The 66,580-nt window shown below is 34.5% G+C and overlaps 7 protein-coding genes and 2 long non-coding RNA genes across 22 annotated transcripts; 6 read left to right on the top strand and 3 right to left on the bottom strand.

Annotated features, from left to right (window-relative positions):
- The first annotated feature begins 6,555 nt into the window (after positions 1-6,555).
- LOC108870865 lies at positions 6,556-19,289 on the top strand. Of its 13 annotated transcripts, XR_004449478.1 has the most exons (10): positions 6,578-7,301; positions 7,645-7,835; positions 7,918-8,878; positions 8,976-9,090; positions 9,173-9,374; positions 9,456-13,165; positions 13,313-13,401; positions 13,503-13,548; positions 13,628-13,684; positions 13,772-19,289. It is a non-coding gene; the product is annotated as an uncharacterized LOC108870865 (long non-coding RNA). The 13 variants fall into 13 exon arrangements; XR_004449476.1 differs by having other exon boundaries at positions 6,570-7,301; positions 9,456-13,401; XR_004449474.1 differs by having other exon boundaries at positions 6,567-7,301; positions 9,456-13,548.
- A 5,040-nt stretch (positions 19,290-24,329) lies between these two features.
- Positions 24,330-26,091, top strand: LOC103845967 (homoserine kinase). Its single transcript, XM_009122883.3, has one exon. The coding sequence runs from the start codon at positions 24,638-24,640 to the stop codon at positions 25,748-25,750; it is 1,113 nt and encodes a 370-aa protein (XP_009121131.1). The 5' UTR covers positions 24,330-24,637; the 3' UTR covers positions 25,751-26,091.
- Positions 26,092-26,581: 490 nt separating this feature from the next.
- LOC103846229 (mitochondrial phosphate carrier protein 1, mitochondrial) lies at positions 26,582-31,157 on the top strand. The gene is given in 9 exon segments (XM_018655387.2): positions 26,582-26,587; positions 26,708-26,935; positions 27,078-27,279; positions 27,282-27,391; positions 27,394-27,413; positions 27,489-27,532; positions 27,689-27,903; positions 27,994-28,065; positions 28,068-31,157. Coding segments are annotated over 9 exon segments (954 nt in total). The 3' UTR covers positions 28,125-31,157.
- Positions 31,158-31,628: 471 nt separating this feature from the next.
- LOC103845966 lies at positions 31,629-33,730 on the bottom strand. Its single transcript, XM_009122882.3, has one exon. It carries the CDS (start codon positions 32,301-32,303, stop codon positions 31,872-31,874), a length of 432 nt encoding a protein of 143 aa, XP_009121130.1. The 5' UTR covers positions 32,304-33,730; the 3' UTR covers positions 31,629-31,871.
- Positions 33,731-35,438: 1,708 nt separating this feature from the next.
- LOC103845965 lies at positions 35,439-37,853 on the bottom strand. 2 transcript variants are annotated; one of them, XM_009122881.3, is made up of 2 exons: positions 35,814-37,853; positions 35,439-35,727 (listed from the first exon to the last, which is right to left on the bottom strand). In XM_009122881.3, exons 1-2 carry the CDS (start codon positions 35,991-35,993, stop codon positions 35,572-35,574), a joined length of 336 nt encoding a protein of 111 aa, XP_009121129.1. In that variant the 5' UTR covers positions 35,994-37,853; the 3' UTR covers positions 35,439-35,571. The 2 variants fall into 2 exon arrangements, with proteins under 2 accessions (XP_009121129.1, XP_009121128.1); XM_009122880.3 differs by having other exon boundaries at positions 35,439-35,745; positions 35,814-36,243.
- An 11,983-nt stretch (positions 37,854-49,836) lies between these two features.
- On the top strand, positions 49,837-52,381 carry LOC103845964 (3-hydroxy-3-methylglutaryl-coenzyme A reductase 2). Its single transcript, XM_009122879.3, has 4 exons — positions 49,837-51,177; positions 51,261-51,442; positions 51,527-51,867; positions 51,955-52,381. Exons 1-4 carry the CDS (start codon positions 50,300-50,302, stop codon positions 52,207-52,209), a joined length of 1,656 nt encoding a protein of 551 aa, XP_009121127.1. The 5' UTR covers positions 49,837-50,299; the 3' UTR covers positions 52,210-52,381.
- Positions 52,382-53,481: 1,100 nt separating this feature from the next.
- On the bottom strand, positions 53,482-55,770 carry LOC103845963. Its single transcript, XR_004449410.1, has 2 exons — positions 55,053-55,770; positions 53,482-55,005 (listed from the first exon to the last, which is right to left on the bottom strand). It is a non-coding gene; the product is annotated as an uncharacterized LOC103845963 (long non-coding RNA).
- A 213-nt stretch (positions 55,771-55,983) lies between these two features.
- On the top strand, positions 55,984-58,055 carry LOC103845962 (AP-1 complex subunit sigma-1). Its single transcript, XM_009122877.3, has 7 exons — positions 55,984-56,214; positions 56,931-57,017; positions 57,132-57,223; positions 57,315-57,423; positions 57,515-57,550; positions 57,649-57,735; positions 57,808-58,055. The coding sequence occupies exons 1-7, from the start codon at positions 56,212-56,214 to the stop codon at positions 57,877-57,879; spliced, it is 486 nt and encodes a 161-aa protein (XP_009121125.1). The 5' UTR covers positions 55,984-56,211; the 3' UTR covers positions 57,880-58,055.
- A 4,666-nt stretch (positions 58,056-62,721) lies between these two features.
- Positions 62,722-63,090, top strand: LOC103846228 (F-box protein At5g65850). Its single transcript, XM_009123127.1, has one exon. It carries the CDS (start codon positions 62,722-62,724, stop codon positions 63,088-63,090), a length of 369 nt encoding a protein of 122 aa, XP_009121375.1.
- Positions 63,091-66,580: the final 3,490 nt, after the last annotated feature.

Here is a 66,580-nt window from a genome sequence, read left to right as displayed (position 1 = left end):
TACCGTACCAAAGGATGTGGTACATACAATTACAGACAGATTGAAAGAATTTGTATCAATCAGAGCAGACTGCTGCAAAGATGAGATTGCATGGCGAGCATACTCAACGGATGGGAAGGTGAGATGACTCATCCATCAGATGCAAGAGCCTGGAAACATTTCAACAAGGTACATCCGGATTTTGCTAGCAATAGCCGGAATGTGTATCTCGGATTATGCACAGATGGATTTAGAGTCCGTTCGGAATGTCAGGGAGACATATTCATTGGGCCAGTCTTTTCTTACGCCATACAACCTGCCACCGGAGATGTGCATGCAACGGGAGTTGCTATTCTTGACGATATTGATACCTGGTCCGAACCATCCAAAAAGGTCCCTGGATGTTTTCCTACAACCACTGATAAAGAGTTGAAGGATTTGTGGTCAACAGGGGTGAGGACGTATGACTGTTCAACGAAGACGAATTTTACGATGCGAGCTATGCTTTTGTGGACCATAAGTGACTTTCCTGCATATGGGATGTTGTCTGGATGGACTACACATGGGAGATTAGCTTGTCCATATTGTAATGGAACGACAGATGCGTTTCAACTGAAGAATGGTAGGAAGACAAGTTGGTTTGATTGTCATCGTCGATTTCTTCCCATTGGCCATCCTTACCGAAGAAACAAGAATTTGTTTAGGCACAAAAGGGTTGTGAGAGACACTTCTCCACCATATCTAACTGGAGAACAAATTGAAGCACAAATCGACTACTACGGAGCTAACGAAACAGTTCGTTGGGGTGGTAATTGGCATGTCCCTCGTAATATGCCTGATTCTTACGGTGTTCATCACAACTGGCACAAGAAGAGTATATTTTGGGAGTTGCCATATTGGAAGGATCTTCTTCTGCGCCACAACCTCGATGTGATGCATATAGAGAAGAATTTCTTTGAGAACATCATGAATACAATATTGAATGTCCCAGGGAAGACAAAAGACAACATAAAATCGAGGTTGGACTTGCCGGATATTTGCTCAAGAAGCGAGTTACATATTAAAAGCAATGGACAAGTTCCTGTTCCGATATTCAGACTGTCTTCAGAAAAAAAGTCGGTGTTGTTCAACTGGGTGGCATCAGAAGTGAAGTTCCCCGATGGGTATGTTTCAAATCTCTCTAGATGTGTTGAAAAGGGTCAAAAGTTCTCTGGGATGAAGAGTCATGATTGTCATGTCTTTATGCAACGACTACTGCCCTTTGCATTTGCGGAGCTACTTCCAACAAACGTACATGAAGCACTTGCAGGTTCGTAGTGTTTTATATCACAATAATTTTATAACGGTCTAGTTTGCAAAATAATATACGACTAACAATGTGTTTAATTGTTTTTGGAATATAAAAGGCATTGGAGCATTTTTCAGGGATCTGAGCACACGCACTCTTAAAGAAGAAGTTGTAGAACAGCTTCAGGAGAACATTCCCATCTTATTGTGCAACTTGGAGAAGATATTTCCTCCTGGATTTTTTGACGTCATGGAGCATCTAGCTGTCCACCTCCCATATGAAGCATTGCTTCGTGGACCTGTACATTACGGATGGATGTATCAGTATGAGCGAGCCATGAAATATTTGAAGGGAAAAGCAAAGAACCTCGCCAAAGTTGAAGGTTCTATAATTGCTGGAAGTTTGACGGAAGAAGTTTCTCACTTCACATCGTACTACTTTGCGTCAAAAGTACGTACCCGTAGAAGAGCTCCAAGAAGATATGATGATGGTGGAGTTGCGCCAACATATGCAGTTGCTGGTGTTCCAGACATCTTTAGCCAGATTGGACGGCTCGGTGGGAAGTCTAAAGAGGTTTGGTGGTCGAGTGAACAAGACGCTCATAGTGCACACACCTATATTCTACTCAATTGCGAGGATCCATTGATGCGTTATTTTGAAAGGTAACATATATGGACACTTCAAAACACATATAATTAATTATATAATTGCAAGAGATTCATTCCTATGAAATGTGATTAATTTTACAGCCTATTTGTTTCTCAAGTCGAAGAAACATTTCCTGGTATATCCACAAGTGACGTAGACAAAAGGAAAGATCAGCACTTCATTAAGTGGTTGCGGAATCAGGTATTATAACTCAAACTATTTTTTCATACATGATTTGTATTTTAATGTTCTCTTTATTTTTGCAGGTTGATTATGACGACGATGCAGATTATCCTAAGTGGTTACACGAAGTAATTCAATCTCCACTTGTAAAGGTCACCACATCACAGATGTATTTCACACGAGGCTACACTTTTCACACATATGAGTATGGTAGACAGCGGGCGACCAGTAACTATGGAATATGTGTGAAAGGGGAAACAGATTTCTACGGGATCTTGACGGAGATTATTGAAGTCGAATTTCCAGGGATACTGAAGCTGAAATGCGTCATCTTCAAATGTGAATGGTTCGACCCCGTCGTCAACAGAGGTGTTCGGTCTAACAAATTTGGTGTAGTTGATGTCAACGGTGGACGTCGGTACAACAAATTCGAGCCTTTCATCTTAGCTTCACAAGCAGACCAAGTTAGCTTCCTTCCATACCCTCGGATGAGAGATTCGGGTATAAATTGGTTAGCAGTGATCAAAGTTACACCTCGAGGACGAATCATCAGTGGAGAAGAACCACCATTGCAAGAAGAACAGATAAATGAAGTCGAGGAACCTGAACAAGAAGTTGATGACATCCTTCTCATTGATCCGCATAATCACGAATACGAAGATCTTACCGATGATGCCACAGACGAAGCTGTAGAAGACGAGTTTAATGAAAATGATGATATTTCTAGTGATGACGAGAATGTCGATGTATCCGATTGATGTATTTGATTTTGTGTAGTTTGTTTTATGAATAAGGTAATGTGAGAGTTTGTTTTATGAATAAGGTAATGTGGGAGTTTGTTTTATGAATAAGAAATTGTGGGAGTTTGTTTTATAAATAAGTAAATGTGGGAATTGTGGTTTGGAATGAAAATAAAGATGGGGTTTGGAATATATGAAGTAGAAGATAAGGAATATGGGTTTTGGGGTTTGGGGTTTCGGATTTTAGGGAATTAAAGTACTGCTCGTTAATTCCTCGTAACCTGACGTCGAATGTACGACGTAATCCTCGTTTATTCCACGTAGGACAGAATCGTCGTAAAGACCTCGTAATGTAAATTGACGTAAATGCCACGTAAAGTAAATGACGAAGGAGGAACTCGTTTATTCCACGTAGGAAAGAATCGTCGTAAACACCTCGTAAGGTAAATTGACGTAAATACCACGTAAAGTAAATGACGAAGAAGGCACTCTTTAATTCCACGTAGGATGATTTCGTCGTAAACACCTCGTAAGGCCACGAGGACTTTACGACGAAATTAAAAAAGCGGGGCACGCTAATTCCACGTAAGCCAAAATCGTCGTAAAAGAGTCGTAAACTAACGACGATATTACGACGAAAATATTAAAAATACTAAAAAAAAGAAGAGAAGAAAGATGCTTGAATCACATTTGGCGAGACTTACGTAAGTCTCGACCACATGAGTTCCAAATATCTTCTTCTCTTCTTTTTTTTTCCAAATTTTCTAAATTGGTGAAAAGCGGGACTTGCTACTTCCTCATAGTATAAAAACTAGAAAAAAAGAAAAAAAGAAAGATACTGGAATTATATGTGGCGAGACTTAAGTCTCACCCACATAAATTCTAATATCTTCTTTTCTTCTTTTTTTTTCAAATATTTCTAATTTGAAAAGTATTTTGGTGAGGAGTGTGATTTGAGATAGGGTGTGTTTTGTGAGTTTGTGTGTGTGGTTTGAGAAGGAAAGTTGTGGGTATTTATAGAAAATAAAGGCTCGCTAATTCCTCGTAACTGGTTAACTCGTTAATTCCACGTAACCCTTTTCGTCGTAAAAACGTCGTTAACGAAAACGCGGGCCTTTGTATTTCGTCGCTATTTCGTCGTAACTGAAAACGCGGGCCTCTGTAATTCCTCGTAAGTTTACGAGGAATTTACGAGGACAAGTAATCTTATATATATCCCGAGCGAGCTCGCTCCGTCTTTCCTCTCTACTTCCTCTCCACTTCCTCCCTAATTCGTAGCAATGGTAAGTCTCTCTAATTCCTCTCTAGTTTGATTAGTTTAGGATAGATTAGGTGGTTAGTATAGGGAATTTAGATAGGTTTACGGATCTTATGTTATTTAGTGTTGATTAGGTGGATAATGTTGGGAAGTATATGTTCACGAAAATTTAAAAAATTAAATTTTTTTCTCAGGTTCGAAAAGGTAGACTTACTGCCCATTACAGAGAGATGTTTGGTGAGCCGGGTAGTCGTTTAGACCCGTCGTCTTCTTCAGCTCCCGGTTCTTCGGGTCAGGAGACTGTCCCCGAGACTCAGTACACTCAGAGAGTCATTGGATCTCCTTCTTCTAGTGCACCATCGGTTCTTCACGTGCCTCCCCAGATGCCTCCTCCTCCTCCTGTGCCTCCTACGATGCCGGCACCTCCGATGCCCGCGGGCGAGATTCATCCCGATTTGATGGTGCCTCCGAGTGCTCCTTACTCGCAGTACACCGTAGAGGACATTCTCCGTCTGCCAGGCAGAGAAGGTTTACCAGTCATCGACCCCGACCGACCGGACGGAACTTTATGGTATGTTTCATTATTTTTTTATTCTTTTTAAATTCTTTTATAACTTTAAAAAATAATTTATATTTTAAATTTGTATTTTTCAGGTGGGGGATTGACGGATGTCTTGCATCGGACGTAACCGATACGATAAAAGGTTACTTCTCCATGGCACATCCGAACTGGAAAATGACGCCCCACTACGTCAGAAAGACGTGGTTCAAAATTTACGCTGTAAGTTCTATTAATTAAATATATATCTTTAAATTTTTTATTATTTATATATATATTTTTTTCTAAAAAACTAATTATAAATTATTTTTTCCAACAGCAAAAATATAATTGGGCCTTGGGGATCACTGAGAGGGTGAGAAAGAAGTTTGAAGCGAAGGCGAAAGTTCGCTTGTTGGACACGGTCTCCAACTGGAAGGGTGACTGGATCGTGAAGGGGTATGAGCGTGGCAAACCCGCTGAGCTCACCACGGATGTCTGGGATGGCCTCATCCGATATTGGCGTCTTCCTGATTCCATTAGAATCGCCCAGTCTTGCTCTAACTCCCGTAACACAGTCGATGAGCACGGGAACGGGCCGATGCTTCACACTACGGGCCAAAAACCCCACGCCGGTGTCCGTTTGGAAATGGTAATTAAAAATTTAATTATATTAAATTTTTAGTATATTTTTATATATATTCTAATTAACAACTTTCTTAAATGTTTTTTTAGGCCAAAGAGACGGGAGAATTCCCGTCTCTTATGCAACTTTACGAGAGGACCCACAAGAACAAGGCGGGCCGATTTATAGATGGCAAGTCCGAGCAAATCTACAACGATTTGGCTGCTCGGGTTGAAGAACGCCAGACCCAGCTGACCCAACAGTCCACCGATGGATTACCCGTCACCTTATCCACACCTGAAGTGGATAAGCTTTACGAGGAGGTAAATTTTCTAAAATTTTAATTTTTTTAAATATTCATTTAATTTAACTTTAAATTTTTACTAACAAAATTTATTTTTTGTTTTTAAGGTTGTCCCTAAAAAAAAGGGACGGACGTTGGGGATTGGTTCCGTCAACGATGTTCCGAGAGCGACATCGTCTTATGTTCAGCGACGGGATGAGGAAGTCTCTCAGCTGCGTAGGGAGTCCGAAGAGCTGCGTAGAGAGTCTACTCAGCTGCGTATAGAGTCTACTCAGCTCCGATCTCGTATGGGTGGACTCGAGGGCTTCTTGGACGTTGTAGCGGCCACAAATCCGGAATGGGCGACTTTGTTGAGGACCATGCGACAACAAAATCCTATCCCAGGCCAGTCACCGACCGACGACTCACATGCCGAGGCGGATGTTCAGGCGAGGAGTGATGAATTCTACGAGGCGATTAATTAACGACCACCCTTAGTTCTTTTTAATTTCGGTTATTGTATTATGAATTCAAAACTTATTTCTATATAAAATATTTTGGTTTTGATTTTTTTAGAATTTTAATTTTATTAATAATTTAAATTATATTTATAATTATATTTATAATTATAATTTTTTATATTTCTATAAAATAATGAAACGAAGTAAATTCGTAGCTAATTTTGCGGCTTCTTTACGTGGAAGCTTAACGTGGTTTTTACGAGGAAACATTTACATGGAAATAACGTGGAAATCTATCAAGGTTTTTACGTTTTCTTTACGTGGAAAGCTCTCAAGGTATTTACGTTAATTTTACGAGTATTTATTTACGTGGGTTTTACGAGGAAAGCTTTTCGTGGTATTTACGAGGAAACTTAGCGACGTCCTTACGTGGAATCTTTACGTGGTCTTTACGACGAAATATCCTCCTTCGCTTTTACGACGAAATTATTTCCTCGCTAACTTACGACGAATTAGCGAGGATATATGCGTTACGACAAACGTATAACGACGAAACGCGTTTCCTCGCTAATTCGTCGTAACACTGCTTTTACGACGAAGTAACGAGGAAAACTGCCCTCGTAAAACTTGTGTTTTCTTGTAGTGTTCATATAAAATTGTGTAATAACACATGTACGTAAACATGAATAAGGTGTGCCAATGTGCAATACATAAGACTCACGTTCTTTGTAAAAAAATAAAAGAGCATAGGATTCACGTTAAAACACTAAGATATATTATAGGGCAATCTTTCAATAGTTTCTTTTAGTTTTTGTCGCAAAAATAGTCATCAAAGAAAAAATTAACCAAAATTGTTCTTTTTATTTTGAAAGTTTTATTTTTTTAAAAAAAATTTGAACTCCATCATCAAAACCCCATCATTTAACTTTAACTCTAATTCTAGATTAGTTAATCCTAGGGTATAAATGTATATTTACACTTTAATAAAACATTTTTTTGGCCATTTTCCTTATTAACTGATCCCCTCATAAAGCCCTCCTTAATCACTCACACACGATCTCCATTCGATGCGACCCTGGAGAGTGCAAGGCGGTGGAAGTCTACTATAAAAAGATATGAATTCATGCTTTCAAAATCATCCTTCGTTCTAAACTAATCATTATACAAAAGGTTTGAGTCATGGCTAACGATTTGGTTATCCTCTCCGATCTACAGACTGGCCACTCTTCCTCCTCCGTTCAAGTTCGCCTGCTCCGATTTTGGGAGGCCAGGAACGTCCGGCGTGGTGGAGAGCTTATGTGAGTCGATATGTTCCTTCTTGATCCTCAAGTAATCTATTTTACTGATATTTTTGTTTATAGTTTTAATTAGATCTCCGGTTATATTCTATATACATCGCCACCGTCTTGATTCCAGATTATCATTATTCATTGTGTTTTGAAGTTCCTGTCGTAGATTTATGGTCGAGCCATCCCCCAGCTTTTAATGTGTGATATCTTCTATTCACAATGTTCGTATTTTTAAGGCTGTGAAAATTCTCCCTTTCTGACTATTAGTTTATTTAGATTTATGGCTGAGCCATTTCCCAGCTTTTGATGTTTGATAACTTCTTTCACAATGTGATAATACCGGTGTATGAAGGTCCTAATGAGTTGAGCAGCCGGCAAATAAAACTCAAAGAGAGAAGAGAGAGGTTCAAGTTGTGCTCCGTGGACAAGGACTAGGAGGTTTCTGATCCGAATCCTCACAACTCCATTGTAAGGTCTCTCAACCACAATTGTACAGGTTCTGCTGAGTACACAAGTCTAAGATATCTTGAGAGCTCATCAGCGGTAAGCTCTGAGAACAGGAGAAGACATTTCTTATGACTCTACAACAGATTTGATGTTTAACTTATGCTCTAAATTGTTCCAGGAATCAAGTTCGGATCTAGAAAGACGAGACAGAAACATTCAAGACCTGAAACAAGAGCAGGAGCAACCAAGTCCTGTCTATTTTCTAGAGAGGATACGTCTAGAAGAAGAAACAGTAGAAGAGAAGATTAGGGCCCTGTTCGGTACAGTGACGCTGCGATCACTTCCGGCGATCAAAAATTAGTCATCGAAGCTGCGATCAACTTTTATAAGGATTTCGGGTGGCTATTCTGACAGCTGTGTAAAGTAGCGTCACTTAAAATGGTGAAGCAACTGCTTCTGGGCGTCAAAAGTACCGCTGTCCGTGGTAGTCTCCACATACTTGGACAAGAAGTTACTTATATTTTTGATTGCAAGTCGCTGACGCAGCGTCTCTGAAAAGAACAGGGCCTAGATTGCTAGGTTTTGATGATTCAGGCATGAATCTTCTAGAAAAGGACTCAGTTCACAAGTTTGTGAAGAAAGTTCTTGAAGTTTTAAGACTGAACTGGACTAATCTCATGGCAAGATGCATCAAAGAAACATCACTACTCGACGAATTCTCACACGAAGCTTCTTCTGGTTCTTGATCACACGGACGAGATTCTCTAAGAGATTTGCCGTCAAGACATCATCAAGTTTTGGCCTTTTTTTAGAGTTATCATCAATCTACCATCTTCTTCCTTTAGAGAAGACCTGATTGACGAGAAGCTGAGACGTTTCGACTGGGGTTTACTCTGCTGTGAAACTCCAAAAACGTTGGATCAGATCATTGAGACTGATGTGGTAAAGCCATCATGTCTTTGGTCGGGTTTTGGTGGTGAAGCTGAAGGTGTTTATCTGTACCAGAAGAGTAACTGAAATAAAGGTGGAGAAGGGATGGTGCAATGTTTCCTGCTCAAACTGGGCCAAGCAACTTTAGTGCACAGTATCATCTTTCACATGTCTTCCTTGCAACATACCAGTGCAGTTGGTTTCCTCCGGTATGTGCTAATTTCCGGCAACTTATTCAGTAACATTAAATTTCTGACCTAGCGCAAACTCACCTTTAGGATTTGATGTATGTTCTCTGTCCGCTAGGTACGGTGTGGAGATGTCCGTTGCAGATGAAACTGGTAAAGCTTTGTTTGTCTGTTTCGATCAGGTAATGACCAAACATCACAACATGAGGGCCTTTGAAGCTGACCATCTTTTGGTATGTACTTTATCAACTGTAATTCATATTTTTTTACTGGCTACTTATTCATACAGTTTCCATTGAACCACTCTTTGCTCAGGCTGGTGATGGTGTCAACCCAGAGGAAACACAGGCCCCACCATTTGTGTGAGACATGGTTGGTAAGACCTACACATTCCAGGTGAGGGTGAGTGCACTTAAATTCACAGCAAATCATCAGACCTTTACTGTCTCGCGCATCCTCAGTGAGCGTGACCGTGTGCTGCAGCCTGCATTTGTTGATAATCTAAGGTTTATGGAATGTAAGGTTTAAAGAATGTAAGGTTTTTCCAGATACGTGGCTGTTCGGTATAAAGATATATATGACTTTTTTTATCAAATAGGGAGGCGACGTTTACAATGGAGATGACAACCCCGATGCCATCACAGTGCCTTCTAAGGTTGAAACTGGTGGACCTAGCCAGGCGCAAGTAGCATCGGAGAAGGTGAAGAAAGCACGCAAGGCATAGGTGAAGAGGATTGGAGTACAAGACGCAGTTTTTCCTGTGTGTTTTTTAATGCTGAAGTCGTTTATGTTGTTTTTTTTTTCCTTTTCTGGTGTTTGCTTTATTAACAAGTTTGACTTTTACACTTTCCTACTTCTATAGTTTTGGTTTTCTTGATACCAAATATAAAATATATCTCATTTAGGAAATATTTGGTATTATATGGTTTTTTTTAATTCAAGTTAGTATTCTCTATATTCTGTCATGATTGTAAATATGATCATGTTTAACGTAGGCAATCATCCGCATATTTTGAGTCCAATTTGACAACGACAACATATACTAAACATGCGATGGGTCCATTCATATTCGATATTTCCCTTCATTTGCATTTTATTCAACAAATACTAAATATAAATATAATGCTCACACAGTACCTGCGGCTCCATAATAGTTAAGAAGCTAAACACATGACCCGTATACATTATATTTATAGTATACATATATTTTTAGCTTAGCATTGAACTGGTTTACTTGGTACGCTATCTCTGATCCTGTATGTTCTCAAGTACTGACTTTATCACTCTCTTCGCCGGAAAAGGAGCAAATGTGTTCTTCAACAATTATAGGCTTCGACGACGGTATCGTTCACCAGTGTTTTAAGTGTCATATTTTGAAAGACTGGACTCCTTCTTCTCTTATTGTCTTACATTTGCTACTTTTATGAAAACCTTTTTCTTAACGCTTAAACATTGTTTTAAATTTAAGGTTTCATATAAAGAGTCTGTGACACATATTATATATATATATATATATATATATATATATATATATATATATATATATATACTATGTTTTAAAGATCCAAGATATCCACAAATATATAATAGAATTATATGCATACTACAAAGACACCAGAAAGAAAGAGCCAGCATAAATTAAAAAAAAAACCCATGTTTAATTAAATAAACTATTATGTGTACTTGAAATATTCTTTCATGAATATTATAGCAAGAAAGGTAGAAAAAAATTATAACTAACATTCAGTAAGAGAATATTAACTTTATCGTACATATTTATGTATAAATCAAATTACTCTTTAATATAAAAAATATAGTTTAATTAGTCAAACTTCTCAATTATTGTACTGTAAAACTTTCAATGGTTGATTAGAAAGAGTAATTTAACTATAACTAACAAATCCCTATAAGGAAAGTTATATATATAGTTAGATATATGCAATGAGCATAAGAATTTTAAGTCCCCTAATGAAATATAAAACAAAAAGTAGAAAAATATAGAAAAATAATTAGTAGACCAATTAAGATAATAGTAATAAAAAACTTTAAAAGTAAATTATTAAACCATAATATTATTAAATAAGTAAATATTAAATCAGATGTTTGTCGACGGAAATGTCAAAGTATGTTTTGTTTATTTTCCTAAAATTGGACTGTAGGCAAAAAAAAAAACAAATATCAATAAAATTGTATTATGTATATTATTAAACCCGTTAAACATACTACTATATTATATAATAAAAGCAGCATCTTTGGTTCGCTTGGTTTGTTCAGTTAATAAACCATACTATATCCATAAACCGTGATTTTTTAAATATAATATCAATTCACTATAATCATTATTACCAAATCTAAACCATGTTTACTGGATCCGCATGAACACAAAATGCTCTACATTTTGAGACACAATATTTTAGTCAAAATGATTCTCATTTTTGCGTACTGTGCTTAGATTGTCCAAAATAATACATTTGTTGCGTTTTTTTCGTTTCTCTTTATTTATTATTAAACTTATAACCACGATCAATTGCATTATATATAAGTAAATATAACTAAAAATAGCACAAAAAGCCAAACAAGTAACAAAAATTGATAATAATATCAGTTACTAACATTCACCAAAACATTTATACTAACTTACCACACTATAAATTCTTTCAATTCAAAATTAAAAATCCAACAATACTAAGTACTCGGTCATCATTAGTTAGTTATATAATTCAAATTTGGTGTTCACAATAATCATACTCACACCAAATTTAACATAAAAAGAAATTTACACAAAGTAACATTTTTTATAAAAATCAACCCATCAAATCCCGCCTGTAAGGCGGGTCTACCCTAGTATTTGATATAGGATTCGATTGGTAATGGCTGTAGATTTAAAAAATTTGCTGTAGAAATAAATCTGTAGAATTTTTGATGTGGCTTTAGATTTTGTTGTTTTAGAATTTTAAAGAAAGCTCCAAAAAATTACGCTGGATTTTTGGCTATGTAGACAGTTGTATGTTATGTAAAGAGCTGTGATTTTGAAATTTTTATTAAAGTTTGATTGCTGTGAATTTAGTGCTGTATAAATAAATGGGGTTGTGAATAGAACGAAAAGCCTATAGGCCTATCAAAGAATAAATGATTAAATAAAATCTTATTTTTTTCTAAAATTAAATGGATTCAATTGTTTTTGTGCGAAAAATCTTACTATATGAAAAATATGTTAGACTTCAAAATATATATAAATCTTCATAGAATGAAGACATAATTTTCTTTATCTAATTGAACTTTTATATAACATACCACCAACAGACAGTTAATTATTAATTAATTAGGAAAGACATAGCCAACATGCAGTAAATTATAAAAAAAAAAAAAAACTATGGTGAGTGATGGGAGGAATAGTCCATGTATAAATTCTTAAATGGTTTCTATTATGAAGTGGTTAAATGGTCAAGCTATTGAAAATATATAACTTTTTATTATGAAAAGTTTCAATAGTTAAGTTTATGAAACAACACAACTTTTTAAGCATAGAACATGTCTTTTGTTTAAGTGAATTTATGATTTTGGACTCATGATATTAAATGAAACAATATCCGTTAGACTAATGATTAGACGCTGTCATGGCAGCGTCAGCGTCTGCGAAACGAACAACAACTGTCCTCATTGACGCTGCCGCTGCCGCTGACGCAGACGCTGCCGCCGCCGCCGAAACCTGCGGCAACCAAACGAACAGGGCTATAAACTTCATCGTTATCTATACTATACTAAAAGCAATATATCCTCAAAGGAGAGGGATGCCACCTCAGATTAAAAAATTAGCCAATAAAAATAAATTATAGTGCCACATCATCATTATATTCTCTGTCTCGCGAATATCATCTACGTTTCCTCTTCCTTTTTTTCCCAATAAAGATGGTCTTCCTGTTCATCTTCCTTTCTCTCAGCGTACAATTTTTTACTCCCACAAACTCTTTGTCTGCCTTTCTTTACAATCCAAGCTTTATTCGATTTGAAACCAAAAGGATAACTCAAACCCTATAAATAAGAGAAGTTTGCGATTCCAATCCCCCTACACCGACACCTTCTAATCTTTCATCTACTTGCCAAAAGCCAGACGCCTCCTTCAAGAATGTATTCCTCTGACGTTGTTGTTGCCCAATCAGATATCACTCAACCTTTGATGCTCTCCGATTTGGTAGGACTTCCCAATACATTGTTGGTCGTCTCCTCCTTTTCTGTGGTTCGCTGGGATTCGCGCAACATAAAAAAAAAGGGGTTACGGGAATCATCCTCCTTTTCCTTGATGAAAAGGTATGGTCTTTTCACAATGTAAAGCATGATTTATTCTATCTTAGTTTTTAAATTAAAAAAAATCTACACTGCGCATGATATAAAGCTTGGATTGTAAAGAGATGTTGAAAAACAAATGTTGACTTCTTCTATTGATTGCATACGCAGAATTAGGTGATTCAAAGATTCATCCCATCTGCTCGCGCCGATCACTACCGTCCATCTTTAGTGGACGGTTCCATTATAAAACTTGATAGGTATGAAGTTGCAAGATGCACAAATATGTACAATATTACGTTTCATCTCTCAAACACGTATTGATGAACGCCTAACCGCTACTCATGTGATTAACCTTCAGGAATTTATGCTTCAGAAATTCCTGCCATGAGAGAGTTCACAGCCAGGTTACAACTCATTCTTTATAGCGCTAAGACTCAGATTTAAATGTCTGTTAATATTCTGCATAATACATGCTGTCTTCAGCTTGGGAGGTGCAGCAGGAGAGATCGGAACACTTTCATCTCCAACTCTAATCAGCAGGTAGCGCTCAGGCTTACACTATAGTTTAATTGTCCTTTGTCACTTGAAAATAGCATTTGCTATCGTAACTGTATTGACTTTGTGAAGACGCGAGAAGCTGATTTCATTTGCAAAGCGCCGATTGTTGAGGTCCTCCACCAGAATGGCAGGCCGTTCGTTGCTTGCATCGGGTGCAACAGAAGTTGGACAAATGTGGCACTTCTCTTCGTTGCAACAAATGCGTTTCTCCCAACGTTACCGGTGTTACCCAGGCATGCAATTTACATTCTCACACACAGTTTAGATAACACTGAGTTTTAAAAGGATGTTTATTTTTCCAAACCTTTTTGCAGAGGTACCGTGTCGAGCTATCAGTTGATGACGGCAACGATAATGCTATGTTTGTGGTCTTCGACATGGAGAAAACTAAGCTCGCTAAGAGAGATGCTGCTGATCTGGGTGGGTCATGAGCTGTATGTTTTTCTCTTTCACCTACACGCTACATTTGTCTATATTTACAATTGTTACAGTCACCCTGAATGCCTCTAAACCCTGAAACAAACTACAGATGAATGGCGTTGGAGGGCAGGAACTACCGACATGTCTTGAAGAGCTTGCTAGAAAGGAATAATACGTGTCACTTCATACATTTTCACATCAAACCATCGTACCTTCTTCACCGTCTCTACAATAAGAGAAAATAGCTTCTTTGACAACCAAACCAAAACGTTTTCTTCTTGCTAATTTGAAATAACACATTTACAACTATCTCAGAGAGTAGCAGCAACAACCAAGCCCCAGTTGTTGAAGGGGAAGGTGGAGAAACAGCTGCATCTGCCAGCAACACTGCTGCAGCAGGAGACGATGAACCAAATCCTCCCGGTTTTGAAGCGATAGAGAATAGTCGCAAACGCACGCGTGAGTGATAGTTCCAAGCCCGTCCTGCTGTCAACCCCACTTAGCTTTCGTCTGTTTCGAATTTCCTAACTTGCTATGATTTGAATCGATTATATATGATTTTCAACTTTGATTTTTCTCTTAAATTTCTGGCTAAGTCTCTCCCACAAAGAGGACAATTACTAATTTTTTATATTAAAAAGGCAGTGTTGAGTCTGTTGACAGCATTTTGCATATCGATAATGTCCACAACTAAATACATCACTACATGTTTACATAGACTTTCGTAAAGAAACGTAACTCAGAAAAAAATGCATAAATGTCAGCTCTGTATCCATGCATATAGGTTGAGAGCATAAAGCTCTTGATTTTGTTTTTCTTTCTCTTTGAAAAGGAATTTGCGATGATAAGATGAAAATAAATGCAAACAAACTAGATAGCCATAGTAGGCTACAGTTAAAACAACATTTTTAACACCATAATAAGAATATATACACATACCTACGTAAGTCCAATAAACAAACAAATCACAAAACAATCCATCCATATATCAACAAACACTTACAAAACCTGACAGATGCATTTCGAATATCCGAATGTATCCAAAATAGATTTATATACCTACATATATTACTTATTTTTAGATTTAATGTCCAAATATATAAGATAATTTTAAGTTGTCCAAAATATTTGAAAATATATAAATAGTCAAAATTAAATATCTAAAATAGCTAAAATATATTCAAAACACCAAAATTCTTGAAATGTCTATTGATTTCTTATTCAAATATTCAAATCAAGCCAATTTATATGTTAATTTTTAGGTATTTTGACATATGTTATTCAATTTTATATGTAATATATTAATTTATTTATAGATTTTGAGAAGATTTAAGCATATAATAAATTTTAAAAATTAAAAAATAATTTAAATTTGTTATCCGAACCCGCAAAGATCCGAACCGGAACCGAAACTGAACCAAAATTTAGAAATATCCAAATGGGGATGAAATCTTCGAATTCAAAAACCAAAACTCGAATAGACCCGAACCGAACTCGAATGGGTACCCGACCGTTCATCCCTAACTCGGCTAATCCACTTTGCAATCTCAAAAGGAATTGCCAAACATGAGTCACTCTTTTATAGATAGAAATATATTCAAAACACCAAAATTCTTGAAATATCTATTGATTTCTTATTCAAATATTCAAATTAAGCCAATTTATATGTTAATTTTTAGGTATTTTGACATATGTTATTCAACTTTATATGCAATATTTTAATTTATTTATAGATTTTGAGAAGATTTAAGCATATAATAAATTTTAAAAATTAAAAAATAATTTAAATTTGTTATCCGAACTCTAACCCGAACCGAGCCCACAAAGATCTGAACCGGAACCGAACCCGAACCAAAATTTAGAAATATCCAAATGGGGATGAAATCTTTGAATTCAAAAATCCAAAACTCGAATAGACCCGAACCGAACTCGAATGGGTACCCGACCGTTCATCCCTAACTCGGCGAATCCACTTCGCAATCTCAAAAGGAATTCCCAAACATGAGTCACTCTTTTATAGATAGAAACAACACAACACCAACGTTTAAATTTGCTCTACTTTATAATATTTTTTTTGGTTTGGTCTTAAACATGACTAATTAATTTGGACTTATCGCTTGAATGGTTTAGGAAAGCAGTTCTGTTTTCTTATCTTACATAAATTGAAAATATGAATTCAATATCACAACAAAATCAAGCTCTAATCAGACACACAACATAATACATCTGTGTATTTTAGTCCATCTCACAGTCTTATACTAAATGGTCGCCTCAATCATAATGTCATTTCCGGCAAAGATTATGAAGACAATCGGCTTGAATTTAACGCCATGGTATTGGAATCAACATATAATCTTTAAAACTCAGCAATAAATACCAAAAACTAAAAGTACTGGTAGAGCTAGACCTAGGCACGGTCTGAACATCATAGACGAGGCTGAAATGAAAAAGATAACAAATGAAATAAAAAATGAAAAAGTGGGAAAAGACATTCAAAACAAAGATTATGGCCAAAATACGAAAAGAATAAATAAGATGAACCAAAAGCTAGATAACAAAACATTTTAAATTGATTCAAATAAAAATTTAGACGACAATTTACGACAACAACAAAATAATAAAACCAGTATCTATATACTCCCCAAAGTTAACCCGAATAATTGATTTCACTAAAATCAGTAAAAGATAAGCACCTAAGTATTAATCATTGTGTATCGATCATTCCCACAAAACAATTACATATAATAACCACAAATAAACGTTAATATACAAGTCAAACATAAAATAACGATATGTATCCACAAAATACTGAACCAGAAACACATAAAGCAAGCAGTCGAAAGGGCGAGATTGAAAAATATTCTTATGTGATACATGAGAAATAAATATACAAAGAAACAATAAACCGACTGGTTAGAAGTGTTAATCAAAAAATATATAAATGTACTTTCACAACAAATGAAATCCTACTATCAATTATAATATTAATCACATTTAAAAACAAGAAATAAAAATTAATATTCACTTTTATACCAGGAGCAAAATTCTAATCTGATAAAGCAAATGTTGTATCCGGTGGTTTGGGAGAATTTGAACTTCACAAGTCTAACTATTACTCCCTCTGTTTTATAGTAGATGAAGTTTTGGTCATTTGCACACATATTAAGAAATTATTTTTTCTAAACAAGAAATCATTGAAATATAATTTAAAATTAATTTACTTAATTATAAACAAAAAAAATAAAAACACAATTGGCTACACATTTTTTGATTAATTTAAAGTTACATAGATATGTTAAACTATCATCTATTGTGAAACAAAAACAATCATCTAAAACATTACCTATATTGAAACGAAGGGAGTATATTTAAAATGATACATAATTGTAAATGGGCATCAACTTCAGAAGAAAATAAAATGTGACATTTATTGAATTCAAAAATGCATTTTCTTATATAAATACATATGTTATAGTATTCCTGCAACCAGAAATGTAATATTATTAAAATAAAAAATAAAATTCGTTGTTATAATATCTCCTCTTAAATAAATAAGTATATGTTCTTTATTCACCGAAACATAAACATTTAAAATGAAAAATATAAATGAATATATGACACATGAGAGTAAAAAGATTACAAGACATAATACATTACAAACCAATATTACAACAAAGACAAACACAAAAACCCAATTTACTTTACTACATATTTTAAAACTAATCGAAAACAGTGAATAAAAATTAGTATTTACCGCAAGAGGGGGTGTGGCAAGTACCCGCACTCTAATTTGCTTTTTTCCATTATAGTTAGCGCTAAATTTAAATAAATATACTTAAACCTAACATAAAATAAAATATTAAATACATATATCAACATGATCATATTTTCATAACAGACATTTTTCCTTGAGGCTAATGATAGTGTATAAAGCTTCATTTCAATGGCATGAACTCAACTCGCAGATTCTCCACTTTCTCCACACTCACTTTGTGAATGATTCCTTCAATCTTACCTTCTCTATTTCTACAACAATTTCAAATGGTGTTAAGTTTTTTTTTTGTAACTCCTGAGTGAGTTTATAGCGTACGATGATAGATTACTACGGATTAAATGGATAGAGAACTCATGTATCAACAATACACAAATCATGAAATAATCCATGCATTGTCTCTTTAGTGTTGTGTATTGTCATATTCGTGCCATCAAGCATCAGCCATTGGCGTCTCTAATGCTTGGGTATGAGTGAAGGCAATATATCTTAGTTAACTTTATTCATTTGCATTTTCATTCACCATCATGTATCCCACATGTAGTTTTAGATATTAAAAATACAAAAATTAAGTTTTAATCCTATCAAATCCAATTTATAATTTTGTAAATTGACCACAATATATATTATATGCATTACTATGTTAAATACAAATATATTTGTCCAGACCCGGGCGTAGCCCGGGAAAATCCCTAGTATTTAGAAAGATGATTGAATGTGAGAAGCCCTATACGAAAAATAAATTAAGAAATTAGTTTGTTGGGGAGAAAGAAAAATAAAAAAAAATGCGACGGCTTGAGAGTAGTGCCGTGCGAGTACTTTAGGAGGTCTAAGGCAAAAAAAAAAACTAAAAGCATTTATTCTACATACATAAACTTTTTAAAATAAAACATATCAAAATCATATAAGACCATCGTTGAGGAAACAACTGTAGATACTATGACTGAGGTTCGAACTTCCGTTGACACCCTCCTACGAAGACTCTTTAACCACTATACTATAAATGAATTACTGAGAGAAGTGGCCATAAAACATATATTATTTGGAGGCCTAAAACAAATGTCTTTTTCACTACAACATAGCCATGAATGTGCTTGAGAATATAAATGTAGAGAAGTAGTAGATAGATTCAATAGAAATAAGAACAATGATAGAGATTTAACCACAAGGTGGTGGTCTAGTGGTAGACGAGCTTTGGGATTGCTAAGCAACCCAGGTTCGAAGGCACCCCACTACATCTTACCTTGTGGCCACATGGATATGGGCCTATCTTACGGCCCATTTGAATATCCGGAATGAGGGTCCATCCGTGGGCTGCACCACCCCTTTGGGGATTAGTCTGGGCTCGTTCATGGGTCTGGGATACCCCCAAGGTTAAAAAAAAAAAAAAAAAAAGGGAGGAAAGACAAATGTTTTTGATTTTAGATTTTTATTATTTCTAAATTTTGTTTTTTTTTTTAAAAAAATTCTAAATTTTATTAATGTTTTCTTTTATTTTAAATTTTTTCTAACTTATAAATTGATTAAAAAACTTAAATTACTAAAAGAATATATACAAAAATCAATAAATAATACCAATAGATTATTAACAAAAAATGTAAACTTTACATAAAAATAAATTTAAATAATTAAGGGGAAATTACCACAAATACCACATTCATAATACCACTTTTCATGTTTACACTAATCACTTTTACCCTCATTTTTAATGAAGGGTAAAATACAATTATACTCTTAGGGTTAACTAATCTAGACTTAGGGTTTAGAGTTGAGGGGTGGGGTATGGTTTTTGGAATGTAAAATTTATGATTCTAATAAATACTAGATTTTGACCTGCGCTTTTGAAGCGCGGGATTTTTTGGATTATAGACAAAATTTGATATGAATTGATATTTTGGGATAAATGTACATTATTATATTATAAAATCATATTATATCGAAGAATAAAATTTGTTTAAAATTATATAATTTATGAATTAGTTAGTTTATTTGAGATATTGTATGTATATTCTTATATAGCTCTCTCTCTCTCTCTCTCTCTCTCTCTCTCTCTCTCTCTCTCTCTCTCTCTCTCTCTCTCTCTCTCTCTCTCTCTCTCTCTCTCTCTCTCTCTCTCTCTCTCTCTCTCTCTCTCTCTCTCTCTCTCTCTCTCTAAGCCTAGACATTTATTCAAAATCTCAAATAAATTAATTCACTAATTACTCAAATACAAAAAAATATCGGATCCGGGGAACTATACATGGTGGATATTTGTTTTGGAGGATCTTGGTTCATATTACATAAATATTTTGTGTATGTTATGTATATTTGGGTGTTTTATATATGTTTTCGGTATTATGAATATTCTTTTTTGTTTTGGGTTTGAGTTTACAGTTATACTTTCAGTTTTCAGGTAAAATTTCAAACTGCTAAAAATATATTTCGGGTATTCAGACAAAAGTTTGGGTATTTTTTGGTTTCTCGGTATATTTTGGGAAGCATTTCAGATATTTTAAGGTATTTTTTTTTTGGTTTTTGGATATTTCAAGTTTCAAATCATTTTTAGGCTTTCAGATACTTCTAATCTTTTCTGATCTTAAATATTTAAACTGATCTAGACCTGCTACGTACCCAAATATATATGTATTTTATATGTATTTGAATTATGATTCCGAACTGGCCCGAACATGAAAGGAACCGACCTAAGCCCAAACAAAAAAAATTTCAAATATCTATTTGGGTCCAAATGTTTAAGACCCAAAGAATCATATAGAAAGAAACAGATCTGAATACCTGAATACCCGAATACCCAGACCTATTCTCTCATTATAAGGATTACATTTGTTATATTGAAATGGGTTATGATTTACTTGGTAATTTTTTAGCTAATTAAATTGAATAGATATGTGGGGGTTTTAATAGTTTTTAAATTTATGTTAAATAATTTTTACTATAGTAATTTCTATAAAAATTAAGTTAAGGTAATATATATAATTTTGTTTTAACATACGATTCACAAAAATGTTTTTATCAAATTTGATTTTGTAAATATTTAAAACTATATAATGTAAGATGACATTATACAATATGCTTAATGATATATGCTAACTCATTTTAATAATTAATATCTGAATATTGTAGATGATGAGCATAAAATATAATGTATAACATTAAAATGAAAAGTAATAATAGAATTCATTTAAAATAAGATTTTTAACTATGTTTTCAATTGGATGATTGTATTATTACACGGTCCATGAAAAGATTATATATATAGTACTTTTTTGTCGACATGTATATTTTACTTAATCTAAGTATGTACTTCGTTTTAATCAAAAAGTATAAACAATAAATAATTAAATGGTATATATATGGACGGGAAAAAGGAATGTACATGAGGGGCTGAGTTCCCACTATTTGATTCCCTCTTTTTCGGTAACCATATGTATTGATACTATCGTATAAACTAAAAAAATTAAGATAAGACCAAACATAATTAGCTAATCAAAAGTTCCAGTAACTTTTCATAAGTAGATTTTTCAAAACTGTTTCCCTTTTAATATAATAGATATAAATACTTAAAAATATATAAAAAATAGTTTCAAACATAATTTTTGTTTTTCAAAAAGAAATTTGAAAAAAAAGTAAAAAAAAAATTCGAAAAAAAAATTCGAAATTTTTATTTTATCAAAAAGTTCGAATTTGAAAAAGTATAATTCGAAAACATAAAAAAAATTTTACATTCTTTTTATTTTTTTTATTTTTTTTTATTTTTTTATTTAAATAATCATTTATTATATATAAAAATAACAAGCGCATAAGAGTCTTTTGTCACTTAATGAAAAATGTATTTTTAAAAATATCTCATTAGTGGTGGTAAAAATAAAAAGTAGTACCATGAAAGTGGTAAACATGTAATTTTCCCATAATTAAGTTAATTTTATCCACAAGTTTTAGAAATTTTCTTATTAGAAATTTATTTTTGTATTATATATATTAAACAAATGATTTTTACTAAATCCGTTTTGTTTCTAGTATTTATTGTTTTATTTATTTTCCTGTATTGCATAAATATAGCAAAACTTTAATCAAAAATGAAAAAAATGAAAAACTCTCGGTAGATTTTGAAGAAACCATGGTTGATTGTTTGTGATTTTTGCTTTAGTTTTTGGTTTTCGTTTTTGTAGAAACCATTTTTCATCCAATCAAGTTTTTGGTTTTAGTTTTTGTTTTTATAAAAAATATTGGAGTTGCCAATCAAGATTTTCAATAAATAAATTTCCTCAAATTTATGGAAACTAGTTTTTGAAAAGTTTAACCAATTTATGAAGAAAAACCAAAAAACAAATTTTGTGAGCTTCTATAAGAAAAACGAATTTTGATTTTTTTTTTTTTGTAGAAACTACTACATTATAATTAATTAATAATTAATAATAATATTTTCATAAAATTAAAATTATCGTAAGAAATTTTATACATTAGATATCATTTAAACAATGATGTGAAATATTTTAATTTGTGTTTCATATCTGTAAATAAATTTATATATTTTATAAATAATATTATTTAATTTTAAAACTTACTTATTTGTCTCTATAAATAAAACAATTGAATTATTTTAATAATTATTGGTCACATTAAAAATAACAAAAAATTATAAAAACATAATATGTTTTATTAATAAAATATTGTATAATCCTGAATTATAAAAATTGCCATTCAACTTTAAGAATATATAAATAATTTATATAAGAAAATTTATAATTAGTTTAAAATTTATATATTTTTATTTTTGTATCATTTATAATATTTATATAAGAAAAAATATTTATATTCAAGTTTTAAAAATTAAAAATAATTTATATAAGAAAAATTTCTAAGTAGTTTCAAAATTTAATATTTTATTTTGTGTAATTTTATATATATATTATGATTTATATTTTACTATAAGATATTTTTTATAAAAATATAATAATTAAAATATGCTATTCTATTTTATTTTAAAATAATAATCACAGTATTTTGATAAGTTTTAATTGTAAAATCTAAATATTTATTGCTATTTAATTATATTATTTTAAAGTAATGCATTAGTTAATTTTTGAAAAATTTAAAGAAATATAGCAAATCCAAAAACCAAAATCTAAATCTAAAAACCAAAAACCAAAAACCAAAAGCTGAAAACCAAAAACCAAAATCTAAAAGCCAAAAACTAAAATCTAAAATCTAAAAGCGTCCCACATCGGATGTTGGAAGGGATCCTTCTTAATATATGAGATAGATAGATCACTCCACTTATCACCAATTGGTTTTAGGTTGGAAACCCATCTATCCTCAAATGGTTATAGAGTCCGATCCACGCAGTCCAATCCGATCCACATCGATCTAGCCCAAAGTTGGCCAATCGATCCTTACCTGAGCATTCCGAGATTGACGCTCAAAGAGCCATCATCTCGAGGGGGCGTATTAGACATAAAGTGTCCCACATCGGATGTTGGAAGGGATCCTTCTTAATATATAAGATAGATAGACCACTCCACTTATCACCAATTGGTTTTAGGTTGGAAACCCATCTATCCTCAAATGGTTACAGAGCCCGATCCACGCAGTACAATCCGATCCACATCGATCTAGCCCAAAGTTGGCCAATCGATCCTTACCCGAGCATTCCGAGATTGACGCTCAAAGAGCCATCATCTCGAGGGGGCGTATTAGACATAAAGTGTCCCACATCGGATGTTGGAAGGGATCCTTCTTAATATATAAGATAGATAGACCACTCCACTTATCACCAATTGGTTTTAGGTTGGAAACCCATCTATCCTCAAATGGTTACAGAGCCCGATCCACACAGTCCAAACCGATCCACATCGATCTAGCCTAAAGTTGGCCAATCGATCCTTACCCGAGCATTCCGAGATTGACGCTCAAAAAGCTATCATCTCGAGGGGGTGTATTAGACACAAAGTGTCCCACATTGGATGTTGGAAGGGATCCTTCTTAATATATAAGATAGATGGACCACTCCACTTATCACCAATTGGCTTTAGGTTGGAAAGTCATCTATCCTAACATAGTATCAGAGCCCAATCCACGCAGTCCAATCCGATCCACATCGATCTAGTCCAAAGTTGGCCAATCGATCCTTACCCGAGCATTCCGAGATTGACGCTCAAAAAGTCATCATCTCGAAAGAGCGTATTAGACACAAAGTGTGCCACATCGGATGTTGAAAGGGATCATTCTTAATATATAAGATAGATGGACCACTCCACCTATCACCAATTGGTTTTAGGTTAGAAACCTATCTATCTAACACAATCATCACAAAAACTTAGATTTTAGTTTTTGTTTACAAAATACAGTTATATTTGAAAAAACTAGTTTCCCTAAATTATAGGAAATCTATTTTTCTAAAGCTTGATTGTCTAGAAAATGATTTTTAAAAAAACAAAAGCTAAAAACTAGCTGGAAACAATCAACCTCTAAGTTTCTTGGCAGACTGGATTTACTAATGTTTGCGATTCATACACTGTTCCTCGGAATTTCAAGATCCGAGAAACTGGACAAACAAAGACAATTATCCAAGTCAGTATAAATGTTGACAAGCCTTCCAGTCCGGTTCAGTTCGGTTTGTAGAATTTTTCATGGTTAAGCCGTTAACTCCAATGTCGAGATCTAAAACTGATCTCAAAACACATTAGAATAGGTACTCTCTCTCTCTCTCTCTCTCTCTCTCTCTCTCTGTTACATTTGCTTCGTCGATGGCAACACTCTGCTTCCACTCTCCCTCCAAACCCATTTCATATTTCCACCCCAAATCGAAACCCTCTCCACCGTTATTCTCCAAAGTCTCCGTCTTTAGATGCAAAGCCTCCGTACAAACCCTCGTCTCCGTCGAGCCGGAGCCCGTTTTCACCTCCGTCAAGACTTTCGCTCCCGCCACCGTCGCTAATCTCGGCCCAGGCTTCGACTTCTTAGGCTGCGCCGTCGACGGCCTCGGAGACCACGTCACTCTCCGCGTAGATCCCTCCGTTCGCGCCGGCGAGGTCCTAATCTCAGAGATCACCGGAACCACCGCGAAACTCAGCACAAACCCTCTCCGGAACTGCGCCGGAATCGCTGCGATTGCGACGATGAAGATGTTAGGGATTAGATCGGTTGGGTTGTCGTTGGATTTGCATAAAGGTCTTCCTTTGGGGAGCGGTTTGGGTTCGAGCGCTGCTAGTGCCGCCGCAGCTGCTGTAGCGGTTAACGAGATCTTCGGTCGGAAGTTAGTTAGAGAAGATTTGGTTTTAGCCGGTTTGGAGTCTGAAGCTAAAGTGTCCGGTTACCACGCGGATAACATCGCTCCTGCGATCATGGGAGGGTTTGTTTTGATTAGAAACTACGAACCGCTTGATCTTAAACCGTTGAGGTTCCCTGAGGATAAAGAGCTTTTCTTTGTCTTGGTGAGCCCTGAGTTCGAAGCTCCGACCAAGAAGATGAGAGCTGCATTGCCTACAGAGATTCCGATGGTTCACCATGTTTGGAACAGCAGCCAAGCGGCTGCTTTGGTGGCCGCGGTGTTGGAAGGAGACGCGGTGATGCTAGGGAAGGCTTTGTCGTCTGATAAAGTTGTGGAGCCGACGAGGGCTCCGTTGATTCCGGGGATGGAAGCTGTGAAGAAGGCGGCGTTGGAAGCTGGGGCGTTTGGATGTACGATTAGTGGAGCTGGACCAACGGCGGTTGCGGTGATTGATGCGGCGGAGAAGGGAGAGGAGATTGGGGAGAAGATGGTGGAGGCTTTTATGAGGGTTGGGAACTTGAAGTCTGTTGCTTGTGTGAAGAAGCTTGATAAGGTTGGTGCTAGGCTTGTTAGTAGCGTCTCCAGGTGATTTTCTGATGTTTTCATGAGATTGGAATAGACTACTTCCTCTATAAAAGATTCCAACTTTTGATCTTTTATTCAGTTTAGAGAGTTATAAAGATGATATATAGTTTCAGTGCAAGGACAATGAGTATTCTCCTATTGGCATGCCTATGGTTTCTTCTGAGGCTTTGATTAGAGAGGGCACTGTATTAATGTGGACGTGATTAGACGTTTTGAGGGAATGAAGGTCCAATGGTTTACTGGGTTTGTGATTTGAAATAAATTTGTTGTAGCTCCTCGTGTATTCTGAATGAATTGATGATGATGTATGGGTTTTTGTCAAGTTTTGGTTATCCTTTCTACTTCTCTGCCGCTTTTTATCTTATAATTGTTCTTGAAACATACCGAGAGGCCGGTTTGCCAAAAGATGGTGGCATTTCTGATATCGCCTTAGGTCCCAGATGTTACAGCATTGGAACGTGATCAATAGGTATTGTCACAATCAGGCCTTCCGTTCATGGATCTCAGAATCAATTTCCCTGATCAAGATGATACAAGGGAGAGCTAAGAAGACCTGATCAGTGAAACATCCACTCAAAGATGGAATCAGACGAGCTTATTATGTACTGAACTAAGATAAAGATTACTAGCGTGAACAGTGTATAGCCCTAACTAAAAGGCCCATCAAAAAAGCCCAATTTGACATGGAATTCATAAAAATTCCGTGGTAAACGGTAAACGAATCTATCCGCGTGAAACCTAAACTGAACTGAACATCAGCTTTTTAACATTCACTTCCCATAAAGACTCTATTTTTCCGCTAACCCATTCCCGAAAGCTTGGAGCTTTGTTCTCTATGTTGGTAAAAAAGTAAAAGAGAGCGTTATGTTTACTTCCTGGCCTTGTCTGTGCCGTCCGTGAGACGTGGACAAAGGATCACCATCAGACATGAGAAGAACCCTCCCCCCCCCTTTTTCTATAGCTTTCATGTGACCCTCTCCTGACGTGTTTCTTCATTTCTGGATTTTGGGTTTTCAGGAGAAACGCCAAAGAGCAACTTTTTGTGAAGATAACAAGTGTCAAGAGGAAACTAGATGATGAACTGTCGTCTCCTTGGTAATACGCCGTTTGTACCATGGGAGGAATGATCAGTGCCGGAACAACACATCTGGCCCTAACCCCTCTTGATGTCCTCAAAGTCAATATGCAGGTTTTTGTTTCCTTTCTTGATTTCTTGAATATGGTTGTTGAAGCTAATTTCATTTCGATACTAAAAGTCTCTTAATAACTACTAGAGTTACTGTGTTTGGTCATTATTGAACAGTCAATGATAGATCACACTCTCTTTGTAGGTGAATCCTGTGAAGTACAATAGCATTCCCTCAGGTTTCTCCACTCTCTTAAGAGAACATGGCCATTCCTATCTCTGGAGAGCTTGGTCAGGAAAGCTTTTAGGCTATGGTGTCCAAGGCGGATGCAGATTCGGACTCTACGAGTACTTCAAGACGCTCTACAGCAATGTCTTGCCTAACAATAACAGAACTTCCATATATTTTCTCAGATATTCGCAGATATGGTCGTATGTCCTTTTGAAGCTATAAAAGTTAGAGTTCAGACGCAGCCCATGTTTGCAAAAGGGTTGCTTGATGGGTTTCCAAAAGTTATAATAGAAATGAAGGTCTTGCTGGGTGACTCTTCTTCTAAGAATCATTTGCAATCACTTTGTGTTATCTTTGAGTCTTTAATCATCTCTCCAAATGCAGCTTCCACATGGGACTTTTTCGGCTCTGGTGTCGCAATCTTCCATGTAATCTTACTACATCAGCTTGATTTCATTCTAGTTTAGGCATTAACAAATAGATGATCTATGGATGCGCACGTTAGCCTTTAAGTAGACTTGGTTGTGTTCTGTACTAAAAACATACTTGTTGATTATGTGTTATCTTTCCTATGTGGTTTTCAGTTTCTATGGTGATGTTCTCAACGTTTGAGCAGTTAGTTGAGTTTATATATCAAAACATTATCGAGAAAAGGAAACAAGATTGCTCTAAAGCTCAACAACTTGGTGTCACATGTCTTGCTGGGTATACTGCTGGAGCCCTAGGTACACTCATCTCTGACCCTGCAGATGTGGTTGTTTCTTCTCACTACAACAACAAAGCCAAGAATGTGTTGCAGGTAGACTCTCTTAACCATCATAAACATTTCGATCTTTACATCACTCAAATAACTATTATAGATTGATATCTCTTACTGCTTGAGCTTCAGGCTGTGAGAAACATTGGGTTTGTTGGTCTCTTCACCAGAAGTCTTCCTGTTCGAATCACGATAGTTGGACCTGTGTCATAACCTTGCAGTGGTTCTTTTATGACGCCATCAAAGTCTTAAGTGGATTGTAAGTAGACATCTCTCCAATTCACCATATCTTTCTTCTCTGATTCTCATCTAACCAGTTGTTATACACTTGGGAAGACTATAGAGCCCTACAAGTGGAGGTGTGCAGAAACTAGTGGATGCAACTAAAGTGTCAGTGTGACGCTTAGAAGAGTAGTTATATCTCTTTCAACATCATAATTTGAAACTCAAAAACATATTAAGTTCAGTAGAACCTCTATAAATTAATACTCGATAAATTAATAATCTCTATAAATTAATAAATTTTGCCAGTTCCAGCTTGGGCCGGTTCAAAATTTGGCATAAATCGATAAAATAATAAAACAATATTTTTTAAAGAAAATTCTATGTAAATATATGGTCTCGTTAAAATTATATACAAATTTTATGTAAGTAAGAACCTATTATTGTATTGTTTGTTTTATATTCACGATGGAAGTATCTTTATATTCTCTTAACACTTAACATATTTTTGATAAGATTTAGTAATATTAAATTTAAAACCACATTTAAATTATATGCAATATATATTATATACACCAAATAAAATAATAAAATTAATATAAATGTAAAAAATTTCAAAATAACAATTAATGTCTATATGCTAAAATGAAATATTTTTCTTATCTTAGAATAAAAATTTCTTAAAATAAGAAATCTAAATAAATAATGTCTATACCATTTCTCTAGGAATAAATGCATAAGTACATGAGCATATACATATGTATGAACGCGTAAGTGTATATACATAATTCATATTCATGTATTAAAAGAATGTGGAATATGATGAGCTAATAAGTATCAATCATGTAATCAAAGTGATGTTTTGGAACCAAACTTCAGGTTGTTCGAAACTATCAATCATACATTGGTCCCATTATGGTAGATTGGAACATGACAGGAAAACCCATGTTCTCCCCACTTGTTTTATAATCTATTACGGCATATATACCCTTCACAATTCACACCACATGCATTGAATTATTTTTGTGTCACCTTTAGTTAGTGTATTCCATCATATAGTCAAATAGATTGGATTTCATGATTTCCATTCAGCTACACTGCATGTTTTATTCTTATATTTACTTCGGATTCATGATATATTTTTTTTACTATTTTATAACCTATGTTTAGAGTTTTTATCGAGTCAAAGTATTTCTTTTGAATTCTTTGGAGTCTTTTTGTGTTCTTTTAGAGTTTTCACATGTTAAGATATATTTGAGATAAAACAGATCGAATTGGATGCACAAAGAAATTGAAGATGGAGAACTGTGAAGATGCTTCAGAAGTAATAGATAGAGGATTTGTTACCGATGGATTATTCTAAAATTTTGACACAAGATATATAATTGAATTAACTTTCCAGTGCCGTTGGTTTGAGAACGATCCATCGGTTCGATCAAAAGTTATATGTTTTGTATTTAGTCTGTTATGTGTGCTAGTTTAGTAAGAGAAAGAAAAAAAAGAAATTTCGGTTTTCTTTATTTTCGGTTTAGTTTTCCCTCACACTAGACCAAGACGTGATTTTTACCTCTTGTTTTCGGTCATTGTTTAGGTTAAGTTTTATCTTCATCACACTTTTAGGTTTTAGAGTTTTTGGAGAGACGGATTCGTACTTTACCTTTGGAGAAGTGTTCTGAACCCCACTTTTTATTTATATTATTATGTATTCATTTTTTTCTATGTTTCTCCTATCATGTCTGAATAGTTTTTCAATTGGGGTTTAGTCTTTAGGGGTTTCAGAGGGATTCATAGTTTGTTGATTTAGGATTGTTAGATTTGATATTTATCATATGATTTTTAATATATTGTTATTCTCAATGCTGAACTCAGAATCATGAATTAGTTTATGAGCTTTGGATGTTTAACTTACCGAAAGCTTGTGTTTAGACGCTTGAAAGAATTTTAGGTGAGCAAAATGTCTTTAACCAATGGAAGATGATGTTATTGTCCATTGCGAATATATCAAATCTATTTTAAATGCATGTTTAGAGTGGAAAACTCAACGGAAGTTAGAGTAGAGGATTCTATAACATAGGGAGTTACCAGTATACTTTCTATTGGATGAATGTAGTTATTGATGATTTATACAAAATAAAATAAATTGAATAAAAATATTAACTCTTTAATCAGTAAGTAAAAATCTTAAACATTACTCTTAGTTGCAAACTGTATTAGTAAAAAAACTCATGTTTTAAGGGTAGAAATGCTAGATCCGAGTCTCAACCGAAGCAACAAATGATTTAGAACCCGACTCTTATCTCTGGTCCAAAGAAATGAACTTCTCGTAATAAATAAAAATTCTAAAACACCACTTATCTTGAAAAAAAAAAGTAAAAATCTATAGAAATACAGTTAATTTATGTTGGGAATATTAGATCAATTATATTTTACAGTTTTTAATGTGACATGATAAGATAAAATTATTATTATTATTATTTGTCTGCAACATAAAGAAACTCGTGTAGACTCTACAAACTAAATTGGTAACTCTCCATCTATTTGGACGATAAAAGACGGTTGTTTCTTTACACTTCGTGCGAGACTGTACGCCCCTTAAATTTTGCGTCCATTGTTTAAAAACTCATCATCCATATGAATGACAAAAGACGACTGCTTCTTTACATAATAAAATTATAATTCACTAAAACAAAACCACTCATTAGCTCGAGAAAAAAATCCAAAAAACCGAAAGAAATGAAACAAGGATGCTAAATCTTCTTCTTCTTCTTCTTGAAACATAACTAATCTTCTTCTTGAAAAAAATCCGAAAATAAGTCACGGGATCTTGAAACAAGGATGCAAAATATGGTTTAAATTTATAAATTGAAGTCAACTGATTTATTTTAAGTTATTTAAGAAATGTCTTATAGATTAAAAAATAATTATCCTTACACACACGAAATAGATATAATTATTTACAAAATGAGAAACGTTCGATTATATTTTTAACTTATCTTTCTTATTCTTAAATTGGGAGGGACGGTCCATAAGATATGGTAATGAAAAACTCAAGATTCAAAAAAAAAAAAAAAAAAGCTCAAGATTCAGCTAGTTAAATGACAGGTGATAATCAGATTAATATAACATTGGGCCACCGACGCGGTTTCCAATTCTTGTCCCCACCGACCAGAAAAGGTAATGACAGCCTTACTTGTAGCCGGCGTTTCGTAGATACTTCTCTCTTTCTTTTTTCCGTAACACGTCAAAACGCTATTTCTGCCTATTTTCACGCAAAATACAAAAATAAGGAAATAAAAGTAAAACCAGCTCGAATGTTTTGACCTTTATAATTCAGATCTTCAAATGCTCTAATTTGAGTTGGATTGTAGTAATAGAAACGTGTTCAATCTATATTACATCATCTTGTTTTTATTTTCCAAAACGTTTAAATTTAAAAGGTAACAAGACTATCATCCCTAATTATTATCATTTCATCTTATGTTCTTCCTTGCGAGTATTTGTTTTTTATCGTCACCAGCCTAAAGCAATTGTGGCGTAATAAGTAATAAACAAAGAAACAACGGTTAACGTTTAATTGCATAGCTTTTAGTACAAAACAAATGAAATAATACACTTCACAACAAAAAAAATGTTTTTTAAAATAATAAAATCTAGGAAGGACAGCAAATAACTTCATCAATCACATTGGAAGTAAGAACATATGAAGGACATTTTTGCTTATAAAAGACTATGAGTAGATCGACCACACAACCAAAGTGTAAAACCTTCAACGACCAAAGATTGCCACATCATCGATTGCAGGAGAGAGGGAGAGAGTCGGAGGATGAAGTACGGAGGAGACGGCGGATCTCAGATCGGAGCCTGAAGAACACTTGAGCAAAGCCGCCTCTCTGTTGATTCCCCAACGATGACTTGGTTTGGTTCTCGTTAAACTCAAGATCCGTGAAGAAGACTGGTAGTTTCTTCAGGAGAATCAATGACCAACTCCATTCCCACCATTCTTTCACAGAGCCACTACCTCTCTGCTCTCCCGTGGCAGAGACAGATTTGGATCTGTGTAAATCATCGGTGGAAGACTGGTTACGAGAGAGATTCAAGGAGAGGGAAGAGAGACGACGGCGGAGAAGACCCGGTTCGTTATTATCGGCGGTGGTGGTGGAAGACACGGGGAGAGAAGCGGGTTTACGAATCTGAAGGGTTTTCATGATTGAGGAGCTCATGGTTTCTTCTTTTCTTTTCTTTTCTCTGAAGCTTTAACGTTGAAAGGGTGAGGAAGACGAAGAAGGAATAGAAATGTAGTTGCTTTAGAGAGAGAAAGTGAATAAGGTGAGAGAGATGGATAGATTGTGAACACAGACTGGTTTTTATGTGTATGTTGTGGACCCCGTTTTAAATTTTTATTCTTTGCCAATAAGTATATGCCAGTTGTTTTTTCCTGACATGATTTATTTTTTTTTTTTTTTTTTTTTAACTCAACATCCACTTTTCATTAACCAAAGAAGGATACACATGATTTTACACCACAATAGTGTTTCAACCACACTTACAACAAAGAGATTAGTATCATCTAGAATCACTAACATGGATCCTACACTACCAATCTAAACCTTTGCTGCAATTTTTAACCCCATTGAACACGACACTCTTCTTACGACCCAAGAAGAGCCGGTTCTTAGACCAACTAATTGAACCACACGAGACAAAAGCATTGTACACCATTGATGATAAACAAAAACCAAGTTACATATTTGAACTTAGCATTGGTCTCTAGGGTAAGAGTGGAGCACGGGACCAACACTTCTCACCTTTCGGTGCATTCTTGGTTAGATTCATCACCTCCGGTTTGGATGCTTCGCTCCTAACCTAAAAACGGAACAGCTCCGTACTGAAAGGCGGGTCGAAAACAATTACGTTGAAGTGCGAGGATGGTAATGAAACCGTAGGACTAAGGAGATTTAGTCGTCTCCGACAAAGTTCCAGCCTATTAGTCTCCATATTGTGTGATTTCAGCTCGTGGACTAACAGGACCTTGCCTAGAAGGCGCATTTCGACCAAAAACTCCTTCCCTCCAGCCAGCACCACCCCGACCCTAAGCCATGAGCCGAACGAGACTGTCCGGAATGAAAGTCGGGCTTTGATATCGGTTAGCGACACAAGGACTCCAGTTCGCAGCTTCAAAGAGAGCAGAGATCATAATTTTGGACCAGTCACATGCTGAATCCGGATCCGATAAGCACTTCTCCGCCACGCATCTACGGCAAGGACCTCTTCTTCGGAGGATAAGTCCGTCGTCCAAGATCGGTGCCGCGCGTCGATCTCGAAAATCGAGGCCGAACCTCTTTTCGCCGCCCGCCGCGTTCTTCCTCCCACAGTCACACCGCCGCAGGGGACAGGTAGATCCAAGATGGAGGAGCTGTCTCGCCTAGTCACGCGCCGACATCAAGAAGCTTTGGCCGGAGATCTCAGAAGGGGAAAACCGGATCTGGCGAAGCTAAACCCTAAACGCCGACTCTCGCCTCCACCGTAACGCCTTTGGTCTCACGGTCCCTCCATAAGAAGCCCGAAGTCAACCTCCATCCGTCGCGAACGAGTTTCAGGACTGACCACGGCAGCACAGAGCGACAAGTATATTGACTAAAAGGAGAGACGATGAAGACGAGAGCAAAGAAAAAAAAACAAGTAAGGGAGGAAGAGATGTTGCCTCCGGTGCCGATTGCACGGCCGCCGGGGCTAGGGTTATTCTCGAACGGTGTCTACACGGGGAGAGAGTTTTTAGGTTATTCTTGAAGGAGCGTTCTATTTTTGTGCGTGAATTGGCATAAAGTCGGTATTTTGGTAGGTATATATTTTTTGTCATCTGATAATATTTTTTTTACAGTAAAATAATCTGACAATATTAGCAACAAGAACGTTCTTACAACATATTATCTCAATGTACAGAAAATGATACCACTAGAAACCAGGGCAGGAGACCCAGACTAACCATTGAAACTAATAAGAAACGTGAGTACTGTCTGCTTCAGCCAACAACTCTCTTTGCCACATACAATTGAACAACAATGAAATGGTTCAAAACTTACAGTAATTCGTCCTTGACACTCAAAATCTTTCTGCTTGAAAAGTCATATCTGGATCTGAGTTTCTATAAGCAGAGACTTGGTCAAAATCTAAGAAGAGAAAACATGGATACATAAAGAGTGACATAAATTAAAAGTCTAGTCGATGAACTAGAAAATTAGGTTTTGGAAATTAGAGGAAGCATATTCAAGAAAACATCTTCCAATCAAGGGATAAGCCTAAACGGAAGAGTGATTTCATTTGCTTGAAAAATATAGGACGGCCAAGCTTGAGGTCTATTAATCTCACACCAACAAGGTCCACAACTGCAAGGGAATATATAACTTTAGTTAAGTGAAAAGTTACCATACCACAAGTATACCACAATAATCCTTGAAACTTAGCATCATCTAGAAAATGAATATCAATGAAGGCACAGCGCTTCACTTTACCAGGGCATATCTTCCAGATTCAGAGTTAGACAATTTTAAGGACAAATCAGATAGTAACCAAGTTCCAAACTATATGGTGCTCGTTTCCACAACGAGACCCGAGTTATAAAGACCAAAGATGAGGAAGTAGTTACAGTTTTTGTTTTGTAGTAATCACTGATTAGGAACCAGCCATCTCTTGTCTAAAAAAAAAAAAAAGACCTCACCTGTCACTACCTCTATGTCAAGTGTTGCAGACAAAAATGATGCTTGTGGCTATCCTGAAAGCTTCAATTAATGTTGAAATTATTGAAGTTCCTGTTTCAATGCAGGCTGCAGTTAACTGCTGAGCAAAATACCAATGCCTTATGGATTCATGAGAAACCTATTCGGTAAGCAATGCTTCTGAAGGAAGCTCAGGGACATATTTAACATTCATGTGGCATAAGAAGTTGTAGTATGCAGGAGTTCACAACTGAAATCAGCTAGAAACTTATCTTATGGCACCTTGACGAGCAAAGGTAGTTAGTTATCCCGGTCGGGGTTCAAAGGTGAAGCTAAAGCAGTGATGTCAACATCACTGATCCAAATGCAACTCAACCACAGCATCCGAGTCTGTTTAGAACAAATACCAAAGAGACGATGTGCAAACTAAAGGAAGACATATGGAACTTTCTTCAGAGGTCCAGCAAATCTAACCGGACCAGAAAAAAAAATTCATCTTTCTGGAACATAAGATCTACAGAGCAACCTTGAGGCATGATGTACTTCATTTTGGCTAACTAGAAAATCTCAAAGTAAGGAGATTCAAAAACCAGCAAGACAGCAAACAATAGCAATCAAAAAAAAAAAAAAAAAAAAAACAAAAGGAGGAAACACAAATTTGTCTTCACTGAAATCAATTATTACACAAACTTAGTATCGTTTCAACAATTTCTTTTCCATTTCATCATCATATCTAATTGCTAATGAAAAGGAGTACACACACCCTTTTGTGCCCTCATTTCTTGGCCTTGGAGAATCTAAGACACCGATACTTCTCACCACTCACAGTAATCTCGAGAGCTCCGTCTTGGTTATCCTGATTCGAGGCGGTCCCCATGAGAACGCTCTTCTCCTTCTCCAGATTCTCTCTCTCCATCTTCAACCTCGCTTCCTGCCTCGCAATCTCCGTCTGCATAAACGAATAGTAATCCGGTGAATTTCTCGGAACCGTAACGATTCAAATTCAAGAACGTGTACCTCGCGGCGAGAGAGCTCGGCTTTCCAGGCGGCTTCTCGCTCAGCGACTTCGCGCTCTCGCTCTTCGATATAGCTCTGCATCTCCCTCTCCTTCATGATCCGATCTTGTATATCCGCGTCAAGAGCTTGCTTCAGCTCCTCCACAAACTTATCCACCACTAATTTTATCCTCAGAGACATCACTAGCCGCTTCTGCACTTCAGTAAACCGACTAACGATTTTCCGTTGTCTAATAACGGCGGAGATTCACAGGCGGCGGGAATATTCCGGATTCCGATCCTTTTAGCTTGCGTGAGACCTGAGGAGGGACGGAGACATTCACGACCTTTTCTTCTTTTTCCCCTTCTAATCTTCTCCGAGAGAGGGAAACTAGGATTCGTGAAATTTAATGGGCTCTAAATGTATGATTTGGGTTTCTAGTGGGCCTATTAACTCTCTCAGACGTGTGGCGAGGATTTTTGGATCATTCATGTTAATTAACACTCTCTACTATTTCACAAAAATGTACATATCTTACTCAAAATTTTAAAAATTACAAAAAATATTAGTATATAATATTTAAGAGTATTGCATTCCATATACACCACCAGCAAGTGCTATATTTGTGAAAACAGAACTTCAATTGTTATTCTTTCATAGTGGTTATTGTGACTTTACCTCCCTAAAGGAGATTTTTTTTTTTTTAAACACTGATGATATATTAAACTTGAAGGATACATGGAGAAATTCGTTTGTGGAATACAACAAGGATATAAGAAGATAACCCCATAGACTAATCCCTAACACAAAAGCCAATAGACAAAGGTATGTCTTTGGAGACTAAAGCCGAAGAATATAAACATATATTCCCATAAGCTAAATTAAACAATCCGATAAGCATAATAAAACAAGATTTAAAGATCAAATAACTAGACACCCAAGTAAACTAAGAACTGAGTTGAAGAGAAAGAGAGACGAGACATAACAAAGTTGTATATTATTAGGAGATGAGACACAAGCTTGACTCTTTATTTTTGCTCCAAGAGGATATAGGAGAGTGTGAGATCGAAAGCAAGGAGATCAAATCCAGTAAGACGAGGAGAGAACCGGTGAGTCTAGCGCCTTCCCACAGTTTGAGGATAAGAGCCTAACAATGGATTGGAGCCAGAAAATATCGATGATCAACACCGTGACTGAACCCGTAGCACCAACACCAAGAGAAATCACTCCTCTTACACACAGCGTGTTCACCACTTGAAGCAGGAACATGCATGGCACAAATAGACAAGAATCGGATGAAAGCAAACCAAGACGAAGCGGTAATCGGTGATTGTGTCACAACGAAGCCTAAACTCCGAAAATTTTGAGCCATCCAAGCACAAGCACCGAGATAGAAACCGCAAACGCCACATGCAAGATCATCCAATTCAAATCTAAAAATATGGATCTTTTAACTTGATTTAAAAACCAGCTTTATGAAGTGAAAACTACACCAAACAAAGCTAGGAAATAGAAGAACAAGAAATCCCGACCGACGCCTTGGCTATGAGAGTCAAACGACGTCAGCCAGTAATCGGAGTGAACAAAGAGAGAAGGCATAGGATATTTCTAGAGAGAGAAGTGAGTTAACAAGTGCCCTAAAGGAGATCTATAAGCCCATTTCGGTACGTCGTCGTATTAAGCTATGTCAAGTTTTGAGAATGATATGAATGTTGTGCACGGGTGATTTGACATGTTAGAGACTAATTATTTGGTATATATCAGCTATGTGCGCATCTGTGTACAATTCTATTCATTCTCTTCTTTCTGAAATCGTACCTTTTCTTCTGAAAACTCAAGCATACGCAGAAGAAAAACATTATCTGTGTTTTGTGCTTCGGCTTATTGAAATCTCACCTTTTCTAATTTTAACCGTATGTGTGTTCTTCTTAAAACTAAAGTTCTGCATATACAGAAGAAGAATTAAATGGGTGTTACTATCTTTGTAAGTTAACTGCCACTACAAGAAAACATGTGCTTACTGACCACAGTTTGCGACTGTACAGGTAGTCATTAATATTTATGACTGTTAGGCGACTGATAGGTGACTCATACAATTCCGTCGTATATAAGTCGCAAGATAATGACTACGACAAACAGTCGTCGGAATAATACAGACGCAATATAGTCGCTAAGACCATCTCCAATGGTACTCTATAATTTTCTCTATATTTCACTCTAAAATAGAGTAACTCTATTATAGAGTTGGATTTGCTCCAATGGTTCACTCTATAATAGAGTTACTCTATAATAGAGTGAAATATAGAGTATTCTTATTTTTTCACTCTATATTTGGAGTAAAAAAATAAGATTACTCTATATTTCACTCTATTATAGAGTAACTCTATTAGGGCATCTCCATTGTAACTCTATTTTTTCCTCTATAATTTACACAAAAATAGAGTAACTCTATTATAGTGTAACTTTTGCTCCAATGGTGTTACTCTATAATAGAGTTACTCTATTATAGAGTGAAATATAGAGGAATGTCATATTTTACTCTATATTTGGAGTGAAAAAGTGACATTCCTCTATATTTCACTCTATAATAGAGTAACACCATTGGAGCAAAAGTTACACTATAATAGAGTTACTCTATTTTTGTGTAAATTATAGAGGAAAAAATAGAGTGCCCTTGGAGATGGTCTTATAGAGTGAACCATTGGAGCAAATTTAACTCTATAATAGAGTTACTCTATAATAGAGTTACTCTATTTTAGTGTAAATTATAGAGGAAAAAATAGAGTGCCCTTGGAGATGCTCTAAGTGGCGGCTAAAACCGATTTTTGTGGTCATAGCTTAGTAGCTAATCGGTCGGTGAAAACCGGTACAAAATACGTGGTTTACGTTTTATGGTTGGTGTAACTAATTTTAGCTAGCAGTCGGTATTTAGTCGCTAATAAGTCAGAAATTTTGCTATATAATCTAAACGATATTTTCCACATTTCTGCTTAGAAATCGTGGAAAGAAAGTTTGACAAAAGAAAAAATCGTCGAAAAACAAAAGAAAAAAACGATTGTTTGAAGTGTTACAATGGCGGGAAATTACAACTATTCCAATTTTCTAGAATGGATGTACAAGAAGATCGATGACAAGACGAGAAATTTCTCAGAAGAGTTCATAGCAGAGGTGGATCAATTCATGACATTTGCAAATAGCCAGCCTATCATGCAGAGAAATGGGGGTAAATTTTTATGTCCATGTAGTGTTTGCAAGAACAATAAATTTATTCCGGGGTCAAAAATTTGGAGACATATATATCTCTGTAATATTATTTGAGAAGTCAGTTTCCTACGTGTCGCTCTCACGTTAACTCTCATGATGGTTGATTACACTGATACCATTAATAAATTAATTTACATTTAAAATACTATTATTTATTAATTTATTTAGTCTCCTTTTAAAAAAAATCCGAAAAATACACATATAATAAAAAGGAACTTTTTTTATAAAGTTAAAAAAAAGAATTGAAAAACGAAAAAAAAAAAATATATATATATATATATATATATAATATGATTTCATAAAAAAATGGAAAGTTCACAAAATAGTAATATTATATTTTAAAAATGTTTTTCAATAACACAAAATATAATTTTGAAGTAATAAAATGCTTTCTTTATATCTATATTTTCTTAGATGAAAATTATAAATTTCTATATAATGTGATTTCATTAAAAACAATTTACACATATAATCTTGATATTGGAAACATAAATATAATTTCTTTTAAAACATAATTTAAACAATACAAAAAATTCAAAGCAATAAAAATATTTTTATATATCTATATATTTTCTTAGATTATTACATAAAATAATTAAGTAACATAAACTGATATATGCTTAATTGTCTAAAAATATTTTATAATTAGTAATATAGAAATGTTTTATTTATTTTTCATATATTTAGTTGACTATAACATCTTTCAATTACAGAAAAAAAATATCGATAAATTATATTTTACTTATATAATCTTATTTTTAAATACAATCAAAAATTTTACTGCTTATTTTTAAGATATATTAAAAAAACTAAAAATTAAATTTTAAAATATGCATCGTTTGATCAAATAATTACAAAATAGTTTAATGAGGTAGATATATTATATTTTATCATTTTTAAATTTGTTTCTTCTTAATATTAAATATGCTTTTAAATTTTATGTTTTTATATTTGTGGAACTTAATAGAACCATAATCAAAATAACAAAGCAAATCTGAATTCTCATTTTTAAGATTATGTAAAATAAATTTTAGCTTTCATTCAATAAATCAAAGGCATAAAGTTATTTAGAAATTTAAAATATTTTAATTATTGTAAATATTGATATGTGTTCATGAGCTTCCAAAAATGTATCACCTACTTACGCATGTGACTTCCTATATATCAACGCTTTATTATCTAATATTTTTTTAAAAAACATCAACATATAATTTGATAAATATTATGAAAATACATTCACATTTGACTTAACTATAATAAAAAAATAATAATTTGAAAGAATATATGTAACACAATATACTCACAACATGAATAATTCGACTAATCCAACTTATATCTAAAATCATAGATTTAAATACGATAAGAATATATAGTTTTATAAGAATATTAATTTATTTTATAAATATAAATCATATGACAACTCAAAACATATTTAAAATGAAAATAAAATATTAACCAAGTGTTACAATTTAGTTCTTTTGTAAAATTTATATATATGCATGAGACTTCAGAATATTATCGTTTTGTTATATTAATTTATGTAATTTGGAATCACATACTTTAGGTTTTTTTTTAATTTCATTCTAAGCACGCTATATCTTAAGTTATACATAATCTTCATAAGATATATTTACATATCTAAGACAACAACAAACTAAATGCAAATAAGAAATTAATCAAAATTTTAATATATAGAATAAAAAATATTACAGTTGAATTCATATATGCAATCTAATTTACCCAAATGATAACTAAATCGACTGAAAAATAACAAAACCGATTAGATTTAACATATATAAAATCATATGTATAATTAAAGTAATATAATATTATTAATATAAATGATGCATATAAATTATAAATTAATTTAAAATTAAAAGTAAGTAGCAATCAATTATATAATATATTTATTTTAGAAATATTTATACCTGTGCATGACCACGGGAAAATCACCTAGTATATATATATATATATAGTATAGGATTCATGCAAGACATTTATGTTTAGTATAATCTTGGAGAAGAAATTGATATGTAATTAGGAACGAGTCATGTTGATCCGACACCTTTAAGTGATAGTGAAGAAGTTGGTAATGAAGATAGATATGTTGATATGGTAAATGATTCATTTCGTGATAATGTGAGTCATGATAATTATCACCAGTGGATGGTAGTTACCAAAATGTAGTAGACGATGTATGCAACCATTCGAAAAAGTTTTACGACTTGTTAGAAGGAGCGAAAAATCTCTTGTATGATGATTGTCGTGAAGGTCACTCGCAGTTATCCTTAGTTGCTCGAGTCTTGCAAACTAAGGCAGATTATAATATGAGTGAAAAGTGTGTGGATACGGTGTGCCAAATGTTGAATGACTATTTACCAGATGGAAACATGGCAACCGACTTACACTAACGAGACAGAAAAGTTAATGCGCAATTTAGACCTCCCATATTTTACAATTGATGTTTGTATCAACAATTGTATGATATTCTCGAAAGAAGATGAAAGGTGGGAAACATGTCAGTTTTGTGGTACAGAAAGATGGAAGCCTAGGGACAAACACTGTAGAAAAAAGTACCATATAGTCGTATGTGGTATCTCCTTATAGCTGATAGGTTGAAGATAATGTATCAGAGCTAGAAGACTGCAGCAGAAATGAGGTGGCATGCTGAGGACCAAGCAAAAGAAGGAGAAATGTGACATCCATCTGATACGGCGGAGTGGAAAAACTGTCAAGAAATACATCCCCGTCCCCCGTTTGCCAAAGAACCGCGTAACGTTTATCTTGGATTATGTACAGATAGATTTAATCTTGGGATGTCTCATAATCATTCGTTGTGGCATGTGATCTTGACTCCGTATAATCTGCCTCCGGGTATGTGCATGAAAACAGAGTACATGTTTCTTACAATTCTAAATTCTGGGCCAAATCATCCGCGAGCTAGTCTTGATATCTTCCTCAAACCTCTGATTGCGGAGTTAAAATAATTGTGGTCAACTGGAGTTGAAGCATACAATGTGTCCTTGAATCAAAATTTTAACCTAAAAGTTGTGCTTTTGTGGACGATAAGCGATTTTCCGGCGTACGTCATGCTTTTCGGATGGACGAGCCATGGTAAATTGGCATGTCCAATTTGCATGAAAGATACATGGTAAATTGGCATGTCCAATTTGCATGAAAGATACAAAGTCTTTTTATCTGCCTAATGGAAGGAAGACGTGTTGGTTTGATTGTCACCAAAGATTTCTTCCTCGTAATCATCCACTGAGGAAGAATAGAAAGGATTTTTTGAAGGGGAAAATGTGGTAAATGAAATTCCACCTGATTCTTTGACTGGTTAGCAAGTTTATTCAGAGCGGTTAAAGGTGTCAATCCTCCGAAAACATCTGTTTGCGGTGGAAACAATCATGAAAAGAAGAAGCCTGGATATGGAAGGGACCATTGGCACAGTGAAAGCATATTTTGGGAGTCGTCATACTGGAGGGATCTAATTCTCACACATAATCTTGATGTGATGCATATAGAGAAGAAGTTTTTGACAACATCATGAATACTCTTATGAATGTGAAGGGTAAATCGAATTGGATATATCAAAGTTTTGTGATCGGCCACACTTACATATTGATGGTGATGGTCAATCTCCATTTCCTCCCTACACATTGGACGAAGCCGGGAAATTTTTTTTATTGGAATGTGTGAAACACTCAGTTAAATTTCTCGACGTTTATGCTTCTCTGGCATGAAGAGTCATGACTGTCATGTTTTTATGGAGCAGCTACTTCCATTTATCTTTCAGAACTCCTTGACAAAAATGTCCATCTTGCGTTATCAGGTGCTAATTTTTTTTGTTATAAATTTTTATATTATATGATACAACTTAATCTATGATTATCAATAATATTTTTAATTTTGTAGGTGTTGGATTATTTTTCCGTGACCTTTGCTTGAGAACTTTTGCAGAAAGATCGTCTCCAAATTCTAAAACAAATCATTGTTTTGATCATCTGCAATTTAGAGAAGATATTTCCACTATCATTTTTTGACGTAATGCAGCATCTCCCTATACACCTCTCCTATGAAGCTGAATTAGGAGGATCTGTCAATTATAGGTGGATGTATATGTTTGAAAGGAATTTCAAAAAGCTGAAAGCAAAAGCAAAAGCAAAGAACAAAAGATTTGTTGTTGGATGGATTGTTGAATCATATATCAATGAAGAGATAGCTTACTTTTCTGAGCACTACTTTGCTGATCATATACAAACAAAATCAAAGTAAACGCTTTCATTATTCTGCATATTCACTTTTTTGTTGTGTACTTGTAATTTTTCTTCTATGTAATGTGGTTTATTAATTTGTACAGGTTAACAAGATTTGATGAAGGTGAAGTCCGGCCAGAAGTCTTTCCAACAAATTGAACATGAAATGGTAAGTTATTTTTGCTTCATTCATACAAGTTAAACAAACTTTAATGTGTCATTTAACTTTTACTTTCTTTTTCACCATTTTAGGTTGAGGAATTGAGCATACCAGTTACTCTTAGTGAAGTTTTCATCAAGACACATACAAAAAAGGATGGGACCTTTGAGGATTTGAAAGCGGAGTAGGTTGCAGAGATATATAGGAAGAACAAAGAAGCCAAGTTGACTGCCGTTGAGGCTGAAAACTCACATACTTCAGACGGTGCTTCCAAAATGATCCACAGATCTCCATAAAGGAAGATAACGAGATATTTCTTTGGGTAAGTTGTTTCTTTTAATTTTTGGTTTGTTCTTTATACTTGATACTCTTTTCTTCTGCTTTGTAGTAACAATTTGATTTGTTATTGTAGTCAACTTTCAGAAATGAAAGAGGACAACACTATGGCATTGGAAGCCTCCAGCAAACTCTCGTCAATAGAAAACAAAAACTCAGTGAATTCTCTTCTTCTGCATTCCTCGACATGAAGAAGCTTCTTGAAGAAGCTCACCGCAAAATAGAAGAGCAGGCTGCTTCTAATGAGAGAACATGCTGCTATTATTGCAGAGCAGGGTGCTTGTATAGTAGAGCAATCAAAGCAGATCAGGGAGTTCTCTATAGTGGAGAAGTTTATGGACGCAACTAATCCATTATATAATGAGTTTGTAGCTGCTAATTCCACCACCTAATCATGCTTTCTTGTTTATTTCCCTATGAAACTTATGACTTTTGTTAAGTTCTTTTGTTTAGTTGTTTCTTTCAAACTTTTGGGCCTTGTTAACATTTTGAGTTTTTAAATTAATTAGTGTTTTTTTTTAATTTTACAATGCTTACAAATCAGAAAGCACCCAAAATCAAAATGGCGAATTCAGAGAAACAAAAAGGGGAGTCGTAATTCAGTCGGAAATCTATTTTAAATTACAACATTTTACGAATAAATAGAACAAGTAGTCGCTAAACGGTCTCAAAATTAGCGACTACAGTGCGACTATATCTGTGACTACTCTCGGACTAAACAACTAGCCGCTAAATGGTCGCAAAATTAGCGATTACACTACGACTATATGTCCCGACTGATTAATGACTGCTAATAAATGACTGATTAACGACTGCTTATAAAATAAATAATCGACTAAGAAAGTAGTCGTATACTAGACTACACATATTATGACTATTAAACGACTATTTGCCGACTGATTTTGTTTTTGCGACTGTTTTGCTTCTGATTCTGCAGTCGGGAACTACTTGTTTTCTTGTAGTGTGCTTTAAAAATTATCTTTTTCTTAATCTGATACTATGAAGTTTCTGGCGAACTCAGGTAGGGGTCTCGGTTTTCTTGTGCATGTTTTGATTTATCCGTAGTGTGCTCTTGATGGAAGATGAAGTAATAATGGAAGCTTTCGATTTACCTTCCAGATTTTTTGTAATCGGTGATGAGCCGGCTGGGTTTTCGGACGATTCTCTCTTATGAACTCTTGGGTTCTTTTTGGAAGAGTTCATGTCTCGGATAACTTTCCCATGACGTCTCATATATCTCAATATTTCTGATTCTTAAATTTTGATGAGTTGTTTTATCATCTTCTCAAAACTTGACCGTTGAGAGATATACAGGGGGATTTTGATTCCAAAAGACTCTCCACCAAGTTTGAGAAACTATGGCTAGTTGTCAATTTTCATTACCACTATTCCACTTTCCACTAAATTTTAATTGGTTAACAAAATCATTTAAAAAAATTATATAATAATGACAAGAAACTCTATCTCAGAAACGTATGAGTAAGAGTGCTCTTAATACATGCAATTTAAAATCATATATAAGCCTTTATAGATTAACATAAAAAACACATCCCAGAAAACATAATAAACATAAGAAGAAGTCAAAAAGTAAAGTTGTTGTGAGGTGGATCAACCCAAGCAACACGCTTAGACAAAGATGTACTTGTAAGTGGACAAGAGCTTTTCTCATCAACGAGGGAGTAGTACTGGCTAAGAAGCTCATTAGTGGACGGATATTTTGTGTCACTCTTAGATCCACTAAATGAGTCAGGGTAACGTGCGAATATTGTCAAGCCAGAAACTTCGCTCTTCTCTTCCCATACCATGCGTTCAAGGTTTGGTTTAAACACTGAAGACTTGTTCTCGGTAACAAAGATATTTCCATTATGCTCCATCAACGACACATTTTTGCTTCTGAAATCTATCTGACGATAAAAAGCGGGACAGGCCCATGGTTTCACTGGAAGAACATCCCAGGCTGCGCTACACGGGTCGAAAGCCCCAATTATTTTGCGCTACATTGATAATGAGATAAACGTAAATAAAGGAAAACGACTTTGGTTACAATGCCGCATGCATCTATCTATATATACTATTATTTATGAAGTGATTTTGCTTAGTTGTCAACTTCTCCATAATTTTAAGTAATTTTATTTATTATCATATTATTTTATTTATTTGTCATGTTTTATATCTATCAATTATTTTGCTTAGGTATCATTCATAGGTGAAGTTTAGAATTAATTCTCTTAATTTGATTGGTTGTTGATATTTGAATTTTTATTTATTTAATTAAAGTTTTAAAAAGGAAACTAATCCTAGAAAGCTAGAACTACATAATCTAATATAATATTACCATACAAACAATTAAATATTTTAAAGTTAGAAGAATTAACATAATCAGTTTATAGAAACATTTAAATATCGTAGATTACATTCTAGAAATTTAAAATATACATATAATTACATATGGTATGATAGAAATATTTATATAAACGATTTTAACATATTTATATTAATAGTGGATACAATAAATTATAGATTACAAAACTAATTAACCTAAACCTAATAATATTTTTTTATACTCACTATATATTTTATGTTCTAAAATGTGTCCAATGAATGTAGAACAGTCAAATATACAATTTTAAAAACATTCAGTCATTTTTCAGTGATAGATGTTGATTGTATAGTTAGGTTATTATTTTCAGAAATGATTAAAGTATTTGTATATTTAAAAACAGAAAAATATATGCTAAGTATTTTATAATAATATTAATAAATGAAATATTTATTATAATATAAAACTGAAATATTGGAACATTATACTGATACAAGACTAACTTTAATATACTCTATTAATACAATTCTTATAGCTTTGAATCAAAGCCTTTGATTATAAAAATATTATATGGTAAATTCTTTAAAATAATATTAATCAATGAAAAAGTTTATTATAATATATAAATTGAAAATCAGAAACAATATATTATTACGGGACTAGAGTTAAGACTCTATTGATATTTTTTTCATTGTAATAAAATTCACATCCTTATTTTGTAATAGGAAAAAAGAACGGATAATATATAAAACTTGATTGAAGAATAATAAAAAAAAAATTTTTTGTTGAAATGTTAAATTTATATATCAACAAAAGAAAAAATGTTTACAATACTGAAATTTTGAAAGAGCTATTGCAGTTCCATCATTTTAATTCTTTCCCAGCCATCTTTGCATAAGGAGGCTACTGAACTCAGGGTTCCTGCCTCGAAGGGAGGAGATTCTGTTCCGTATGGTTCGGTCAAGCGATCGCACAAGCTGAGCCGGGGAGTTCCAAGAGTTGTTATGTTTCCGACCATTGCGTTCTCTCCACAGTGAGTAGATTGATCCTTGAAAAGCCAGCGGAAACAGGCAGGAATCAACCTTATGATGCAATAAAATCAACCTTGATGCAATAGCATAAAAAAATTATAAATCTTTCGCCGTAATAAGGTTTATGAACTTGGAGATTAAGTTCTGGTCCGATATATAAAAGAGGATGTGGTTTATGAAGAAAGTAGACTTCATAAAAGAGAGAGAAGTTTTCATTATGTTTATTTGTTATACTCACTGTGGAGAGAACTTCAGTTATACTTGTCCATTTGTTTATTGCATCAAAATCATTTTTTTCCAAAATAGCATAAAACCTGAATAGATTTATAAAATTTAGAGAACTTCAAAGCATACTTAAACACACATTTTAATTCAATATATATACACTATTAAGAAGCCTTTTTATTCCCGTTGCTTAGGTTGGAAAAATAAACTTTATATAATAGTATCTACAAAATGGAAATACAAAAGGAAAACGACTTTGGTTACAATGCCGCATGCATTCCACGTATTAGGAACATAATAAATTGATAATGAGATAAATGCATATCAGCATATGCATCTGATCGGTCTATAACTAAAAAGTCATTCTCAATGAACCGCCATGCTTTCCTTTCAAAGGAAATATAAAAAACAAATCGCCATGCTTTGTTGCCGTCATTAGAAAACGTCCAGCATGTTTATTTCCTTACGAAAAAGTGTTAGCCAAGTACCAAAATTAATAATAATCTTTCGGACGTCTTTGTTTTCAGTTTCCACCGGTGTTTTTAAAACCGGACTGGCTAACAAACCAAAAATTTGTGGATCATGGGTCATTGTGGTTCAATCGGGTCCAGACCGGATTCGATCGGGTTTATTTAGATTAAACTAAATTTAATGATGTTTTATAAATAATATGCATATTATTAAAAAAAATAAATCATATCAAATAAAATGTTTAAATAGCCATAATGTATAGTAAAACTTAAAAATAACAATTAAAATCTAAAATCAATATGAAAATCACATTTAAACTTTATTCGCAGATCTTATCACTTTAAATCTTCACACCTTTAAAAAAAATTATATACACATTAGGTAAAAGTTATATTTTGAAATACGAATTTTACAAACGTAAATGTTTCAATTATTTAAAGTTTTCAAAACAAGTGATCATGAAATAAGAAATAGACAAAAATAATATCTTAACGTGAATATTAAACTTTGTGAATCTTGTAATTTATGGCTTGTAAAGACGACAAAAGAAAAAACGAAAGACAATACTTTATTAATCTTTAATAAATCTTATTTTTACTTAAAAAGGAAAAAAAAATTATTTCATTAACAAAATTTTGGCTTATATATGAACCGAGGGTTGGCATGTTCATTGGGTCGCCGGTTCTCGGGTTTTTGACGGTTCGCTATGGATTTTTAACTGGTTCGATTTAGTTGAGTTCTAACTCTAACCCAACCCGGATTATTTTCGGTTCATGGTTCAACCCGATCCGACCGCCAGTTCGGTCCGGGTATAAAAACACATGTTTCCACGGACATGACAACTTGCATTTGCATTAGGTCATATTTGTATGTATAATCATTATCAACTAGGTTAAGATCCGTGCCTTGCGCGAGATGAACATTATATATATAATTTTTTTATACATTATATGTTTCTAACATATTATGAAAATAAAAAAAATATATTGAATAATTAAAATAACGGTAACTATTACTTATATAATTAAATTGGTGAGAACATATAAATAAATTTGATTAATCCAAAAAATATTTTTTTCTATTTGATATGGTATATAATTAAATTTAAATGATAGTAACATATATATAGTATATTTTAATATTTATTAAATGTTAATTTTTGCTCATATATTTTTTTATCATTTGTATGTGTTATAGCAAAAAAAAAAAAATACTGATAACAATTTTCACTATGAGATTAATAGTTTAAGTGATTTATAATATTTTTAAAAATTAAGTTGTCAATATGTTTCAAATTTTTTATCAAAAACAAATTGTTCACAGTAAATTTCAAAATTAAGATATATATATATATATATATATATCTTTTTCTTTTAATACTTATTAAATGAGACTTTCAACTTATATAATTTTTTTAATTATTTGTATCAAGTCATAACAAAAATTTTAAACCATGGATCACAAAATTTGAATGTGAAATTTTTAATAATTTTAGTAATTTATAATCGCTTTTAAAAATTCAAAAGATAACATACAAAGAAATTTTTTTATTTTTATTATATGGTTACTATAGTTTTTTAATTTATTTTAATAGTTTTAAATTAAGCAAATATAATATAAGACACCCTTATTTTTATCAAATCCTTATTATTCAAAATCATTAATTGTCATATATACTTTAGCCACATTAAGAAACTCCGTAATTTTAAGGAAATAATGAAGCACATTAGTAATGTATTTATAGTTAGTTTAATAAAAAGCTTATTATATATTTAGATGGACCAACCTATTTCTCTAGGAATTCTAAGAATCATTCTAGTAATGACACATGACTAAAAAAAATATTGTAATGATTCTCAAATAATATATAGGGGACTAGATTAATACAGTTTTGTAAAACGCATACGAAATGTCTGGAAATTTCTATTTTTACATTTTTTAAGTCAATAGATAAGAAATTTATTTTGAAAATTCCTTGCTTTTAATGGGATAATATTGTAAGAAAAAAACAATTGAAGAGGAACACCTCACGTTATCTATCACTTTCAATAGTTTTTTGGTCTCCATTAAAAAAGGATAACTATTTTTAATATTTTAGGTTCAACAGAATTTTTTTAAATTCTATAGATTTAATTTTCAATTAATAAATAAACGAAAAGATGCCTAAATCTGTTAACTTTTAAACTAAGGATGGATAAAGGAATAAACTTTAAAAGGAATATTAATTAATTTCTACTAATAATTAAGAATTAATAGAAGTAGTTAGCGAGATAGAGACGAAGACCAAATCATCTCCTCTCTCACAAACAAACATTAAACTCTTGACATTGATTTCGATGTCCACCACTACCAACCACCCCTATATATATATAAACCCCTCCAAAACCTAAAGATTTCATAATCATCACATCTCCGTTTATAAAAAAAAAAAGAAAAGACCGTCAATGGATATCCGTCGAAGATTACCGAGTAGAGAACTCCCAGCTCAAAACGACGACGTTGTCACTGCTCCTCCTCCTCGCAGAGGCTCCGACGCGCTTCCTCTCCCGCTATACCTAACCAACTTCTTTTTCACATTCCTCTTCGCCGCCACCGTCTACTTCCTTCTCATCAGGTGGGGCGAGAAGATCAGTACATCGACGCCTCTTCACGTCGTCAACCTCTCCGAGCTCCTCTCACTCATTGGAGTCATCGCCTCGTGCATCTACCTCATCGGCTTCCTCGGCGTCGACTTCGTTCAATCCGTCTTCCTCCGATCATCCTCCGACGACGACGACGTTTGGATCCCCAACGACGACGAGATCGATCGCCTCGTCAAGATCGAGTCTGATCTTACTTCCGAGGAAGACGAAGCGATCGTCAAGTCCGTGGTCGACGGAGCCACCTCGTCGCACTCGCTCGAGACGAAGCTCGGAGACTGCAAGCGAGCCGCGGCGATTAGACGAGAAGCGGTTCAGAGGATGACCGGAAAATCCTTAACCGGGCTTCCGCTGGACGGTTTCGACTACGATTCGATCTTGGGACAGTGCTGCGAGATGCCGGTTGGGTACGTTCAGATTCCGGTGGGGATCGCCGGACCTCTGTTGCTCGACGGGAAAGAGTACTCGGTGCCAATGGCGACGACGGAGGGGTGTTTGGTTGCAAGCACGAACAGAGGATGCAAGGCTATTCACTTGTCTGGTGGTGCTTTCAGTTTTCTCATGAAGGATGCCATGACTAGAGCTCCCGTTGTTAAGTTCCCTTCTGTGAAAAGAGCTGCTCGTGCCATGTTTTATCTACAGGATCCTGCTAATTTCGAGAGACTCTCTCTTATTTTCAGCAAGTAAAGTTTTGAACTTTGTCTAAGCTAGGATGGGGTGATTTTGTATTTGACCATTGTGTGTGTGTCTGTTTGTTTGTGTGTAGATCGAGTAGATTTGCTTGGCTTCAGAGTATCACTTGCTCGATTTCTGGGAGGAATCTCTATCCGAGGTTTGCGTGTGGTACTGGCGATGCTATGGGGATGAACATGGTCTCCAAAGGCGTTCAGAATGTCTTGGAGTTTATGAAGACAATGTTCCCTGACATGGTTGTGATTGGCATCTCAGGTTTGTAGTAGTCTACTCTTTCCTTGTCTTGGTTTCTGGATTAAAGTCAGGTCTTTTGATTCGTGGTGTTAATTTGGTGTTCAGGGAATTGCTGTTCCGACAAGAAAGCTTCGGCTATAAACTGGATCCAAGGACGTGGGAAGCATGTTGTGTGTGAAGCCCTTATTAAAGGTGGGATTGTGAGGAATGTGTTGAAGACTACCGTGGAGGATCTTGTCGAGCTTCACGTGCTCAAGAACCTTACTGGTTCAGCTATGGCTGGTTCTCTTGGTGGATTCAATGCTCATGCCAGCAACATAGTCAGCGCTGTATTCATCGCCACTGGCCAAGACCCTGCTCAGAACGTGGAGAGCTCTCACTGTATCACCCAGTTTGAAGCTGAAGGCGACGACCTTCACATCTCTGTCTCTATGCCTTGCATTGAGGTATAATGCATGTTTGTATATTAGTTTTTGCATGTTGTAGAGATTTTGTGTGGACCCCCAAACTGATGAATGTTGTGGCTACTACAGGTTGGTACTGTTGGAGGTGGGACACAGCTTGCATCACAGTCAGCTTGTTTGAACCTGCTCGGTGTAAAAGGATCAAGCGACAAGGAGAAAGCTGGCTCGAACGCAAGGCAACTGGCGAGAATTGTGGCTGGTTCGGTTCTCGCGGGAGAGCTGTCGCTAATGTCTGCTATTGCATCTGGACAGCTTGTAAAGAGTCACATGAAGTACAACAGGTCCAGCAGAGACATTGGCCCTTCATCTCAAGTGAACAGATGAGCATGCAACAGATAATAAAACATATTAGTTAAAAAAAATTGATTTGATGTAATAATAACCTTCATTTGTTTGTTCTTCATTGATTGATCGCGTTTCTAGCTATGTAGTATGTACTCCAAACTACCTTTTTTATTATGTAAAAGACAATTTAGTACTTTCATGGCTTTTAAGATCATTAATAGTCTTTGATAAGTAACCGTTGGATTATCTTCTACGTTTTAAACCAACTGTTCACATCTAATCAGATTAGAGAAGATTGCTTATAGATCACGTCTTAATCTTTGATACCGGACCGTTGGATTTTCTTTGGCTCTTGCCTTTTATGGAAGTTTTATACTTGGTAGGAGTGGTGCTGGTATGATTGATGAACAAGAAAGTCAACGGTTCCTCTTTTTCAACTCTAATTGTTTGAGTTTTGTAGTTGTTACAGCCACTTGATGTTTGATTTGAGTGATACTAGAGGCATCGTCTTGTTTCTTTGTTTGAGTAGCAATGAAATGAGCGATGAGCTCCTTAGGGTCCAATTATCATGCATACTTGCTTTGACCATTACTTGTGTTTCACAGCTGTTAGCGCTTGATTGAGGAATTAAACATGATTTTAGTAGCGATGACTATGAGTTACTTTAAATCCAATTATCATGTTTAATTCCTCGAGTTTTATTGTTGTTAGCCACCTGATGCTTGATTAAGATTCATAAATCATGGATATAATGTGAAGAACTTAGATGCATTTCTCTGATTCTTTATTTTATTTCTGGAGGAAATGAACATAATTTGAGTAGCCATGACATAAACAAGGACCCCCTTTAGGTTCCAGTGATCATCATATTCATGTTGGATGCTATTAGTGTAATCAGGATATTCCCCTGGGTTTCAGTTTCATTTTCGGGGTAATATAGAGTTGATTGTGGTGGGTTGATGATAGCTTAGCATCAAGATGCGAGATTAAGGCATAATCATAATAAATGCTATGTTAATTATTATTGTAGTGCTCTGTTGTGCTGTTACGAAGTAAACGACAGAGTTAGGTAGTAATAAATGTAACGTGTGGTTTGTGGGTGTGGCAGAGGATGGAGGAGTGATATGGGAGTTTGACACAAGTTAAGCTATAGTATAAAATATAAATATCCAAAACTGGTGTTAGTTGGAGAGGAACCGGTTATTTACGAGCCTTTGTTAATAGAGAGAATGCAAATTCTAGATGAAGTACACTTGTGACTCGTGTACATGCAGCAGCTATTAAATTTCAATAACAAACGTACCGGTAGAATACTAGAATCACTCTTGTTTTTTTTTTTTTCCAAGTTTGATTTATGAAATTTAAAACATACAAGATGAACTTCAACAGCCGGCCAATACATATTACCATCCCCGGAATCATAGCCCATATAAAGGAACCTCGAGCCCAAACAGAAGGCAACACATACAACCAGTACAACAATCACTTAAATAAACCTTATGATCATAAATATGAATCTGTAGACAATCTTTGAAAAGGAGAATAGAGTAAGTCCAAAGATCCTAGAACTGCCGGCACTCTTGCCAAGAACCAACCAAGCACAAGAGAGAGTAAGCGAAGAAGTGGCCAACACAACAACACAAGACCGAACATACCTGAACCCACCGTTCACGGTACCAAGCCAGAACCAAAACGCCTAGCGCGAAACTCCACAAAGAGAAGAGACCGACACTGGAAACTAAAGCCCCCTTCTCCAGCGAAACCTTCATCGAAAGGCCTAAAACCCCAACCTCCTTATACTGCTTCATCAGAAGCCACCGAGGGACGAACGAATCAGACGAACAACCGGAACAAACTTATTAAAAGGTCGCGAGAAGGACTCCTTCAAGACTGAGAGATAGCGAGGTGACAAGAAACTTGAAACTTCTGAAGTACAATAGGCTTGTTCTGCTCACCACACACAACCACACCACCATCATACCACCACTTACACCGTTGCAGAACCCAAACAAAGGACAAACAGTAAAAACCACCAAAGACACCTCAAATTCACTCTCCCTAGACGGACAAGACGAGCCCGATAAAGCAGCCACATCAACCACCAGTCCAAGCTCTTAAACCTGCAAAAGATATAGATACAGCACTGCCTATGGAGTCAAGTGACCACCAAAGACACTGGGATGCGCTGAAATCCCAAGCAGTGTCACCGAGGAAGCTGAAGCTCGGAGACAAAGCGACGCCTCGAACCACCTCGCTACTTGCCGACTCCGAGGACCGGAGCACAAATATCTTCACAACGCTAATAGGACCTTCTGGTGACAACAGCACATCCCAAACACAATAGAACCAAGAGCAAAACCCATTGATAGATTACCGACTGAAATCAATAGGGACTGGAGAGGACACCGAGCAGAGGGAACCACTGAGAGAGAGACTACCAGAGTTGGGTCGGGATGGCCATAGACGACCACTACAAGCCACAACACTTCCAATCTCAACACGCCAAGGCCAAAGACACCAACACACATTGGTTATCCACCAGCTAAACACACGCCTCCGAGGTTGACTTATCCTCCGGAGCCCTCAGAACGACGCAACAGAGGTTGGAAAAGCTCTAAGACACCGAGGAACATCACCAAACCAAAACCCGACGAAACTCCACACATAGACCAAACTAGATAAGATCTGAAAGACCTTACACCGGATCTGGACGTAGAGGTGGATCTCCCCCGCCACCCGCCACTGTCTCGAAGGAGGGCCAAACAAAAGGGGAAAAACGAGGCCCTCGCAGAAGCTCTAAACGCCGACCCCTAACTTCGCCTTCGTCTCTCCGACCTCATGGTGACACCAGAGAGCCAAGGTATCGCCTTCGTCTCTCCGACCTCATGGTGACACCAGAGAGCCAAGGTAAACGCCGGATCTAGCTGCAGTCCGTCGCCGGCGAGTCTTTTCCTCCATAATAACCTACATATCAGAAGGAGATAAGGAGAGAGGAGAAGGAGCAAAGGAAAACGAGAAGAATGAGAAGAAGGAGACCCTTCGGCGACGTCTAGAACGACCGCACGCGCCGGAGGTGGAAAGCAGAACGAGGGTTTGTGTTTTGTTCGAGAGAGTTTTTTTTTTTTTTCGAAGGTCCCTTCGTCGAGAGGAGAATCACTCTTGTTTAAATCGCCTTTATTTTCTAGTTTTAGTTCAACTGTCAATCCAAAAATGGCATAATATAAAACCATTGAATCATGAAATTTCTCACAAAATATCAGTGCAAAAGTTGAATTGGTAAATCCAGATGAATTATGTGTCTTTTCACTCTTGTGTCTATATGTTATGTTTTATTTGTCACAACAAAAATTAAGTTAAAAACTATATATAGCGTCTCGTTAATCCCTCCAGTTTCAGGATATTATTGGTCTAAACCCAAAGTTATGTTTATGTGTATGTTTCTTCCAGCACCAAAAACTACCAATGCAGTTTTTTGCATCTTTCAATTTTAACCTTTTGTGTAAATTCTAAACTCAACACAATTACACCCATTTGTTTTCTCCACTAAAAGGAACACAAACAAAATCTGTATTTTGCATAATGTATAGCTTACTAAGGAAAGGAGTCTCCACACGTCATTCCCACCTGTTACTCTACTTTCCATAAGAAACGAAAGCTTGTACGGGACTGGACACAAGTGAGGATGGTGTGGCCTTGGCCTCCTCCATTGACTCACACTTGTAAAAAAAATCTCAGAATTGGGCACAGACTCGCTTATCTCCTCTTGTATCGTCCTCGAGCATGTTGGACTGTTTTCTAAATCGTTTCTCAAGCCACTCATTGGCGCAAGTAAAATAATTTATAACTTGGGAGATGAATCCGACCCGGAAGTAGATCCGATCCGTATAACTATTAAACAGTGTTATATTTACTATAATACCCCTGACATTCAGGTCCTTGCTATTATGATGTGCGAACGAACGATTTGATTCATTCATTCATTGATTGTTAGACGGGACGGACGATCATTCATCAGATCTCTTCTGGGAATCGAGGATAAACATGGTAACAATTCAATACTTCACGTTACTGTATTTTGGATCTGACTTTTCGATCTTGTGCCCTTTGTTATTGTTTGAATCTGAGATACCTTATCTCTGATCCTTCCTTCCTTTCTCGTTGCGATTTGATCGGTAATCGATTTAATCTGATTGGATCTGCTTAGGGATTGCTTGATTGTTTGTTTTCATGGAGCCTTTTGTTGGAAGTAATTAAGCTTCTTGGGTTCTATGCTTTATGTTCTTCTGAATTTGGCAAAAGAATCTGGCGGATCTGTTTCACCTTGATATCTCTTATGAATGGGCTTTAATCTTTTTCGTTAGTTTCTTCTATTGCAAAAAAAAAATGCTTTCTTTTCAAACCTGTAGCTTTAGATATATTGGTCTAGGATCTTCACTTGGAGGAGATGGGCAACACCAATTACGCACTATAGATTTCCTTTTGGAATGGTTTTGATTGGGTAATGCGTTCTTGAAGTTATAGGATTCTTGTCAAGTAAAAGCCTTTTAGTGAGCTGATCCTAGAAAAAGACAAGTTCAAACGTTTGGCTCAAGAATTTTTTAGGGGTCTTGTTTGTATTTACTTCCAGATACAGTTCGTGGCTTCTGTTTCTGCGGAAGTTGAGTTCATGTTTTCCTAGGAGTTGTACTTTCTATCTAGTTCTATGTATCATCTTTTTTTTGTTGGCTCAAGAATCTTGGGTTGGTGTTTTGTATTTCCAGATTCATTTCGTGCTTCTAGTTAGTCGGCAAGGAAAAGTGAGGCTCACCAAGTGGTATTCGCCTTATACACAGAAGGAAAGGTCTAAGGTTTGTGTACACCTCAAGTTTTACCAGTCTCAAATCTTTCAGCTTCATTCATCGCTGCTGCTTATGCTTTGCTTTCCCTTTGATTTTTTACACCTGGAAACTTGATGTGGACAGGTCATACGCGAACTCAGCGGTGTCATCCTCAACCGAGGCCCCAAGCTCTGCAATTTCATCGAATGGCGAGGATACAAGGTTGTCTACAAGAGGTAAACAAAGAAAACATTTGAAGATGATTACAGAACTTATACTTCAAAAAAAAACATGGCTAGTGAAGATGATTGTTGTGTATTTGTGCAGGTATGCAAGCCTGTATTTCTGCATGTGCATTGATGAGGCGGATAACGAGTTAGAGGTACTGGAGATTATCCATCACTATGTCGAGATTCTTGACCGTTACTTTGGCAGTGTGAGTAAACGCATATCCAAAAAGTTTTTCTGTCAGCTTACCAAAAAACAACTAGATATTGATTTAGAGTTGTTTATTCTATGATCTACAGGTTTGTGAACTCGATTTGATTTTCAACTTCCACAAGGTATGCATAGACACAACTCTGAGAGCATTCTAAGTGAAAAGCAATGATTCTATTACACCCTATATTCTTACTTTTATTAATGGCAATTTTCGATCTAGGCGTATTATATATTGGATGAGCTGTTGATCGCCGGTGAGCTTCAAGAGTCGAGCAAGAAAACAGTGGCGAGGATAATATCAGCTCAGGTTTGGTTTCTTAATCTTAATGCTCCAGTCCTTAAGGGTTGTTGTACTTATAATGTGTTACTTTAATTGAAGGATCAATTGGTGGAGGCTGCGAAAGAGGAGGCTAGTTCCATAAGTAACATCATTGCTCAGGCTACCAAGTAGTGTCTTTCTGATTTGTTGTTAAAAAGCATCGTTAATGGTTTAATTATTTCCTTATTTTCTGAGAAATTCTATTCTAAATCACACTTTTCTTTTCCATGTCATGTCATGTGTTTTATCTGTTTGATAAGAAACATTTATTGATCCTTGTGGGTTTACGAGTAGTGATTCCTTTCTAATGACCTCCTACAGTACATTCTTTGGGATCTACCATGATTGATAAGAATTCTACCAGATCTAGGTGCATTCTTTCGGACCAAACGTTTCCAAGATCTTACCAGGAATCTTTACTCTTCATTTCAAGTTTTTACTTAGACCAAAACTTGAGTGGCGTTTTGTTTCTATTCAGATTCCCTATGGTTTCATTGGCTCATGTGCATCATCATGCGTTGATGAGAGATCTTCTGAACAATAGATAAGAACCAAGAAAAGGAATTTCAGAGAAGCTCTATGGACATATCATAAATGAGGTCGGAGAAGATTCATTTATAACTCAGGGATCTATTTTCTTCCGCTTCTTGAACTCTTGATAACTCTATTTCCATGATCAGATTTGGAGCATCATTATAGAAAAAAGCATTTTACAAAAAAAAAAACCTCGTCAATGTTCACCTATTTATATAACGTTCAAGATGGATGTTTCTTGAATTCCAGAATAGTGTTGGAGAAGAAAATCTTGACATTAACTAGATTTTAATCCATGCATCCGCACAGGTTTTTCATCTTTAATGTAATAACTTTTGGGGTTATTGGTAAAGTGAATTCTCATAAATTTTGAAACCCGTGTTTAGAAAATATTTTGTAAAAAAAATCCAAAATTATAAAAATTATTAAAAAGTTCAAATTTGAAAATATATAATTCGAAATTATAAGAAAAACTTATTTATTCTTAATTTATATTTATTTTATTACTTTATATATATATATAAAGCAAAGGGTAAAATCGTCTTTTGCCTTTTTCATGAATTTTTTTTTGGGTTATTTTTCTCTTTGGATGCTCTTTTTTGTGACAAAAACTTTAAATTGACTATTTAAGAAAAAATGTCCAATTTTGTAAATAATAATGCTATATGATTCAGAAAATAAATAAATTATATATTTACTTTATAAAAAGAATGATAGAAAATAGGTGATACAAATCCATGAAAATCTATACTAATCCAAAAAATTATAATCAAATTTCATAAGTCAATGTATATAAATTTTCACAATCCACATAACTTTTAAAATTTATCAACTCTTAAAATTCACAAACTCTACACAACTTCATCTCCCAATAATCCCCCTCGCCTTTATAAATGATAGAAGTTTTTAATGTGTAAACATGTTATTCATATTGCCTTCGAATTTTAAACCAATTTAAGTGATATATTTTTCTTGACCAATTTTTTATTTTCTTGTTCTAATTTTTTTAAAAATAATTTGTATGTTTTTAACTTTGAACCTAAAATTATTCTTTTGACACTTGCTTTCAATCGCATCATTATTTTTAATATATCTATTTTTATTAATTTTTGTTCCGTTTATAAATTATTTATTTTTAGATATAAAATTTTGAGATATGTTATCAATTTTATTTTTGATTTTAATGTATTATATAGTTTTCTTAATTTTAACATGTTATTTTAAATGTGTTTTCTTTGTTTTTAAATTTTTTTATAGAAATATATATTTATCGTCAAAAATTTGAGATGAGTTAGTGTTTTCTTCTTGTGTAGATCATAACAATATATAACTTACATTAGTGTTTTATTAATTTATACTATGATTATATAATATAATTTGATCTTTATATATATAAATTTTCCATATATTATATATATATTGTAAAATTAGTTTTATATATTATTTTATATCAATTTGTATATTAATCTTAATGAATAAGATTTTATATTTAGGGTTGGCTTGACACAAATTTTGATGAGTAGTGTGATAGTACTAAACTAATGTTAATATTATATGCGAATGTGTCATGTTTTAGTATAGTAAACTTCGGTTAGTCAATCCGAAAGCATGCGTAAATGACATGTTTATATGGCCGGTTAATATATGTGAAACATATAACCAATGTCAAAATCCAGTTAATATACGTGTATGTTACACAGTATCTACGGATAAGGTATGTTCCTAATGTTTTATGCTATTTTAAATGACAAAAAATAATTAATGATAAAATATATACTTAGTTATTATCTCAATGGCATAGTTTGTAAATATTAACATAAATTAATGGTTAATTATAATTTGTACTTCAGTTTTGATAAATTAGATGTATTTGGGTTTGATGGCACATATATCTTCAAAACAAAACTATACTAATGTTGTTGTGGTTATGTAATAAGAAGTAAAAATGATTGTTGACTACAAGAAGTATCGGCCAGCACATGGCTAACCATGCAAACTAAACAAATGTATACTTAGCTACACGGAGTATATATTATGCATGACAACATCCCTCAATTTTATGATGTTATGTAGTTAACATCACGAGTTTAATTTCATATCAAAAAAATTATGTGTATGTCAGAGACCGTTTACATCTCTCGTTACATCAATTAAAATGTGACGTACCTGACGGTAATTTACTTAAATTAGATTTTGATCATTATTTTAAAAGCGTAAAAATATTTTTCACAAAATCTAATTTACAAAATCAATATGTTTTATAAATTATGATAAGTAGTGTTTTAACATTTTTATTTTAGTGTATCTTAAAACAATATAATTATATTATTTTTATTTACATTAAATATAAAATTTATATAAGATATTATTTAATTTATTTTTAATTCTTTTAATCTGTTTTGGTATGAATTTTTAATAAAATTTATGTAATTCATTTGATTAATTGTGTGATATATACTTATTTGATAAAACAATTTACCATAAAACTTCTTTGATGTCAATTTATTGACTCTAACATTTTATTTGTTTAATATGAAATTATTAAGTTAATGAATTATTTTATATATTTTTTCATAAACAAAAATTTCATTCATTTAAATTTAGTAGACCTTTCATATTAGATTCTTATTCTTTGATTTTTTTTATTCTTAAAAGTATATAATTTGTAGTTATATACACAAGATTATGTTTGGTTTAAGTTGACATCAAATAAGTTTTAAACAAATAAAATGTTAGAGTTAGTAAATTGACAGCAAATAAGTTTTATAATTAAAAAAATTATCAAACAATTATATATCATACAATTAATCAAACGAATTACAAACTTTTTAGAAAAAGTTCATAAGATAACAGATTAAAATAATTAAAAAAAAAACAAAACAGATTAAATAAAAATAATAGAATTATATAGTTTTAAAAGACACTAAAACAAAAATGTCAAAACACTAAAATAAATTTTTTAAAACATTACTTATTAAAAGTTCATAACAAAACAGATTATATGAATAAAAATAATACAATTATATAGTTTTAAAGTACACTAAAATAAAAATGTTAAAACACTAATCAAAAAAGTTAAAACATATTTATTTTGTAAATTAGAGTTTTTTAATAAATATTCTTACGCTTTTAAAATGTGGGTGAAAATCTAATTTTAGTTAAATTATAGTCGGATCGATCATATTTTAATTGTTGAAACAAAATATTTAAACGATCTCTAACATTCACATCAGTTTTTGGATAAATGAAATTAAACTCGTGGTGTTAACTACATAACATCATAAAGTTGAGGGATGTTGTCATGCATAACATATAGTTTGTGTGGCTAAGTATACATTAGTTTAGTTTGCATGGTTAGCCATGTGGTGACCAATACTTCACGTAGCTAGCAATCATTTTTCCTAATAAGAATGTTTAAACAATTATTTTTACTGAATGTAAAATTAATTCAACCAGAAAAAATGTTTTACATTATATTTGTTGAGGATTTATCCTGTAATCTTGGCTCCATTCATTAATCATATCAAGCCTAAACAATCTAATTAACCGCAGAATCAAGTAAGAAAAAAATAAAAAACACACAAGATTTTGTTTATCCGGTGCTCACTGCACTTCTCCGATGTGGAGAAGCTTTTATATATCACCTGGGAGAAAATCAGGTCTCTCAACTATCCACTATAATCAATGTGATTATAGAGTACATCACTGGAGGTTCACTCGTCTTCTTCCTCTCTCAGTTATATATCTAACCCGACCCGAGTTACAAGTAGAATTAAGGAAGATGAACAAGACTATGAGACTAGATACACCGAGAACCTCCTCTCTCTCTCTCTCTCTAGCTCAATCTCACCAACCTGATCTCGAGCTCTCTCTCACCAACCTGATCTCTCTCTCTCCTCATCTCGAGCTCTCGCTCTATCATTTCGAGCTCTCGCTCTATCATTTCGAGCTCTGGCTCCGTTTCTCACGAGGAAGACTACAATGAAGTGATGTATTGAATGAGAAATCATGTGAGGAGTGGCGAGATTGTGTTAATGAGAGCGTTAATGACAATGATTGAATGCAATAGAGTTTTATAACGGTGTAATGTTGCCGGATTGCAATAGCCTGTTAGAAGAACTTGAAGCGACACGGACGGCAGCTTCCACCAGATATTTGCCAGAAATGGTTGTTCCCCTCTACCCATTCGGAATTTTATAGTCGGTTAAGTCAACATAATCTTAACTTTGACGGCGTATCTAGACTGCAGTTCGTCGAACAGGTCTTGGAGAAGAAGACATTTTTGTGGACTAAAGTAATCTGTTTGGGAAGTCTTTCTCACCAATCGGTAGAGGCCCCAAATAGATTGCATCAGAAATGATCTAAGTCCAATTCAGAATGGATTTTGGAAGTATGCGTACCTCTGAAAATGCTTCAGTGTAGCATACCCCATTTCTATCCATGTCTGAAAATCATGAAGGAAATCTCGGTCTTATCAGTGGAAAAAGTTCAAGGTTTAAGTTGTGGGTTCTAGAAGATGTTGAGAAACAGGAATGGTCTGAGCGTGTTTATGTATTGCCTGCTGAGTGGAAGAATATAGTTGGGGAACAGTACGTGCTAAAATTTGTTGGTTTGTCGCGGACAAACGAGATTGTGTTGTCTTCGTGGTACTCAGTTAAACCTTTCTTCCTCTTCTACTTCAGTCCCGAGAGGAACACTGTCGTAAGAGTTGAAATTGAAGGAGTGGACATGGATGGGTCCAAGTTTGCTGTACTTCAACCCTTTCTAGACCATGTTGAGGATGTGAAGCTCTATGGAAAGGTGCATTAGGTGGTTACCTTGATTTCTACTTGAGACATTGAATGGCGTTTTGTGTGTGGATTATTAATATATTCCCATTGTTTACTCGAGTGATCAGTGGTGGGTTTAGATTATGTTTTTTTTCTTCTTGTTGTGTTGTAGTCACCCCCCCCCCTTTGGAATCAAAGCAACTTCGTTAGTTAATATTGCCACTTGTAGTTTGGCAGAAAAAAAGAGGAACAAGCTTTGCTGAAACGAACTAAATATTCACAAAGCATAAACAACAATTATGTAATTCGACAAAATAAACTAATTATGTATCTATAAAAGAAATTGACTAGCAGCTTCTTGTGAAGATCATATACCCAAGTGCAAGTAAGAGTTTTCACTATGGAAGGCATCTGATTGTCATATGCTTGTATGATTTCTATCACAACGGCCTCGGCCTCAACGAAATGATAAATAAATCAATGAAATTATATAGTTCTTTACTGTTTAGTTAACACTAAAAATACATGACAAAACTCTGAATGCTACTAGTTGTGTGTAATGGAACAACCAATCACTTGTCTTCAGCTCTACCTCAGCGACTCGAGTCCAAAACCAAACGAACAGCTCATGAACATTGCACAACCAAACTTGAAATGTATTCTTAGAATTTACGCCGGCTCCTCAGTTTTTTGCTTGAGAAGGGGATGGGAGAGATCAATCTATTTGCCTCTAAGAACTGCTCAATCAGTCTGCGGATATTCATTGTTACTTTGAATCAGAACGTGAAGCAAATCAGAGGAAAAAGACTGAAGCTATTATAATCATTGGTCATGGCTATACTTACACATTGCAGATTGACTTTTGTGAAGCTGCCACTTCCCTGTCAGGAAAAGAGTCCTCTAGCCTTAAGCTTAACCATACGTACAGATCCAACATCAGAAATGATCTAAGTCCAAGCCATCTGTTGTCTGCTTGTCAAAGTAGAAATGGGTGCCAGAAATTACGTATAGGAATAATTGACATGCATATGAAGTGAAGCTCAGTTATAGAGTGTTGTAGAGATTGTTTGATATCTAGTTAAGTAAATAAAAACATATAAGCAATCAGTCAGTTATCTGAAAAAACAACAGTCAAACACAGAAGTATTTCTACCTCCAATAATTTTTGGGTTTATGCTTGTTGCCACGATAACCTTTGGATCTACGCCGTAGCTTCGTACACTTGACTAAACCGATACATCCATGTACATGTGTAATGTTTGGACTGATATTAAACGTTTCATATTTTTTTAATGAGAGAACATATGTTAATAAAGAAAGTTTTTGATGTGAAAATGAGACTGACATTTGAATTATAATCGTTCCCATAAAACTGCTTTTGCCGTGTGCTTCTTCAATGAGTGTCTGAACAAAAAAATAAAAAACAATCACAACATCATTGCGGAATTTGAATTCTCAAAATTAAAATATTTTTTATTTTCATAATTTTTCTTTGTTGCTCAAAATTTTCTTATATTTTACTTAGTTATTGTTTATTTATTTTTTATTTTTTCTTTGTTTTAATGTAAATATAACCTTTTAAGATTATCAAAATTTTAACTTTTAGTCACGTAAATTAAATGAAAAAAATATCTGACTACATTTATCACTTATTTACACAATCAAATTTTCAAAGCCTATAACGCATCCCAGTGGCGGAGGTAGAAAAAAATTCTAAGGGGGTCAATTTCAAAATTAGCATATATCACAAGGGTCATTTAGCTAAAATTTGCAAGATTTACCTAGGTTTTAAAAAATTATACATGTAAAAAAAAATTATAAAATCCACCTGGGTCATTTGACCCACCTGTCAACACTCTGCCTCCGCCATTGACGCATCTCACATTTAATGTGAGGTTGGTGTCTTAAGTGTTGACAGAAACACACACAAATAGACTAATCAGAGCTCTCAAGACCAAAATTCAGGTAGAAAAATGTTCAAAAGTGTAACGAAACGTACCAACAGAAAACTTGTATTTAAGTGTTGATGTCTCTTTCTCCCAATGGTTCCATCCACGAATCTGAAAACACACACACCACCTAATTAAATAACAAAACGAAACTGAGATGTCAAACTATGAAGTATGAACAATTTTATAAGTTACCTTTAACCTCCCAAGCATCATGGTTTAGAAGCTAACAAAAACGTGGAAAACAGTTAAGAAGAATATGAGTATATGCAACTGATGAAGTGCCTCGCTAGAGAAAAGGGGTTCATAATGAAACTTGATCCGAATATAAGAAGCAAAGAGATAAATCCAAGAACCATCAGCTCTGCATCTAAGAATCTTAGTAAAATTCATTGTTATTGGCTAATGGATTTTTAAGCATGAATTCTGAGAATCTCATATATATCCTTGAGATTTTGAATGTTTTGGAATATGAGTAAAAATGTAGCGAATCCATCTTCCAATAACATAAATTGTAATAGAATCAAAGAATCAAAATATGAAGATTTAAAAATCCATTAACCAGTAACAATGAATTTTACTAAGAATTTAAGAATCCACTAACCAATAACAAAGGATTATGGAAATTTTAAAAATATTTAGAAATCTGCCTCGCAATAAACTCCCTTAATTTTGATGCAAATAAATTTCAGTAGTAATGTTTGCATAAATTTTTATGTAAACATAACTGATGAATATTAATAATAAAAAATGCTTGTGGAATTATATATGTAATTATCACATTAATTTCTCCAGCACGTATTATGCATCTTCTTCGACTTCTTCTTATTTTTCTCGTTATCATTTCGTTTTTAATTAATGTTTTGCTACTGTCTTCTTCGGCTTCTTCTTATTGTGTTAGTTTGAGATTAATACTAGGAACCTTGTGTTATTTTACCGGGTTTAGTATTAGTCAATTCTTTTCAATCATATTATTACATTATTCACTGTATTATTTTACTTAAATGAAAATACATTTTTTAAATCAAATTTCTCACATATTCCGTTAAATATAACATGTCCAATCTTCAAAGCCTAATTATTTATAAAGCATATATGGACATTTTTTTTTGTCGTCGACTTTTACAGACTCATATTGACTCTGTAAACCAAACTGGGTGATCTGCATCCATATGAACAACATAAGACGGTTGCATCCTAGCTTTACGGGCTAGACTCTCCACCATAGTGTTAAGCGTTCGTGGAACATGGATGATTTCTGATCGTGTGAAACTTTCCGTCAGGATCTTGTAATCTTCCAAATAATCTGCAAAAGCTGGTCATTCTTTTGGTTCCGAAACCATCTTCACCAATTGAGAACAATCCATTGCAAATGTAACCTGAAATTGACGTAGGTTCCTCATACATTCCATTGCCCAGAGTAGCGCTTCCATCTACGCATGAAGAGGAGAGAGGCTAGCCCGAACATTCCTCACCCCCAATAAACCATTAAAACCCACTAGCGTATTAAGCCATCCTTGCCCGGAAAAGATATCACCATCTTTCCAAGAACCATCTGTAAAACACCATCTACCCGGAATT

Source organism: Brassica rapa, chromosome A07 (assembly GCF_000309985.2).
Source record: "Brassica rapa cultivar Chiifu-401-42 chromosome A07, CAAS_Brap_v3.01, whole genome shotgun sequence".
Taxonomy (NCBI): Eukaryota; Viridiplantae; Streptophyta; class Magnoliopsida; order Brassicales; family Brassicaceae; genus Brassica; species Brassica rapa.
Note: the sequence above shows the minus strand (reverse complement) of the source record. Positions and strands in the feature narration are given on the sequence as shown.

What these genes read in the sequence shown, in the direction of transcription:
- LOC103845967 (XM_009122883.3), top strand. Translation starts at nt 24,638, where the DNA reads ATGGCAACACTCTGCTTCCACTCTCCCTCCAAACCCATTTCATATTTC.
- LOC103845966 (XM_009122882.3), bottom strand. Translation starts at nt 32,303, where the DNA reads ATGAGCTCCTCAATCATGAAAACCCTTCAGATTCGTAAACCCGCTTCT.
- LOC103845965 (XM_009122880.3), bottom strand. Translation starts at nt 35,993, where the DNA reads ATGTCTCTGAGGATAAAATTAGTGGTGGATAAGTTTGTGGAGGAGCTG. An exon ending in CCGAGCTCTCTCGCCGCGAG is followed by an intron (nt 35,746 to 35,813) that starts GTACACGTTCTT and finishes TCGTTTATGCAG; the next exon opens with ACGGAGATTGCGAGGCAGGA.
- LOC103845964 (XM_009122879.3), top strand. Translation starts at nt 50,300, where the DNA reads ATGGATATCCGTCGAAGATTACCGAGTAGAGAACTCCCAGCTCAAAAC. An exon ending in GGTTGTGATTGGCATCTCAG is followed by an intron (nt 51,443 to 51,526) that starts GTTTGTAGTAGT and finishes TTTGGTGTTCAG; the next exon opens with GGAATTGCTGTTCCGACAAG. An exon ending in TCTCTATGCCTTGCATTGAG is followed by an intron (nt 51,868 to 51,954) that starts GTATAATGCATG and finishes TGGCTACTACAG; the next exon opens with GTTGGTACTGTTGGAGGTGG.
- LOC103845962 (XM_009122877.3), top strand. An exon ending in TTGACCGTTACTTTGGCAGT is followed by an intron (nt 57,424 to 57,514) that starts GTGAGTAAACGC and finishes TATGATCTACAG; the next exon opens with GTTTGTGAACTCGATTTGAT. An exon ending in CGAGGATAATATCAGCTCAG is followed by an intron (nt 57,736 to 57,807) that starts GTTTGGTTTCTT and finishes CTTTAATTGAAG; the next exon opens with GATCAATTGGTGGAGGCTGC.
- LOC103846228 (XM_009123127.1), top strand. Translation starts at nt 62,722, where the DNA reads ATGTCTGAAAATCATGAAGGAAATCTCGGTCTTATCAGTGGAAAAAGT.